The sequence below is a fragment of the Electrophorus electricus genome, chromosome 6, assembly GCF_013358815.1.
Source record: "Electrophorus electricus isolate fEleEle1 chromosome 6, fEleEle1.pri, whole genome shotgun sequence".
Classification (NCBI taxonomy): Eukaryota; Metazoa; Chordata; class Actinopteri; order Gymnotiformes; family Gymnotidae; genus Electrophorus; species Electrophorus electricus.
In genome coordinates this window covers 4,655,094-4,727,182 of record NC_049540.1, presented here as the reverse complement: position 1 = coordinate 4,727,182, position 72,089 = coordinate 4,655,094, and the positions used below count along the sequence as shown (strand labels likewise).

The window sequence follows — 72,089 nt, the reverse complement described above, 5'->3', positions numbered from 1 at the left end:
ATGTCAAATACTGACAGAAGCCAAAAAGAGCAAACATACTGATGAATATGCACACATAGAATGTAATTCAATGTTATACAGTGTTAACTGTCATGATTTATCTGACACGGGTTGTACCCTTAATTAGATTTTTTGATATTTAGAATAACAAAAGTAAAAAAATAAATAGATAGGAGTTTCATCTTCTTATTGTGTCTTTTTATGTAGATACTTTTCTACTAACATATGGGGATACTTGTCTCTACAGGAAACATTTTCTCTAAAAACTTAAATAAAACCATGAAAAACATGCGATGAACACAGACCAGTTTCTGGATGACATGGTCAATCACAATTTAAATCAAGTGCACTTAATGTTCAAGCCTTTGAGTCAACTTTTCCCACAATCTCAGTCTTGGATAGAGACCTCTGGCCTTGTGGGTGTGAGGTGATTCCTTCTCAAATGTCATCCCAATCAAAAACATTGTTCTGTGGCCATCTCAACTATCTCAACATCTCACTAGCATCTTAAGAAAAGCAGTGTACGTGCCGTAAACTCCTGCATCTTATTCGATTAAATTATTTCTTTCAGCCAAGTGCAGTGGCATATAAATAAAACCATTATTCCGGTCCTTCCGTGTTCAGATTTACTGTGGTTGTGTTCAAAAACTACAAAGTGGCCTACAGTGGTATCTTTATTTAAACAGCACAAACATAACATAACAAAACAAAAAAAGAAAATACAATGATGGTTTTAGTGATGCATTATAAAAGAAATCTTCATTCTTGTTGTCACTGGAATGGAAAATCACTTTTTGTCCTTCAATAATGTGCCCCGGGTCAAACACCATGTGACATTACTGATAGATACCACTTATAGTGAGTCAATGCTTTAGCCAGTTGGCAGCAGGCTCCCTCCAGACAACACCATTTACTTTGCATTTACTGATTTTTTTCTCCTTCTAGCTCTGGCAGGTTAAGGTGCCAGATGCCTTTTGCAATATACCGAAGATACAGATTGCCTCCTGCTCACTCTGAACTGGCAGGTGTGAGAAAGAGGTTATCTGTGTAACTCGGTGTAACATGGCAGGCTGTGTGCCATGACATTTCCATCTTTGTGATAGGTATTTTCTCACTGAAGACTTGCCTGGTTTCAGAAGGAGACTCGAAAGATGGAAAGTCCGGAGAGTGGGTGTGACTACAAAAAAAAAAAAAATCGGCAAGAGTCACCCCTCATGACGGGCGCTGACCTTCACAAAGACAAACAGGTTTGTGATGAGTATGATCCACATGTTGATAGCTGAGCAGCCATTGCCACCCATGACTGTAGAGATTGGGTCCTCAGGGCCACTGCCAGGATTGCAAATAACCGGTCTTCAAATGAGAGGGGCTGACACTGGTGCATAGAATGAAAGCGTTGATGTCTGGAGGAATCCGGATTCCCGCTATGTTCTTGCTCTGAAGCCTGTCTCGCTTATTTACAAAGAAGATGCCAACAACTACACAAGCACTGATTATATATATGGTACATAGAGAGAGTTAAGGAGGACCTAAGAGAAAACAAAAACGCAAACTAAGGAGGTGGCAGCAACCTCTAGTGCTCTTTGTATACAGTGCTCATCCAGTGTTTGGTGTGTGATTGCCGTATCCTGCTGTTTCAGAGGAACAAGATCCTGGGAATGTGTTGTTTGTTGTTTGGCATTATATGTCAGAATACCTTGTTTCAGAGCAGCTTTTACCATGAAGGCGAGCAACATTTACTCTTTTAACTAAGCCTCTCAAGGAAGGTTAGTGTCTCGACAACGTCTGACACCTGTTCCAGAAACTGAAGCTAGGCGAATTATTGTGAAGAGTGCAATTACACTGTCATCATAGAACATATGGAATGTAATGAGCAGAATTTTGAGACTGAGGTTTGAAATAAGGTCTTATCTCAAATCCTAATGAGAGTGAAAGTGCAACACTAATGAATTGATACTTAAGGATGTGGATCACTCCTGCTTGTTCCTCCAGCTGCACGGCACATATTTAGCTATAATTTAAAAAAACATTCTTGCTAAAGATGGTGTGGGTGGCTTTGCAAATGAACAGAGAGTGGCACAGCTGGTCAAACGATGTGTCCACCAACAAATTGCCACAAAGATGTCACGCTGTGATTTTGACCTGGTGGCTTTGGTTTAATATTTCATCCTCTCTCCACTCCACCAGGTGCCTCGCAGCACATTCTGATCTCGCAGCTTGTACAACTCATCCACTACTGGGGATGAAATATGATGGGGCCAAAGACCCTATAAGCTCCATAGCTAAGTCAGCGTGCACTCCCCTCTTGCTGGAAGCAAACTCAATTTTCACAAACAAATGAGACTCGAATATGCTGCATAGGCTTCTCACCCGCCAGACCACACCAGACAATCTCTCCACTGCACATCCCGGAGGTGTGAATGTGCTGCGTGGGCCTCGCACCCGCCAGACCACACCGGACGATCTCTGTTCTGCACACCCCTGAAGTGTGTGGGCAGGCAAGACTAGCAGATGGATATGGAGAGAGGTGGCAGGGCATCAGTCGAAAATGATGAACACCTACTTTCTTAGAACTCCAACTCCCACCCTGACCTGTTTAACTGCAAACATGTCCTGATTGTACTTTTAAGACAAGTATTATTTGTTTAAAAGACATGTATGCATTGTTTTGCACAAGTCTGTGGTTGAAAAAACAAATAAAATTAAGTGATAATGGATTTCAACCCATCAAAATGCATAATTGATACATTACATTAACCTTGACACGGAACATTGAGCTCTGCTTATGAGAGTGCAATAATTGGAAATGCAAGTGCAGTTTACAAACTACTAGGAACATTATGCAAATGTGGGTTTTTTTAAAAACCAAATGAGTGGGGAAAAGGAACTCAAATAGTACCTGTGCAAATAGTACCCCAAAGCAATGTTGGCTCCCAATGCAACACGAAAGTGGAAAACGTTTGCTTTGCTACTGGATTTGTTTAGATTTTAGTATCTGTGCTGTTATCATCTCCTGTACTCCCTTGCTTCCAACTGGGTTCATCTAGCCCTCAAAGCCGAATAGTAAAATCTTGATTTCCATTAACCGCCACAATGTGATTAATTTGTCTTGTCATGAAGGACCCTCGACCGTGAGCATGTGCTAATATAATGCAACAATCCGAATTTTGAAAACAGATCTACATTTAAAAGATGTCTTTATTTGTTCATTCTTTTAAGGCAGCTCAAGAGAAATATGTAAGGGATAAGATGTTTCACCAACAGCCACGTTCATGTTTTGTTTTTTTTGTAGGAGTAACATTAAGTTACTGACATCAGGGGCACAGAAACTGATGAGACAAAGAGTTTTTAATTTTTTCAGCTGTTCCAGTGGAGTGCCTTTTTGGCAAAGACTGAGGCATGTAATAGATTTATAGGCAAGGTATTTGTATGTTTGTATGTTATCCCCCTCCTATTAGGGATAGGGGCTCAATCCCCATCTAGGCAAGTGCTCTATACTATACCAGTAAGTTTTTAGGCAATACTCCTAACACTACTACTTCTGTAACATGATTGAATATTGTAAGTTACTCTAGTTAAGAGGGTTTGCCAAATGCATTACATATAAATCAATATAAATATAAATTTTGAGGTGTGGGTGTTTCATAATGGCCAGTAGTGAAATATTACAAAACACAAAAAGCACTCCCACTGTTTTTGAACCTTGGGGTTAATGCAATATATTCGATAATTCACATGCAAGCATAACATACATACTGAGTGTAGTACAGTCAGAACACTGACAGGGCAATTTCTGCACCTTTGCAGAACTTTAAAGCTAAATAGTACGGTCTCTGGTAAACACTTGCGACCTGCATTACCAAAGGAAATCTTTTCCTTTTCCCTGCTGTATTCATGAACCCCAAACTGCCCACATCCCAAAAAACACTGCTAGTTCAGGGTCACCCCGACTGGCTTATTTCCACACTTCCATTCTTTCTGTGTTTTGTTTGGCTCACACTTGACCTCACCACACAGAGCACACTGTCAGGTGTGTGAGTCAGGACTGTCAGAGAAGGGCAAGCAAACAATACCTTCATTACAGCAACTGTCCGGTGCCTGGAGCGAGCTGCTACGCTATAATGAGCATACACGGTCATAAACACGCTTTGTTCATGGTTTATGCATGTGGTAGGATTATCACAAGTAACAGATAATGACATTTGGAATGCACATTAAGCCTTTATCACTTACACTCATTTAATGCATCACAAACAGCAAGGAATTCTCTGGAGATGCTTGTAATTCTGCTATTCTCTATGACACTCTGGTTCCCTTCAATATCTCTGAATGTTTTAAAGTAGGTCTTATATTTCCATTAAAGCATAACGGTAAAAGTAAAACATTTAATATGTAATTAAGAAACCAAGCACTACAGTGATGAACATTTTACAAAAAGCTTATTTGCTTCGAGGGGCCACAAAGTCATATTTCTTTGTGGCGAGAAATATCTTATTCACGTCTGGGATATGTGAGATGGTGATATAGCTCATTTCCAATCTATTTTCCCAATTTCCCTGCATAGGTGATTATAATATATAAGTTAAATAACAAAATCAATTTTGGTAAGGTAATTTCATTATAAACGCTCTGCTGCATGTGAAATATTCGGAATTGCAGTTCTTGTTGCAGCCACTCCTGCCGTTTCCCCGCACAAGCGCCACTATTTCTCTGGAGTGATTGATCATGCTGGGTGTTTGGAGTTTGACTCCATTAACATTAGCATAGAAAACGGGCTGAAGAAACCCCCCTTGAGACTGCACTTTATCATTGGCGTCAGATTCATTGTACAGGCAGCCTGCCGCATTATCGCTTTTTGAAAAGCAGTTGCTCATGGAAGGTCACATTCACAGAAAACATCCAGCAGTGATTTCTGGCAAGCGGTCTGCACTTTTGACAGTCTGTGAATGGCAGGCCCTGCACGTGCCAGCATGTTCAACAGTACGGATGAACATTCAAAGGAGTGAACGGTCCAAGTTTAGCAATGCAAATCTTAATAGAATTGCTTACAAAGGTTGACTCAAAGGTAGCATGGTTCAGTAATGCAGTGGATCCTTGTTTCTATATCACTTTATCACTTCTGGTGAGATACTATCAGCCCCTGCCCCAGCTGAAATAATCAATCATAAATATTCATAAACTTTGCCTGTTTTCATTATGTAGGATTAAATTTAAAATAATCCTGAACCTATCATTTAAGGGGCCTGAACTTCAGCATGCAAATATCACTTAACAGACAAATATCAGGTTCGTTATGAATTAAACCTCAGCAGTATTCGGCCACAATTGGGCTGAAACCACATAGATCCTTGTGATTCAGGGCACATAGAAATACACCGTGCAGACTGTAGGTAACTGTATTTTTATTGGTCAGTACTTCCGAACTCTGGAGTTGTGATGAAACAGTGAGGATATAGTGCAGAATGTCAGACTTAATTTAAGGGCTTCTATATTGATGAACATTGTAGAAATCACAGCCCCTTTTATACATAATCTACCAGTTCAGGGGACCATAAATAATTGGACAAAATAACATATTTGGTAACACTTCACATTACATGAACATTGTTAGAATGTAACTATACCATTCCTTACAGTGTAGTACACAAACTATCAATGTGAAATAGCTCACCAGTACACTGTACTTGCATAACAGAAGACAGAGTATTAAATTATATAAAGTTACAAATTGTTAGGGGGAATACTACACTGTAATAATGGCTTAGTAACATTCTAACAATGGTAGTAAGTCTTATCAATTCTTGCTTTAATTTGTCATGTTTAGTGCCTGGTTACAAGTCTTTGTACGCATGTTGTACAAAATTTGTACACATTGTCTGCCAGATGTTGGCATATCAAACACCACTAGAGAGTTTCTTCTCTTTTAATATAATTGTTTGCATCTCAATTGTAAATAGGACTTTCAATCCATTACACCTCTCAGTATTTTTCATCTTGTCGATGATCCTTCATACTGGTTTTACTGGTATTTTCTGTTTGTTTATGGTAATCCTTGATGCAAATTTTCCTGAACGCCTTCTACTGTGGACCTCTTTGCTCTGATTGGTCATCCACCACTGTGGACTTCTATACTCTGATCGGTTGCTTGCTATTGCAAAGCTCACCAGTGCATTCTTGCTCCTTAACGATGTAATAGTTTATTTTGACACAACTAATCTTTATTTATGTCCCTGGTTGATTTATTCTGCCTTTCTCAGCCTCATGATGGCCTGTTTATTGTTACTTTGTGGTCTCCCAGGTCATTTACATTTTGGAAAGCTCATCACTGAGTTCTTACTTCATAGCAACTAATGAAACACCCATAACATTTTGGCTGTGTCTCTGGTTGATTTATTATGTTTAGGTCATCCTCGTGATGGGCCACTTTACTTTGCTGGAACTGACACGTCATTGGTGTACAGAAACAACAGTAACAAATGTGTCACATTTATAGTTAACTGTAAACCTTTTAAATAGATCTATTGTGCATGAGCTAATGTCAGAAAGGTGCACAGCCAGCAAAGAATCAATGGACCAATCATCTAATCACTTAAAGGTCCCTGAAATAGTGGGGCTATGTTTAAAGTAGGCTGTAATGTCTATATGGATTTCCCCAAGATATTATAGTCAGTCAAACTAAAACTGGCATTGTACACTGTAGCATCATCATTCTATTCAAATCTCAGTACTGGAGTGCAGAGACAACACAAGAAGAGTAGTGGCACTCTCCTACTGCTTATGGACTACACTATATAGAGTTATTGATTGTCTTAATTAAGTATGTTTATTCTTTGTGTATTGTTCTCAAGCCAACTAGCCAAATATTACTCTTTGGTTTTCATGCCCCAGATTGTAGACTCCATTAAAATGTATGAAATAATCTCTCTCTTTCTCTCTCTCTCTGTATGTGTGTGTGTGTGTGTGTGTGTGTGTGTGTGTGTGAGAGAGAGAGAGAGAGAGAAGTAAAAATTGCTTTGTAGTAGTACATAAACCTGCACATTTTTACTACCTTTTCATCTTTAACAACAGTATACTGCAGATGGACAGGCAGTGATGAGAAAAAAAGAAGAGAAAGTAAGTTGAAGCAAAGCATCTCTTCTGCTAGTAACTTTATTTTTACATGAGTGTAGGGTAACACAGTATGTATATGTGTGTATATATATATATATATATATATATATATATATATATACACTGTATAAAATTTCTGTGCACTTTCGCATATGGAAAATTTAGAAGCAGTTAAGGAGGGAAACATGAAGGTATTGAGTTGATCTGCTGATAGGTGCTCTACCATAGGGCCATGGCTGGGACCATAAAGGTGTCCTGCTATCACCAACTCCCCTTCCTCACCCCACCACTCAGCGTCGCCTACCCCTAGCTGCCCCTAACTGCCCCTAACTGCCCTTGTCCTCTTGTCCTGCACCTTTCCACTGTTAAGAACTCTTTAAGAACTTGTGTATCTACCCTTCACTCATCACCAGAGGACATGAACCCTTGCGGTGACTTAGCCAAGCCTGTGAGCATCGTTCTTACATTTTCTGTTTGTTGACCCTTATCTATTTATCCCCTTTACCAAGACCAAGTGTCAGGGCTTTATGAACATCGGAAGTGTATTAGCCTGTTAGTCCATGCATGCTGCATTAGACTGGATTCTGTCCTGGCACCCTCTTCATAAAAGAAACTCCTGTGCATGTATCCGCTTTCACTGAGTCTCTTGATCCAGGAAGATTGGTGTGAAATGAGCGGTTTTCAAAACAAAATGTCAATGTTGTCAGCAGCACATATACAAAATCATTGCTAGAGACATGTAAGCCTTGCCTGTATTGATCCGCACTTGTCTTGTCTCCCTAGCGTGAAATGCTTGGAGATTTTTTACCTTGTTTATCTTTCTGTGGAGTATTTTAAACCCACTTCACCCACTCTTACATTCACTCTCCACCCACTTCATAAGAAGCACCTAATTGTACCTAAAGTAATGAGTGCTTTTTAAAGGCATGTTTTAAAGGTGTGTAATTACACACTGTGGCTCAGCTGTTGTCATTCACAATTCAGCAGCATTCTACCCTGTGTATCACCGGTCAGTGTTTTTGCACAGAAGCTCTGCTGAGGAGATATCCATGGGGTTCCAGATCAATCTCAGCACAGTGGTTACTGTGATATGGCATTGGCATGCTGGTATAAGCTTATCAAGCACAGTGGTGGTGTTGACAGTTTTCAGAAATACCAATGTAGTTGTTGAGTCTGCCACCTAAAAATATCCAGCCAGCAACAGCGTGTGGCAGGAAACTGACCACTGATCAAGAGTTAACTATTGTTAACTGTGAATGGCAATATTTGGGCTATATTCTCTAACTGTTTAAATGTTTTCAGTAAAGAGGGTGGTAAGGGGCAAGCAAAATTAGCAAAAAAGTAATGAATACTTAAATGATTATAGAAAACTAAATTGCCCTTACCAGGGTTGTGTCCTGCTTAGTGGTCTTCGTGCTCGTGCATTTTCAGATTAAGCAGTTTGGAAGATGGCTAAATGGTGCCAAACTATTGCTAAACAACAAGAAGAAAGGAGAAATAAAACTAAGGAAATAAAATGGCTATTATAATGGCGCAAGCTAAGGAATGGCATCAAACAGAGAGTCATAACAGCAGTTTGTGGGAGCTGGTTAGGAATCAATGACCATGAAGTTATCACCCCAGCAGAGAGGAGGAGTATCAATAGGCTGGTCTGTCCCTGGTGGGAGAGTCACTTAATCGGAATTCACTTCAGCGAGGCAAAGCTAGCCCATTCAACCTTATCCTCCACAGTGCGCTTAAAGATCTGTCACACTGTCTGACACATCCCTTCTGTTTGTGTGTCCTCTTGTTTGAGTTGGTAGTAGGAGAAGTAAACTATCAGATTATTAACCTAGACACAGATATCACAACTCCAACAAGGGGAGAGAGAACTCAAGGAACAAACAATAACAGTATTAACTTTAGTCATTCAGTAGTATTAACCTCAGCCATTCAGTTGTACAGATATTGGACTTTTGGCATTAATTGCTTTACTTCGTGGTTCTCTTGAGATTTTGTGAGCATGAGAATATAATAGAGTGGCAATTGTTCACCAGCTGCACAAAGTACAAAATGATTTTTTTTTTTTACTGTGTAGTACATTTATATTTCTTAAGATTCCAGTATCTGATAAACTGTTATTCCGTATATTATACAATAACTACACTGAAATAAATATGAAAAGTATGCAGTTACAAAAGTGAACAACGAAAGTATAGTACACTGGAGGTTCTGGGGACATTAAGAGTTTAAAAAGTGTTTTGTCTTCTGGTAGTTTCTGAAAGATATGCGTGTGAAGCTTGGATTGACCCACTTCTTACTGGCTTGCAAATATCTACATCTTATATCCAGGGGAGAGTAACATGCTATGAAAAAGACTCGATGTGGCAAGTATTTGATAACATACAATCTTGGAATATGTGTTGTATGTGGTGGTGTTTGGTCTAGACATATTGGCAGAGCTGTTGCCCACTGCTTAAAAATTCAGTCTCAGCATATTACATCATGAATGTAGAAAGCCCTAGCCAGTCATTATATCTCTGATTCGAGGTTGGATTTCAGAAATGTTCAACATTAGCCTGTACAGTGCTCTGTATGATGTCCTGGGCATCAGGGGCGTTGGGATAGTCACATGAGAAACAAAGAAACTGGGATAGGACATACAGTACATTTTTGATCCAGTTTCAGTAAGATACTGTGAACATCACTGTTGATCTCATATCCACATAAGCTGTTATAGAGTACTTACACACTTAAAAAAGATGGTTCTTCAAGGGTTCTTTAGTAAAGGAAATGAGTTATGTGTTGTATATGAGAATATGTTGTAAATGGTTCTATATGGAACCAAAAAGGGTTTGTCTATTGTTACGATGTTAAGCTTGTATGTAACAGAAGAACCCCTTTTGGTGCTATATAGAACAAGACATACTCCATCAATCTAAAGAACAATTTCACATTTACATTTATATTTATGGCATTTAGCAGACACTCTTATCCAGAGCGACTTACAAAAGTTCTTTGTCATTTACTCATATATCCTAGTACAGTACAGTAGGTTAGAGTCCAACATACCAATGAACTAGAATACTGTAGAATACAGGGATCAATGCTGATACCTAGAAGTACAAAATACATAAGGTCTATCTTAAACAATGATAAGAGCAATAAACAATAAGTGCTAGAGATTGTTATACAACATAAACGATACCATACAATAAGTACTAATTTAGTCGAAGACCAGTCGTGCTGCTGTATTCTGGACAACTATTGAATCTTTCACCCCAACACACACAAACATACACACATTATAACCCTTTTATTATTCCCAATCTGGAATTAGTTTTCCCCTCCATTTCAACCTAACCATAATGTGAGGGGCAATTCTTTGTAGTGTTCCAGTCTAGTGTCACGGAATGTTCCGCTCTCACTGGTCACGTGGTATGGCCCGCTGCGTGCAGTGGGAGTTCATTGTCAGTCTTGTTTGTAACCACGCCCCTGCTGTCAGCGCACATCTGAACATGGTTTAGTGTTGTAATGTCAGTGTGTATTTAAACCCTTGTTGGTGTGTGCATCTTTGTCAGTCCTACTTTTGTCAGTGCTTATGTTAGTGTTAGTGTTTATGTTCACAATGTTTCATGTTAGTCATATTCATGTTCACGGTTTATGTCAGTGCCGTTGTCTTTCACGTATGTCAATAAACGTCTATCACCATCGAGGGAATCTGTATGTCCTGCTGCTTGCCCTGTGGCACTCGGGCCATTACACCCAGTTTATGATGGGCTACAGAAATATTATTTATTACATTATTACCTATAACTATATTCTCACACATGCTGAATACTTATAGAGTGAGCGACTAAAGTTCTGAATGAAAACTGAAATGAGGAGGCATTTCAATGTATTATTGAAATGCATTAATAATTTTTTTCATTTTATACTGTATTTCGTTTTTGTAAATAAATGCATATATATGCAAACTATAATGTTTCACTATTCATAATTGTCTTAGAAATAAATGTAAGCCTAAAGCCTTAGATTAAAATACCTTTAAGACTGTAAAAGACATTCATTCAAGTGTGTTCAAACTTTTGAATTTTGACACCACTGACTTTGGTACAGAAGGTCAGGGTTTCATATCCCAATAGTCGAGTGGTCAAAGGCATAATGCATAAAAATCACGTAACCTCTGTTGCTCACTACAGAGTTCCAAACTCACTACAAAGTTCCAAGCTGCTCTGGAAGCAGCATCACCAACCTGTGTGTCGGGAGCTTCATGAAACGTTTTTCCTTGGCCAAGCAACTGCACACGTGCCTAAGATCACTAAAACTGCAATGCCAGGTATCTGCTGAAGTGGTGTAAAGCACGCTGCCAATGGACTCTGGAGCAGCAGCGATGCAGTTTGTGTACTAATGAATCACGCTTCACTATCTGGCAGTCTGATAGATAAATCTGGGTTTGGAAGATGCCAGGAGGAAGCTGCCTACTGAAATGCAAAATACCAACAGTAAATTTGGTGGAGGAGGGATAATGGTCTGGGACTGTTTTCAGGGTTTTGACTAGGCCCTTTAGTTCCTGTGAGAGGTAATGTTACTGCTGCAGCATACAAATATATTTTAGACAATTATATGCTTCCAACTTTGGGGAAGGCCCTTTTCTATTTCAGCATGACTTTAGCCCTGTGTACAAAGCAAGGTCCATAAGGTGTGACGTTGGCCCAAGTGCCACAGGGTGCAGAGCAGGACGCACAGACTCCCTCGATTTGGTGATACATTCAATAACCTAAAACATATATGACACTCAAGGCACTCACACATGACAACAGACAGTGTAGACAATGACACTTAAACGCTAGATCATGCTAAAAGTGGATATATAAACAATAATACTAACAATAATGATGACACTAACACTAACAATGACAGTAATATAACAATAACCAACGACGAGGCACACACAGGGGTTTAAATAGACAGACAAACACTTAACATCAACCCCTGTACAGGTGTGTGCGATCACGGAGGGTGTGGCTACAAACAAATGCAAACCCCCCTACACGTGGCAGGCTGTACCACATGACTCGTGAGGTGGGGGGAGTGTTCCGTGACAGAACCCCCTTTCAAGGGGCGTGGCTCCCAAAGCGTCTGAATCCAGGACAGTGAACCCATGCTGCCGTACACACACATTACGGCCATGCCTGTTGCCCACCCAGCACAGGGCGGGCCAGGTGCCATGAACGAGAGAGACCTTTCGGCAGGAGGGAGAAAGGCAGCTTCTCTTCCTCTCTTGGGGCAGTCCGGTATGCTCCACGTGACGTGCAGGGGGGAGGCATTCTCCGAAGACAACCCCTCCCTAGGGGCGCGGTTCCTGACGCTTCCCCTTCCAGGATAGGGAACTCCAGCCTGCCGTACACACACACACACACACACACACACACACACACACACACACACACACACAGACACAGTACGGCCATGCCCGGTGCCCACCCAGCTCAAGGTGGGCCAGGAACCTCCTACCTGGGAGATCTTCACCAGCCAGGGAGAAAGGCAGAATATCTGCCTCTTTTGGTTCAGTCCGACGCACTCCCCGCGATGTGATGGACCTAAAAACATACACAAGGCGCAGATACATACAAACAATAGCGCCATTCCACACGCACATAAGGCGTTGTGCTGCAGCAGCTGCTATCAATGCAGGCACTGTAAATGTGTTCCTGGCCCCAGCAGACATGTGGGGCTGCATGCCCGTCCCCCGGCTGTGCTCCTCCCCCGAACAGTCTTCCTTCTTCCAGCTACTCTAGGAGCGCCCCAGAGGCAGTTTGCTTCCAAGGCTTTGGGCGGACCCCTCTAGTCTTGCTGGCGAGTCCACAGAACGGAAGGAACTCCCTTAGTGTCAATAACAATGACACTTAAACGCTGGATCACGCTAACAGTGGACATATAAACAATAATACTAACACTAACGCTAACAATGACAGTTATAGTAACAATGACCAATGACAAGGCACACACGGGCGGGGGTTTAAATAAACAGACAAACACTTAACATCAGCCCCTGCACAGGTGTGTGCCATCACGGAGGGTGTGACTACAACCCCCCCACCCCTGCAAGCGGCCACCACGTGACTCGTGGGTGGGTGGTTGGGGGGGGAGCGTTCCGTGACAAAGGACATAGTTTGACAAGTTTGATGTGGAGGATCTCTAGACCTGCACACAGCCCTGACCTCAAACACACTAAACACCTTTGAGATTAGCTGGTACGTCAATTGCAAGCCAAGTCTTCTCAACATCTCTGTCTGAATCACAAATGATCTTTTACCTGAATGGGCACAATTCCCATAGGTACACTCCAAGATCTTTTGGAAAGCATTCCCGGAAAAGTGGAGGCTATTATGAGGGGGATAGAATGGTTGTTTGACATCCCGTTTTGGAATGGGATGTCAAACAACCTCATATATGTGTGATGGTGAAATATACGCATATTTACATAGTGTATATGATCTATATATAGCCTCCTACCTACCTGGACTGTAGTCAATGTGGCAGTGTGGGATCTGTTTGAGCTACTCTGTCATCTTAGGGGTAACAGCCCCAAGAACCTCTCATGTTGTCATCCTTCATAACATATATGACATATACATAGGAACATATTCTGTTGATTCTAGTGGTGAAACACAGTGTTGAGCTCAAAATCAGAAAAGAAGTCTAAAGGCAGCTATGAAGCCCATTATATCACACACCGAAACCAATTATTAAAAATTCCATAAGAAACTAAATCCTTCATAAATCACTTTTGCCCTCAAGAAAATAACTACCTTTGTGCCCAAACACTAAACTTCCCAGTTTTGACCTGGTCTGTTATTTTAAGCCTTCCAGCTGTAATAGGATAAAGGTTTAAAATACACAGATAATGTACATTCTGAGTTTACTCCCCCCATATATTTCTTTGTTTCCTTCCCCATGTCCTCTCAACCAAGTTATAATTTATATTTTTATAAAAGCTTTTTAGAAAATTCACAAACATAGTTCCAAGTAGTAATAACCTATGAAATCCACTTCAGAAGATGAACCATTTATATTATGGTACCTTGTATATCTGCTCAAATTTTACAGCCTAGTGAGGTCTTCGCATCATCCTTAATACACATAACCTAATGTTAATTAGTTAATTTGGCAATGGTAGCTGTACAACACAGCAGTAATGCACTGTAAGGGCAAGCCTACAATGACTCTAAAGCCTAAGCAGGTTTATGTGGTGTCAAATGTATTTTGCTAATGATTTTTTCCTTCCTTTATTAGATGTGTTGTCACAGTATATTTTTAAAATAATAACCAATCATAATACCTGCATTGTTTTAAATAAATGCAAAATTAGATGAACTGATAGCTCAAAAACCGGATGCTGCTTTGTGAAGGCAGGTCATCTGAGGCAGCAGAATGAAAATGATTTTTCTTCCTCTTTTTTCAGTTTTAGCAAGGCCACAGAAGGCCTCCTGAATGCATTAACTCTATGTTGTGTGCTGATAACATCTGCAATGGCAGCCTCAGGTTTCAGTCATGGCCTTGTAGAAAGAACATCATCATCAGCTGTGGGCCACTGACAAAATAAAGTATCTATAGCATCTGTGCAGTGCAGCACAATATTCCTGCCATTACATGTGGGTGTGTGTGGCTGTGGGCGTGTGTGTTAGAGTGGGTGATCGCGTGTATGTGTGTGTATGTTAAATAAAGCAGTATGCTCAAACTATAGTGTAGGTCGAAAAACAGGTGTATGTTTGTCCTTCTGATAGATACCACCTAGTTATTGTGGCTGATAAAATCATATAAGATGGTAGTCATTATATGCTTAATCCTGACTAGCCATTATCTGTCTAAAGCAGGCCAGTGAAACTTTGTTCCTAAAGTGAAAGACAATGTCATTTTTTAAAATGTCTCCCTTACTGTGTGAGTGATTATTTTAAACTGACAATTTTCAGTAATTGCATCTCAATTTTAAAGGTTCTTTGTATGAATGATGGTGCTGCAAATTGATGGTAGTATTTTTAACCTTGTTTCTCTTTCATCTGCAGCATTTAGCTATCTGGTGTTTTTATTATTTTTAGAATTGTAAGTTACATTGAACGTTGTTGCACTTTGTTTAACATTTTAATAAAGCTTAACTGTTCAAAAACCACAATCATTTAATAGGTAAAAAGTACTTAGAACATTTAATACGTCATCTTAATCCATTTCTTATAATATACAAAAATGTGGAACAGCTATTAGAGAAATGAGAAATTAGAGCAGCATTAGAGCTTTGTTTTCAGTTCACACAAAAAAGTCCAGAGTATATAAAAGTTTTGATCAGTTCATTATTGTATAATTGCTTGAGTATCACAAAGTTTTATCATCCCAAATTGCCTCCCAGTCTTAAGAGACAATCGATTGAGACTGAAAGACTCATTTGGGTTTATTTGGGTTTGTGACGTTTATTGTTATTACCATTTTCCAGCTGTGCTCTTAGTCCTTACTGGCTTCCCATGACCCCAATTTAAAGCTGCCGCAGGCAATATTAAATAATAAGTATAAGTAAATAGTAAGTAATTGAAAAATGAAATTACAAGAAGAAGCCTACTAAACATTGCATCTCTTCTACAGAATGGGGGCCGCAATTGTTTTGTAACTGAAAATCAATGAAAGTTGTACTTTTTTTTGGATCTTCATCTATGAGTCTGACACTGAGGGCTGTTGTCGTTTATGCCGCATAAAACCAAATGGAACCTGGAAGAGCACGGAATTCCCAAACAAGCCCCAGAACTTGGTCCCAATTCTCAGCAGTTCCCATTCCATTCTCTGTAATGACGCCAGCATAATGTGATGGGACAGCTACGCTGATCTTTTGAAAAATAACACAGTTACCACTTTTGATATAATATGCTTCAAAAAGCTGCCTTGGCATGGCTTTTCTCTTTATATTCTTTATCATGTTGATATCCACTTAATTTCTACATGGATTAATTAAAGTAAGGTCTCCATGCTTCTCTTCATGGTGCTCAACCTTGGTTATGGCTCATCCTGTCAAAGATAAAGACTGATTTGTTATAAAGGAGCTTCTCCTGTATAGTATACTATGGGAATAGAGTCTACCATCTGCTTTCGGGACAAAATTTAGCTGGGGTGCTGGACGCCTGTCTATGGATTCGCAGTGCGTTAAATGCAGTACCTTTGAAGTAAATGTAGTACCTTTGGTTCATTTAATAGGTTCATATGCTGTACCACAATCAGTAAGCTTTACTGTTTATGATACTCAAAGCTGGCCTGACAGGTGCTGGGATTCCTGATAGGGCCTTTAGAACCGCTCTAGGTGTGACCCACTAGTAATGAATTTTGATGCGGCAATGCACGCAGGGAGAGTTTTCTTAAGTGGTTTCACAGACATTGCTAAGTCACGGTTGCACATCTGAATGAATTCCACTTTTCTCAAAATCACTACTGTTGCACTATGCATGGCCAGGAAAATAGTTGGCATATAATTATCTGGCTGTGGCTAATAAGAACAGTGCTCCAGTTTGTTGCCACAGCTGCAATGTGAGACACTCAGCACTGCACTACAACTACACTACGAAGTGTACACTTATTTTTTTCTGTGTAGACTATGTAAACTATTATTTTCAGATGCCATACTTTTCAGAGATAAGTGTAGAATTTTAGTATTATAATCAGCAAAAACAAGGTGAGAGTTGAGAACTAAATGTTCCCTTTGTGTTTTATTCAAAATGCAAACTTTGAGAATTCAGTACCTGTAATAGACATAGAGGTTCTGCAATAGACATCTGGAAATGAGGACAACACTGTAACCTTATGCATCGTTTGCCTCTGTTATTGATGTCTGGACAAATAGCAATCCATACCCCCAACCTTTCTTTCCTTTTATTTTATTTAAAAACATTTTTTTGAGCCATGCGACCTAGATGCTGTCCCAGTTGCTAAGACAACGATGGAGATGGGCCACGAGCGGTCCTCTGCACTGCATGCTGTGATCTGGTGATAATGCCTTTCATTACGCAGGGCCCTAGCGATGGTTGATAATGCGTTTTAGGCCAGGCGATCCAGCCGCTGTCCGCACGGTAGAATCAGAACAAGCGCCTTCGCACGGTACTGCAAATCAATTCGGCTGATGCGTGCAAAGTGCCTTTGAATGCAGAGTATTTGTGCTATCTCATGCGTTAGCTCTCGTTGGAACAACTTAGATACCAGACAGATACCCCCTCCCAAGATATCTTTTCTTTTACAATTCAAATATATACTTTGTAACTTCACTATCTGTCTCATCCCCCCAAAGTTTCTTCTTTTTGCCCAAGGGAGATTTTCCCTGCCACTGTCTGTTGCTAAAAGCACTATCTATATAAATAAAACAGAATAGAATTGAATTAATTAACTATTTCACTACAAGCTTACTTTTGATCTTAACCCTTGGGACTTTGACCCTTGAAGATATGTACAGTGAGGATTTCATCCCCCCTGAGAGGAAAATGCTGGCTTGTGGTTTGTCAGTGTCAGGTTTTCAAAGGTTGGCCAATGGCCAGGTAATATGCAGCAGCTCCAGAGGCCTCACCTGTCTATACTTAACGCTGTCATCCTGTGCAGCAGTTATGTAGTGCTGCCGTTTAATCACCAGGAGGCGTGAAGACAGTTGTGCAGCCAGCCCACTATCAGAGATTACACAGAGACAGCATAGTGAACACGCATGGTTTTGGGACCTTCTGGTGGATTTGCAGGTATTACTCCAAAGTCTTTGCTGTTAAAGCAATCTGTTGCTCCAGTATTTCCTCATGGAATAAATGATTTATGGTAATATATGCATGCACAGTTTGGCTTTCATATCAAAATGAAAGAGAACCCAAAGGCATCGTGAGTAAATCCCATTTATCCTTCAATCACGGAACTCCTTAAACCCACTTGGTTTAAACAGGCAAAGAACTTAATTATGCTCCCTCAAATCTGAAGTCTCAAGTCTCTTAATTAATCTTTAATCACACTCATTCATGCTTTAAAGAGCCACTGGTTTGACAGGTAATCCACTCATGCTCGTCATGCTCTCAGTCCCTCGATGTCTTCAGTGTTCCTTCAAACAGGCCTTCATACCGAGTTACAGTGAAGCCCAGTTTCATCACTAGTTCCATGGTCTTCAGGTCTGCCCCGCTGGCTTCCTGAGACTGAACCACAGCCCAACAGATGCACCCTTTGTGGCCCATTCCATGTCTGAGCAATGGTTCCATCTACCTCTTTGGAGGTTGCCCCTGTATCTCAGCTGTCACCAATGACTGAACTGTACTGAGAATGAAAATGGCTTTGTACTTTCTAAAAAACGAGTGCAACCACGCAGAACAGTTGTGACGGGGGAAAGCTATAAATGTACAATGTGGGCTCCTGTAGCAAAGACAAGCCATTTGTTAATCTGTCATGTTCTTAAAATATTTTGGCCACACCATGTGGAGAGATGTGGGGAATTTGCTTAATCACTGCCAAAAGGAGAATGCTGGCAAGATAACACCTTAGCTTTTATCGCACAGTTTGTCATAAGCTGTGGCTGAAAACTTGTTTAGGAGCCATCACGAAAGTTTCCTGTAAGCTCAGGACATCTTGGGAACAAGATAAACCCATTGTGTCTAGCTATTACTCTTTGAAGATGTGTTTATGAAGTTGTGCTGAATTCATTACTCAAAGAGAATGGTTCTAAAAGGAAAGTTTGTACCATAGTGACTGTTTGCACTGTAGCTTCCTGGTAGAGAAAATAGAGCAAGCTGCTAGCAACAACAAGGTCATGGGTTTGATGTGTATGGGGAGCAAGCATCTGTCGAATGCTGGAAAGGAAACATAACTGTAAGCTTGAATGCTTGAAGCCAGCGAGAAAGGTCAGAGGCAGAGGTAAAGTGCATTAGAAGGAAATTCGGGTTAGGACAGATGTGTCTCTCAGAGTGTGGTAGGAAAAGGTTTGAAGGCAAAACCTGACCCTTGCCTTGATTCATTCAGAACCTTTCATACAAGATGGGTCCCACAAAGTCAAGTGTGAATTCCTGAGCTCATGTTAGTGCCTCTTTACAGAAAAGAGTGCTAGCAAATGCTGAAAGAGCAGAGGTGCTAGTTTACATGACAGTTGAGAGCTGGACTTTCTGCTGCCGGCACTGCTGTGATGGCAGGGAGAAATGGCATTTGCTGCAGATGTCATGATCAGGGCAAGAAACAGTTATGCTTGTGTCTCAGCTCAAGGGCTGAGGATACTCCTGATGCAGTAATATCCCTGTGGTGCTGTTTTCTGCCTCTCTCCAAAATCTAATACTTGGAAGGTTAACAGTCTTGGTGATGTGCTGTCATAATTGTTTCAGACAGATTAGATTTTATGTGATGTTTCTATAGCCTCATGGCTGACTGTGCTTAGGCAAAAAATGGCAAAAGTTGGAACAAGTTAAGCCAGGCTTTTCCAGACTTTTTTCCACACTATAAGACAGAAGACTACTTGCACTTCATTTTAAAAGAAATCAATTAATATTATTTAAAAATAAATGCTCTTTCTGTTGTCCTCGGGCTTGGTAGTACCACCTAATGCTTCAATCATTATTCCTAACTTCAGCAATCCCCCCAGAGAAGGGGTGACATTACTTAGAAAGGCCACATTTTACAGCAACACACTTTATACACTGAGACTTCACTAAAACAGATGAACCAGGGTGATAAATCGCAGGACAAATTCTGAAATGCAATAGAAATCTCATACCTCTCCTCTGAGGTGAAAACCATTTTTATCAGCATTATGAATGTGTTGGGTCATGCTCCCCACAGAAAACCTCTTTTTAAACAGTGGTCTGAAAGTACACAGTATGATCATCATTCTGGTTCCTTAGGAAAATCTGGTAAATAATGCAGAAATGTACCACTGTGCCACTGGAAAACTGTCACTTAACTACAGCTATACTTAACTAAAGATGAAATGTTTCAGGTATTGAGCTCGAGGATACATTTTTCCACTATAGACTCTTGATTCGAACAGTATAGAGTTTACATGTGAATCTGAGTTTATATTTAAGTTATAAAAAAGGCTTCTAATTCAGTTATGCCAAAGAAGTTATTAAAATACACAGGTTCTGCTTGAAGAATTGGGCTATGAATTGGCTATGACTATCACTAGTAAAAGCTGCAGTAAAGCTGTGGTAAAATTAGTCTACATTTTAACAAAAGGACATGTACACAGTTTTTCCAACACTCTTAAAACTATAAAATGGTTTAATATCTAGCAATAAGGCCCCTTCTAATGATACTGTGGTATAGTCATATGGAAAGATAATGGCCCACCTATTGCTGTGCATTTTTGGTGTTAACCATCTTCCACCTCATCAAAGGTACATTTCTGATGACAGGACTGTGACTGAGTGGATATTTTGGGGGTGGTAGCACATTCAACCCAGCAGTCACACTGATGTGTGTAAACACTTCAGCAAAACTGCTTGTTCATTGTCATTGTGGTGTTGTACAGGTCCACCACTTGTATAGCAACCAGTCAGCAGTGGTACTGTGGTTAGAAACGGACCAGTGATGAATCTGATGCACAAATGATATATATTAACAGGCTACAGTCTGTAATGTGATTGCACATTTTAATAAAATTTAACTGTATAGTAAAATAATATGTAAACAGTAACCTATGCAAATTAGGCCCTCATCACTTCATAAATAACTGCCTACACCCCTCAATGTAGCACTATGTGAAATCACTGCACAAGATATCCCTAAATAATCCCTAATCTTCTATCCCTAAATAATGTCTATACCTCAGATTATGTCGGTACAACATCGCCGTATTTACTGAAAGAATGACATACTGAAGTCATGAGCCAGAGCTCATTGACTGCTTTGGGCTGTCAGTCAGTCTGTTTCCCAGCTTGTGGCGAGAGGCCAGCCACAGTCCTTTGGACTGGCGCAGGGGGACAGCTAATGAAGAACAGTTCAAGATGTGAAGCCATCATTTACCATGTAGCCCCCTGCTGCTAGTGTAGCTCTCATACTCAGCATTTACCAATCAGATAGTTCAGAAAGAAACTTTCAAGTCAGCCATACCTTACCTTCAAATAATTTGTTTGAAGGTATTTTTGATTCATTTTAGCAATGTGGATGCCAAGCTAGCTTATGTGTTGTTAGATATCCTAGATGGTGTAATAACTTCCCACTGCTAATAACTCAGGAGTGGCAAGATTATTGTTTGTATTTGCTTCCAGTAAACCTTTGGTGAAGGAAGCTTTTGTTTAATACATTAATCCAAGTTATTTCCAAACAGGAAATCAATTATTTAATTTGGCATTGCCCTTGACAGTGTTTCCTCTGCTACCCTCACCAAATATGACCTCTGTGGACATAAAAAAGTTACATAAGAATGCCATAGTGTTACAGTGACATGATTCAGAGTACACCGGTTTGCAAAAAGTACAGACCCATTCACGGTTCAATAACGGAACAATATTGCTCTGGCGGATTTACCTTTGCAGTTCCACATTATGCGTCTCCATGGCTGGCAGCTGCATGGTTATCTCCGTGGCACATTTTTTTTTTGGATTTTAATAGAAGTTCCATTTCAGTGGCTGAGCCAGAGATTAACCACGAATTATTCCCTGGCTGCTTTGAAGCAAGACAACAAAACGAGATGAAATGTGGATAAAGAGGGTGCCGTACATCTTTCGGACAGAAGTATTATCAAAGGAAGTGCTTTAGTATGCTAGCTCAAGGGTAGAATCTAGGGTAGAGGAGTACAGTATCTTTTGGGCCCTAGAATGAATGCATAACCATATGACACTGGGAGATATGGTTTATGTTAAATGTGGGAAGCTTTTAGTTAGACCTGAGCCATGCAGGTAGGTCTAAGCTATCCTCACTAAATAATGGTATAGCTCTGCATGAAAAAATATCATTGAATTTGTCACCCTCCTTTCTACCCAGCCCACATGCTGCCCGTGGGTGCATGTAAAAAATAAATGAAATACCTGAAATAAATGAAAAAAATTCACATTTTCTATGTGCATTTTTAATACTCGTGTAAAATAGTTAGAACAAATTTAGGAGTCTCAGCGGTTCTTAGAATTAAGTGAGAACATCTCACATGACCATCCTTTTCCCTTTTCCATGTAATTTAACCAAGAAATAAATGTAACCAGTTACCTTTAAATGAAAGAAGACAGGCTCCTCAGGTATTTTAGCTTAATTACTTTTCCCCCCTCACAGCAACTCTGATAACCACTGAATATTTCAAACAGAAGAACTAATAAATAGTGAAAGATAGTAACCATCCATTAACATGATGCCAAGGATAGTGATGAACTGGTGTTACACCACACTACATCACACTTCCCTTTGTGGCAGCCTAAAACCTCCCTGCAACGCTGCTCTTCCAGCCCCCAGCACATGTTTTCAGTCCACTTGTCAAGTACTGAAGACTCTGGCACTCTCTTGCATTATGAAGTCTTTTCGAGTACTACTAGCAGTCTGAGTGTTTTGTTTCGATTCCTATAGGCACCTGCGCACTGCTGTTTTACATATTTAACGGCATATGGCCTTGTCAATTTGATTTGTTTATTTAAGCTTTTTTTGGACTGTTTGTGAAAACTATTTGTGAACACTGTCTGCTGGTTTTTTAATAGTCTAAAGACTTCCATGAACCCATTTCATGATTTCAACAAACAACAAACAAAAAATTGATTTAAGTTGAAGGAGGTCTAAACCTATTTCAGCTGACCATACTTATTGGATTCTAGTTTGTCTCTGGTTTTGGGAAACCTGAACCCCCATTGTATGCATAGCTGAGCCTTATTTAAATCTGGAGACAATACATTGTTCTAACAGGTATTTGTGGATTACAGACTATATCTGTTGAATTATGCCCAAAAACCACTGATCTGAGTGCCAATCATGTCATACCTACACGCCCAAAGGTACACAATGAAAGATGTCCTCCTGCAAGGTGTGTCTCCACACGGGACAAATTACCTACCATAAAATTAGCATAACACATATCACACATAGCACAACACAAGGTCTGCCTAAAGTACACTTCAGCCATGCCACCTTGAGCATTTTAGCTGTATATAAGGGTCTTGTTTTTCTTTGATTTAAATAGGACACAAGGAAAGCCTTTAGGACTGCTTTTCTCCTCACGTAGCCATACGCTGGGGAACTAGAAAACGGACAAGAGCTGACCATCCGAAGTGCTTAACCTGGAGTGGGAGGAAAACTGCTGCCACTTGAGGTGCCTAAAGAAGGAAGTGAAGGCTTGTCTTTCGAGACCTGAAGTTGTGAGGTATGGACATTTTCTGTCATATTATAAGAGCTTCCTTGGCTGTACATTGTCAGATGCCATACGGAATAACAGCAAGCAATTTTTAGTTACCCAATGTTTTGTCTAATTTCCTTTACAATGAACGGATCTTTTATTACATAAAATCTTATCTTTATACGCATGTACCTGATGGCTTTACATACTACACAGGAATGTAAAGTATGTTATCTAGTAATGACGTGAACTAACTGACCAACAGACTAACAGACTAGTAATTTTATTCTTCTATCGATTGTAATAATTACCTATAATTAGGTTTTCTTACATTTATGAAATAGGTTTAGTACAATAATTCATACTCTCTCTCTCTCTCTCTCTCTCTCTCTCTCTCTCTCTCTCTGTCTCTCTCTCTCTCTCTCTCTCTCTCTCTCTCTTAGTTTTTTTTTTTTTTTTTAGTGTAGGTTGGATCCTAAAACGCTTTCCTTACGGTAAGCAGCCAGCCCCGCCTTGTTCCACCTGCTCGAGTGCGGACGAAGGGACCAGAGTGCTCGGTTAAAACAGATCTGAAACACAGCGGCGTCTGTTCTCTCCGCTTACGCTCATTTCGCACCATTAGTTAGAAGTTAGAAGCACTTGAGATTGAGTTCGCTGGTTATTCTATTTAAGAAACTAGAAAGGTTTGTCAGCAAACATTTTGCTATCCACTTCACATGGTGTTTCACAAGTTAACTTGGTGTCGTGTGTTAATGCTCTTGAGGCGTCTTTGGATAACCCACTAAACCTAATACCGTTTGTTTAGAGTGAGAATGGTCAGTTCGCCACTGTGGAAACTAAGACTGCTGAACATTAGAAAACTCTGGATTTAATCGGCGGGAGAGAACCTAGGACAGATAGGAAATCATTCTTCAAATCCTATGGCTTGAAGGTAAGTTATGAACATGAAGATGTATTTGTGTGTGTGTGTGTGTGTGTGTGTGTGTGTGTGTGTGTGTGTGTGTGTGTGTAAAACACACAAATGTGCGCCCTTTGGACAGTTAATTGGTCTGAGAAAAAAAGTGGTTATGCGGATGAGCCCATGTTGGGTGTTTCGCTCTGCCAGATTTTGTGAGTAACGGTAGGAAGTTTAAGAGTATAGCAAGCAGTTTTATGTTTTCTCTCTGAAAACACGAACGTTATAACATCGAGGCTATTGCTAAAGATGAAAGCAACTGTGAAGTCTATAGTGTCAGCGTTGAAGCGTAACATCGACATTTGCCATGCGTAATTAAACATCGAATAAAAATAAGACTGCACTCTTTATAAAGGTGGGTTTTTAAGTGGTTCTGAGGTCTGGCTGCGGGGATACTTGATGGTTTGTTTAAGGTGTGAAACTACGATTTTTTGCTGTTTTCATCATAACATAATAGATAACAACATATGCATCCTGGAAGATGGTTTATGAGCCGTAGCGGTAGTGCTGTGGAATAAGGAAATACAAAGCCACAATGTAATTTTAAAGATTTAAGCTTCTCAAATCACTCATAGAGTGATTTTTATGGACTGCCCATTAGCTATATTTTTGTCATTGTTGTCTTTCAATATGTCATCTTCTTTATCTAAGTTGTCATGAGAGAAAGATACATTGTAAAGGTTCACAATTTATTATTTTTTTGTGGTCAAAAACTTACTCAAGAGCTACTCTAGAGCTACTCACTGCAAATTTTGAAAATGTTGTTTCCCCATGACACTGGAAATATTTATATTCTCTTTTCCTCTCTTTTTCTATCTGTCTGGCTGTCTATCTGTATATTTCTCTCCCTCTGTCGCTCCCTTTCTTCCACTCTTTTTCTCTCTGGCTTTAAGGAAAACTGTATTTAACAAGAGCATATCAAGCCAAATTCTTAGGAGATCCTTACAAATGCATAATTAATAGGTGGGTGGGGGGAAGGGTGTGGTAATGTCAGCAGGTTTTCATCTATTGTGACTTTCACTGTGTAATTGCTGGAAATTCAAGAGCCCTTGTGTTGAATTGAAATTACTTGAAATTGCCACAAAGGTTGTTTCGAAGACAGACGTCCTTTCTGTGGGTTGCACATCTAAATGTCGACAAAGATACCAGTGATTAACTGCTCAGGGAAACCAGCGATTAATACTGCTTGACACAGGGCCAAAACTTAGATAGTATCTGCCTTCAAAAACAATAGCTATTACTTGACCTTTTCGATTTCCGACTTTCGCTCCAATCCAATTCTATTCCGTGACCAGTGATTTTCCTCAGATGACAGCAGGTCCATCAGGTCTTGATAGGTGCAGCTGGAACGGCAAAAACGCTCACATGCCAGTTACACCTTCTAGCCATACTTTTTGTATCTCTTAATGTTTGTAGCAACTTAATGTTTGTAACACAGAAAAGGCTTGTTGATTATATTTCGAATGCCACTATTTTACATATAGCACACACTGGAACACACATTAAAATACTCAGGTGAGTTGCTCAGTGTGCAAATGTAAATACATAACACAGATGCATATATAAAGGAAGGCATACATCTGGGGACATCTGGGCATGTCTAATATGCATATAATTACTTGAATTAATGTCCCACCTAAAATCTCATGTACAAGACCTTACATTTGAACAGTGGAACATGAATTAATGACCCGCCTCCATTTTCCTTGTTTCAAATGAGCTACAAAAGTGTTGGAAGCTCAAACTGTCTGACGCTGAAGTGAAGCTTTGTGCAACACATCTTTTAGCATTTTAATATCAGGCTGGATTACATTTATAACAACTGCTCATTTCTATCACACCTGGGAGCTCTTTGTGGCGTGAAAATAGCGTGCCTTCCAGCTTCTCCGATATTTTTGCTCCCCTCTTGCTTCGGTTACCCACTGTGTGCTGCAGAAACTGCAGGGCTTTGGACCATGACTACACTCAGCTCATAGTCATATGCGTAAATAAATGCTGCCCCCAACTTAGGCATGCTTCATGAATGGGACTCTGAATGGCTTTGAAGTCTTCCAGTCGGAGGCATAAGCCTATAGTGACCGTATGCAAGGCTTCCATTGAGGATTTAGTGTGACCGTGATTTTGTACAGAATACTATGGATTGGCATTTCTTGTTATTATGGTAAAATTCTCGCATTTCCCTGGATTACAATGTAATTACAGGGCAGACAGTGCATGTTCATAGATAACTGGGATTTGTTTTGCTCCGCTGGTACTTTGCTGTGCTGTAATAATTCTTGGTAGTGACCTTTCAGAAGCACACCTGACGTACCAAACGGCATTGCCTGCACATGCTTCCTTCTGGAAGCTGCCGATTTCACGTGGCCAGCGAACAGACCAAGCTAACAGCACTGCATGCGCATGCCATGCTGTGTTTATCACGATGTTTCAGGGCGTGTCATGTTCAGATGGCCTCGCACCACTGGCTGCTCCTGAATAATCTGGACTCAGATGAACGTGTGCAGATGAATGTGTCCCCTATACATCTTCATGTTCTTGAATCATGTGGGGGAAGGCAGACCACCGCCATCATCAAATAGCACGATTGAGGGACACTAGCTTGTGATGGTGCGGGTGGGGGTGGTGGGATGTGCAGTACAGCACTGAGCAGGGCGTGGCCAAGCCATATGTCGATGCCCGTTTCCTCTAACGGGGAGACGTCGTTAACCGCTGTGATGGTGCACAGCCCTAATGAGCTCATTGGAGGCTCGTTAGCGCGTGCCTCTGTTGCAGCCCCTTTCACTTGCTCTCAGGAAGCACGTCGCTCTGCACTCTCCCTAGTGGCCTCAGGAAGCAAGAGGTCGGTGGAGTAGTCAAAAGTGGAACGGCATTAGCAGTGTTAGAGTTGGTAACACTGTTGGGGCGGAGTGGGGCACATTATGTGCCCTCGTTTCACAGGAGCACCAAACACATGTGATAGGACCCAGAGAACAGGATCCATAAGTTTCAGTTTATTTAGTTTATTTTGTCAGAGACCATGTCAAAATGCAATAATCTCAAAAGAGAAGAGATGCTTTGCATCAGAGTTAGTTGATAACCTAACTTCCATCTGATAGTTTCCATAAATACATATAACAAGAACTTAGGCCTGTAACAGAATGGATCATTTTATTTATTTATTTAAATATTTGGTCAGCTTTATGTCAGTGGCTGAGTTCAGACCTGCTACAATAATATCGTTTGCGCTCCATTTATTTTTTGTTTTATTGGCCAAATTAAAACAGTAGCATTATATTTTAAGTGGTAGTCTCATGCATCTCTGTCCATGTTAGATTTTATATTTAAATCCTCACATTCTCCAACACAGAATGTTTTCAATTCCAGTTTCAGAAGTGCTTTAACTGAAAACTTTATGATTCTTTTTCGATTATTTCTAGTTTCTGTCAGACTGTAACTCGCCCCAGCTGACAGGCAAACTAAAATCTGCATTCTACCTGACCTTTCTTTCAGTGCTGACAAAAGCAGCAAGTAAGTCATCAATTTGATGTTGCCATCCAAAACTAGATCATAGAGCATCCAAAATGCTGCATTTACATGAAAGTAACAGAGCTCTTTGGAAATACAGATTGTAATGCAAATTTGAGGACAACAGAAAAAAATCATTCTTGTGTTGAAAGGTTAAGAATTTATTTACTGAGTCTAACAGTTCACTTTCAGTTCTGGATAGCCTTCCTCTTGAAACATGAGATCTGATGGATGAATGGTCAGATTGTAGTGTGCAGGAATATTGGAGGTCCTGATGAATTGCATCACAAGGCTTATATCATGATAATTAAATAAAATATTATTTAATTATTGATCTTAAGGGATATCATTCTGTAACTCCTGAACATAAAATACATAAACATTAAATATATAATACATAAAAATGAAAATAGTACTGCTCCATAGTTATAAGAGTGTGGAATGAGAATCTGGAACAACCAGCTGATCATTGGAGTGTAAGGGCTTAAATGGAGTGTGGTTGTGAGTGCAGCCTTATGTTGCAGATGCCTGCTTATGCTTTAAAAGGACGGCCACTACGCTCATGATTACCGCACTTCTGGCCCTTACAGTAATATGATTGCTCAAGTATGCAATTATGCATTCACCATCATGCCATTCTTTCTGGTACTGCTAACTGCTAACCTGATGAGCTCTCTTAATGAACCACAGAGAGCATATCAGGCACACTGTAAGGAGTCGTACTGGAGTTCGCCCAGGCTGATGATTCCCAGGACTGCCAGGATACCATGCTGGGATCATGCATTGAAATGCATGACTGTTCTGCAGTTAAGCTTGAAATAATTGCAGTCATCATTTACAGCATAATGGGTCTATTCTAATTATGGAACTTTTTTTATATAACCAGGAAACTCAGCTGATAGTATAATGTTTATTTTTTTGATAATTGTAATTAATTGACCTTATCTAGTAGTTTACTTTAACCTTTTTAGACAGAGAGAACAGTGAAACTCAAGAGTGGAATATTTATCCTACATAATTGTATCAGCATAAATAGGACAACAAGACAATGATCAGTGAAGACAACTGTATCCAGGTAACAGAAGGGCATTTGTATCCGTGTCACTCTTTGGTACCCACTTCTTTTACCAGCAGTTTAACATGCGTAAGGAGCTCTAGGGTGTTTAGGTGAATGTTCGGAATTTGAATCTAGCAATGAGGTGCTTAGTAACAAAAAGCCCCAAGGTCATCTGGGCCAAATCCAGTGCAAAGTGGCTCAGAGAATGTGACCAAGCCTTGGACTAGGTAGTGAAACATAGTGCTCGCTGGATGTGCACATGTCAATGCTGTTGTGGGTGCAGCTGCATAAGCACCTAGAGTGGTTCAAGTTAAATCACCTCCAGATTTGGTCTGCTAGACAAGTTGGTGGGCATAATGAAGCCATTGCAAATCAACACCTTTTTTCAAAGTACAGAAGAAATTTGTATTGTGTGTGAAAAAACCCCCACCTAATTTGGTTCTCACCGTTCGACCTGAGCCTATTTGAATAGACAACAGTTCCCCAAGTTTCACTCTAAAGTCTCCTATGCTGTATCCGAAAGCCATTCACTTTTGGAACATGCATAAAGGGGCACACTTCTTCAAGGTGCCTGAAGTTGTGCTTCCTTTGTATTTTCATCCAGAGGGATTTAGCACCTTAAAGAATCTCTTTTCTGTCTAGTCCATTTATGCAGAACACTACAGTTTGTTACACCTGTTTCTTCAGAAAGTCTTAAATATAGAATGTACTGGTAATTTAATCTGGAAGGATTAAATTACCTGGATTAAGTGTCCAGTGATATTATGTAAAAACGTTGTGAGGATTATAGATAGATCAGATACATGATGAATTAATTAAAACAAACAATTATGCACAGATTAGGATAATGATACTGACTCATTTCAGGTCTCTAGTAATTGGCCATACCATGATTTATACTCATTTTGTATATTGTCTGTTTAAACCTAGTGGAGCTTTTCAGTGTAGTAGGCTTGTACTGTAGTAGGCTTGTAGCTTTTCCAAAGGCTTCTCCCTAATCATTGTGCCAGCTGTGTGAAGTATACAACAGACAAAAGTCTTGTAAACTATTATTTTGTCACTGTGCCACATAAAAATCATTGTCCTTGCAAACTGTGTAATATTTAACACTTAGACATCACTAACCTACCCTATCAGGCACTGATATTGGATGAGAAGGCCTGGCTCACAATGCATGTTACAGTTCACCCAAATGGTGTTCAGATGGGTTGAGGTCAGGGCTTTGTACAGGCCATTGAAGATCCTCTACACCATACTGTACATCAAATCATGTCATTATGCACCATTCTTCGTGCACAAAGTCAATAGCCACAGTCAGGATGAAACAGAAAAGTGCCTTAACCAAGTGTATTATTTTGTAAAACATCTTTGTTTGCCAAAGTATTACCTTTCCCTGGAACTAAGGGGCCTAGCCCAAACTCTGGAACTGGCCCAGGACCATTTTCCCTCCTACGCCAAACTTTACTGTTGATACTTTGCATTACAATAGGTAGCATCCTGCAAACCCAGACTGCCAGATAGTGAAGCATGATTCATTAGTACATAGACTGCATTTCCACTGCTCCAGAGTCCAATGGCAGCGTGCTTTACACCACTCCAGCTGACACTTCACAATTCTTCTGCTCATGTTGCTTCCAGAGGCAGTTTGGAACTCTGTAGTGAGTGATGCTACAGATAGGTGGTGTTTATGCCTTGTGCCTGTATACCCAAGTCTGGAGATCTACCTCTCTGTAGATTTTAGTTCTAACCCTAATACACTTGAGCCAGTTAATCAAGTCCTTCAGTAGCTTCTTAATATTAGATGCAGGTGTGCAACAGATAGATATAGATATGTTCCATGTATATGTATATATATATATATATATATATATATATATATATATATATATATATATATATACACACATATGTGTGTGTGTGTGTGTGTGTGTGTGTGTGCGCACGCGCGCGCGCTTATGCATTGTTCTCCAGATGAGCTGCCACTCGGTTTGAGCTTATGTTTGTAGTTGTTCTTCGGGGATTGGTATTGATTGACAATGTCAGACTGTCTTGTGCTACACAACTTGATCGAACTGCCGGCAACAAGCCACTTCCGGCCATGAGCCTGGAAACACCCCAGCACCTCTGTCCCTCTGGAACTCTTCACTTTCTTATAAATCAAATGCTCGGTGTTGTAAACAAACAGACTTGAGTTGCTGGATGTGGCACATGTACCCTGTCCCCTTGATTCCTGATGAACACTCAAACTCTTGCCAGTTTGCCATCACATTCAACACCGGGAGACTCTGTGCTGGTTCTGTTCAGAGTTATTACAGTGCAGCACACTGATCTAGAGGTGCATATGTTTTTTTTTTCACAAAGCACTTGTCAATCTTCCAGCGTAAAAAACAAGCTCAAGGTTTACGTCATGTACTGACCAGAAGCCTTACACTTATCTCTCCCTTTGTTTTTTCCACATTGGTAGAAGCACTTTTGATCAGATATAAAAAGCTCATTACAAGAAGAGGTCAAATTTGGTATGTATTCTAGTGATCAAGTGAACAGAGTTGATTTGATTGTTCTAATTTTTATCATTGATGGGTCCCAATGTCATCCAAATCAATAATTCCTCATGTTATCCACTTTCACTTCACTTGACAGTTAGAGCACATTACATGAGTGCTCTGCAACCACATAATTTACAGGCATGATATGTCCCCTATTGCAAGGCAGTTCACCCTGGGAGAGCCTGAACATTAAAATCTAGGAAAATATTTTACGTCTACTTGGGAGAGGTCAGACATATTACTTAAAATTGCATAACAGCAGCACACTTCTCTTCTCTTCTCTTCTCTTCTCTTCTCTTCTCTTCTCTTCTCTTCTCTTCTCTTCTCTTCTCTTCTCTTCCTCTTCTCTTCTCTTCTCTTCTCTTCTCTTCTCTTCTCTTCTCTTCTCTTCTCTTCTCTTCTCTTCTCTTCTCTTCTCTTCTCTTCTCTTCAGCATGGCTCACAAATGAGATAAGACAGACTACTGGCACCAACCAGGCAGAACCAGAGCTCTGCTAGCCCCCAGGCACAACTGACAGAGAGAAGGGGTGGGAAACCAAGAGGGAGAGAGACAGAGAAGGAGAGAGAGCAGGAGAGAATAAGAAGTTGTCTCAGTTAACTGCTACTTCACAGCGCCGAACACAAAATGAACCCTCAGGCCACAGAGGAAGAGTGCTGTATGGTTTAGATGCAGGCTACGTGCCCTCAAGACCAAGCCAAGTTGCTCTCGAGTGCTGTATGGTTTAGATGCAGGCTACGTGCCCTCAAGACCAAGCCAAGTTGCTCTCGAGTACTGTATGGTTTAGATGCAGGCTACGTGCCCTCAAGACCAAGCCAAGTTGCTCTCGAGTGCTGTATGGTTTAGATGCAGGCTACGTGCCCTCAAGACCAAGCCAAGTTGCTCTCGAGTACTGTATGGTTTAGATGCAGGCTACATGCCCTCAAGACCAAGCCAAGTTGCTCTCGAGTGCTGTATGGTTTAGATGCAGGCTACGTGCCCTCAAGACCAAGCCAAGTTGCTCTCGAGTACTGTATGGTTTAGATGCAGGCTATGTGCCCTCAAGACCAAGCCAAGTTGCTCTCGAGTACTGTATGGTTTAGATGCAGTCTATGTGCCCTCAAGACCAAGCCAAGTTGCTCTCGAGTACTGTATGGTTTAGATGCAGTCTATGTGCCTTCAAGAACAAGCCAAGCTGCTCTCCTTACTAACTGAGACAGAAGCAGTACGTACCGTAAGCAAGCAGTATTGCCCATACACCACAGGCTGCCTGCACGCAGTCCTAATTACTTTTTTAGTACCAGGCTGAATAAGATTTATTGCATTGGTCACAGTGAACAACAGAAGCGATCTGCCCACCCCAGCAAGTCAGAGGAGTGTGCACAATATGTTGAACATGCCTGGAACCTTTACATACATGTGAAAAAGGCTGTTTTGTCACATCACACTCTTCTCTTTTCTCACACTCACACTTGCTGCTCCCCCAGTGATGTTCAGAGATAAGCATTTATTGTTTGAAAGCTTTTATATGTGAATGCTGTTTTATGCAGTGGAAAATGTTGACTTGCGCATCTGATTCGTTCATGGTGTCTGAGCACGTAACCCTACCTGCCTTATGCCTATTTGCACTTGCTTTTGCACCATTATTTCAGAGCATTTCATATCTGACAATTAACAAGAAATAAAGTTTTTGTTAAGTTTTAAAAAGGACTTGTAGCACTGTTTGTGCAGGAAGAAGGTCTGTATTGGGAAAGCGGGAAGTATTTATTACTGGACAAAAAAAACTACCAAGAAAAACAAACAACAAACAAAAAAAGTTCAACGCTAACATACAGAACTTATCAGAGCGTGTAATACACTGGAACATGCAGGTTCTTTAGTGAAAAGCTTGCTCGTTACCCTGCAATCTCTTTCATAGGAATCAGCTACTCTAATGAAAGAGAAAACAACATTTAAACAGACTAGCCCTGATCCTGACGCTGAGGATGACTCTTCCCTACGCTCCACCACAGATCAGTTTCTCCAACTTTTGACCATTATAAAAGATCTCAGATGAGCAAAGAGTGAAGTAACAAATGCATTGAGCATTCTTTAGCATATGTCCTGAAAAAAAGTAATTGTTTGTAATTATACAAATTTATCAAATCTTTTCCAACCATGGCAAAGATTTGGTAAAGACCCAAGAATAATAGTATGGCATGTGCAGATGTGGGAGGAGTGCTATACGGTTTAGATACAGACTCCTTCAGACTGCCTTCAAGACCAAGCTGAGCTGCTCTCCTTACTCTGTTTTAGGAGTCATGGCATCCTAAAGCAGTTCAATGTAGTTTAATGGTATCTTATACTACCTAGGATTTTATGAGTAAATGACAAGGCACTTTTCTAAGTCGCTCTGGATAAGAGCCGTAAATGTAAATGAAAAGCGCAACTCTTGTGTTAAGCTATGAGCTCCATTCATAAAGTGCTTTGCCCTGATTACACTGGATAATATGAGCTCTCCTCTCTTGTATTGGTAGAGCACATACAGTATGGCACAAGAACCGGCATGACAAGCTGTCTCCTAAAGCAAAAAATCCAATTTTCCAGTCATGCAAAAAATAAAATCTATAGCTTAGAAAACTCATTTGAGAATAGCTTTAGGGAATTGTAAGCAGAAGCCTTACAATGTCTGTGTTGTAAAAAATTCACACTACATAAACAATACACATTTAAGTCATAATCATTGATTGTTGTGGTTTGCTTGTTTCTATGACAATTCAATCAACTCATGATTGTCATGCTATCCCTTTGTTTGACTCTTTGTTGAAATGAGATCCTTCCATTTATTAATGTCAGAACCAGATTTTTCTGTCTGCTCCATGTTGCTTTTGGAGAGAGAGACCCTCCCCTGATACATTATACTGTACTACTGCGCATCTTATTGTCTCCTGTATTGCAGAAACGGCAGTAGTCTTATTTCTACTATGCCATGCAGGAGTGCATAATGACAAAAGGAATGGAAGGGAAATTCTAATGTGCAGGCTCATGTGATGGTGCTAAAATAACATTTTCTTTCTTCATAGTCACAATGCATGCTGGTATGACATTTGCTAGAGTGTCTGATATCGGTCTGTTTTACATTTATCTCACTGCAGGAAGCAATGGAATCAGACAAATGAGTCAGAAAGGAAAATAAAAGCAGATTAAGATAGACGTGTGTGTGGGAGGGTAGTAATAGAGAGGTCAGAGAGCACCATGGTTACCAGTAAGCAGAGGAAACACACCTTCAATAGGCCTAATCAGAGTCAGCTATTAATTAACACAAAACTTTAGTGGGTAATTGGTAGCTGGCTCATGCTGAAATCACCCCTCATATGTTAGAATCTCACTCTCCCAACATCCCATATTTTTAAAGGAAAAGGTGATGAGTACTAGCATTTCTAGCATAACAAACAGGAACGACCATAACAACCAGTCCTTCTGTGTGAGTCAGTCAGTATGAAGAAATAGCAACAGACAGGCACAGAGAACCTCAAAGACCTCCATGTGTAGAACACTGAACAATCAGTACTTAGTGACGGCATCAAGTAACCAAAGGTTGAGTATCTCTCTATCCATGGGCATTTTTACTTATGCCCCATTACCTTTCTATGATGTATTTGTTGCATTGAAAAACTAGAAAATATCTTGATTTTGTTATAACCCTTAAATACATCTGTGGGGATGATTTATCCATAGTGCTTTTTCTGTAGGCCATTAGATATTTGTAAGTAAAAATACTGCTTGGGCCAATTTAGATGAAAGGTTTCCTATTTAGATTAAAGGTATTTGAGGAATTCTTCATCAATGTCTGTAATTAATAATTATATTTTTGGTGCCACAGCACAGGTACCACAGATTAATTATTGTAAGCCACAAACCTTTGAAGTACAAGCCCTCCTATTACTGCACTTCCATGTGTTTCTCAATCCAAAATCATTTGAGTTAAAAATGCCTGTTCCATTATCCGATAATGTCCAATTTTCTGAGGAGTAAATAGGTCAAACCCTAACTATAATGACTAGATCCTGAATGATGTGGTGCGTTCTCTCAAAACGGCATATTGAGCCACTCAAACAATCTGCAGGCAGAGGCAAACGGAGTGTTTTTAAATTACCCATTGATCTTCTGTAGGGAGGAGAAAGTTTACTGTGACACAGACATCATTTTGCAAGGATGTTTGCATCAATCATTGGCTCTCTGAAGCTCCAATGTGTCCACAGAACAAGCTGCTCCACTCCGCACACAGGTTCTCGGGTCAGCGTGGCACTGTAGATGCACTGCTGTCAACAGCCTTTCTCATAAATTGGATTCAGTCCTTGAATGGATTTTATTACCCGAAGATAACATGGTCCACATCAAGGGACTGGGAACCAGTTCACTGTTTTTGCTTCACAGAGCACAGAAGCTTTCGCTTTAGTCTCTTAGTTGAGCACCATCCTTAGTTCCTCTGGGAAATATCTATTTCTCATCTTGCTGATGCCGCCTTCAGTCTGGAATTGAAGCAACAGCAGATAGCCAGCTGGAAAGAGTCCCATGTCCCCACGCATTGGGAAGCTCACAAACATCTGCCTTTGTTTGCCTGTTTTTCCAGGATAGCACCACCCTACACCAGAATGAATGCTGGAAGATTATTGCAAGTCTTTTCCCCAGATTTTCATATAATCTCCACTGATTGGTACTAAATGACCATTTAAGATAATATATCCTCCAGCTGCCTGGGCTGCCTTTTGCCCTAAATCCAGAAAATTACCATCCCCATTTCTTGACCCTGTCTAACAACTAGTGTCACTTGACTAGCTATTGCTAATTCTGCAGTGTTAGATTCTGTGAATACTGAACAGAGGGTTCTTTTTACAGTTGTTCGGTGTGTGCATGTCAGTCTGCACACGTTCACTAATGTCTTGTCACTGACGAGAGAGATGGGGTGTGTAGTGTCTGCGAGGTTGGACAACAGTCAACCGTGATGGTCCCTTTAACACCCACAGTGCAAACGCCCTCAGTGCTTCTGACTAATGGGAAAAAATGGCAATGATTCCTTCTCCGAGACATCTGCGTATCATTCATTGCCTTTGACAGCATGTTAGGTGGAGACCGCGGCAGGAGAGCATTCATTTGGTTCTGTGTGGGAGTGCCAGAGAGCACATCCACACTTACTTATCTGTAATCAATACTTTCTGTAGAGCAACTTTTGCATGGAGGAAATGGTTGTGGGATTTTTTCCTTGTTCTTTACAAAAGATGGGAGCCCTTCCAACTGCTGGCCCCCCTAATGACCCACTTGAAGGTTTGATTTCAGCAAATCAAAAGAAATAAATATTTTGCAAAGGAAATAAGCACTTGCCATCTCTATCATTGTCCCAAGGGACCAAGGGCTGTTAAATGGTAATTAACTTCTGGACCATAACTGTGAGTAGGCATTAGTTCCATTAGCTGTGATTCAGCATTCATTCACTGTGAATAATTGAAAATTACCAGTAAATCTTCCAATGGAGTACTTTAATTATGAAATTTATGAGTCTGTAGCACTGCTTAATTGCTTCCAGCAGTAACACAGATGTTCCGAACAATACTTTAGCTCAGGTGCTGGCTTAAGAAATAAAGCATGAAACATCAGAAAATGTGTAATACATGAAAAGAAATGCATTATTTTAGCAGTTTAAGAAGTGTTTGGAGGAGTGTTATTGATTATTCTCAGTGAATTACATTTCACACTTTTATAAGTAATTGCATTGGGTGGCTAATTAGTTAATTGAGGGCAATTGCCCTCTGGGGAGATTGTTCAATGGGCATTTTTCTTAATTCAATTTTAGGGAATTATATAGGCATAAGGGTAAGGATACGTGTGAGTGACTGGAAAGTGAAACTGAATTACATCCCTTGTCCTTCATGAGCACAAGCTTCAGGTTTGCGGCTGAACACAGATTAATCTGAAATTCCATACCTAAGGGCATGTCTTATTCCCCCTGTGCTGGGAGAGAGAGTGAGTGAGTGTCTGTCTCTGTGTGTGTGCGTGCGTGCGTGTATGTGTTGCACCACAGATTCAACAAGGTAGGCCTAGTGTTTCTCACACGGGACTGGACATAGCCAAATTGATTACAATTGGGACTATACCATTTAATGCAACTTAACTAATGTTGATTATATTGCTTATCATCAGTAGTTTTCGTAAGATTTGAAATGTTCAGCGGCAATTGCTATTTTACATTTTTGGGAAGATATGCGTTGTATTGCATATTTTTAATTCAATGAAAAAGGATGTAGGGTGTGTCTCTGCATGCATGTGTCCTTACCAGTTGCTTCAAGGTGTTGATTTTAAAGAAAATAAAAACCTTTCTGTGTATATTTCCAAATCAATAGAAATCAGCCCCAGTGCCCCTAACAGATGAATCAATGATTTTGCTGTTGTCGCTCAATGCCTGTTATGGGCTGAAAGGCTAGGAAGAGCAGGAGAGGCGTACTTGCGTAATGTGGCTGTCACAGCTATTATCCCCCGCAAATGAAGATTGGTTTGAGGCTTGCTGCCATTGTCTGATTCAGTGCTTGTCCTCATTGTCCATTTTTAATAGCCTGGGCCACTCACATTATTAAATGCATTTGTAATGGAGTTTTCCCATTAATTTTCCAATCCTTTGTATCTATTCTGTGATTAGGAATATATCAAACATAATCCAGCCTAAGAAATTGCATATTAACATGACCACCACTCATTCCTTTACTCTTTGGATGCCCTTACTTAATGTTGTCAGAAGAGGTGCAGTACATTGTGTGCTCCTCTTTGGTCCAGTGTGAGAGGCTTGGCCAACAGATCACTGTGTAGCTCTCTCACGCTTTCCTCTCCAGGTGTCCTCCAGGCAGCACCTCATGGATTTCCTCATGGAGTACGCCAACAATGAGACTCACCACGACAATGGCACTGAGGCATTTAACAGCACAGGTTGCAATACCAAGCCCCAGTACAACTACTATGCCATGCTCCTGACACTACTCATCTTCATCATCGTCTTCGGCAACGTGCTTGTGTGCATGGCTGTTTCCCGGGAGAAAGCCCTGCAGACCACCACGAACTACCTAATTGTGAGCCTGGCTGTGGCGGATCTCCTGGTGGCTACACTGGTCATGCCCTGGGTGGTGTATCTGGAGGTAAGAACTGTTCTCTTTACAGTGCTTTATGCTGAAACAAATTGTAATAGAAAATGTACATTGTAATAGAAAATGTTTGAAATATGGGATCCATTCCATTAACTGACTCATGCCAGAGCGTTTGATATCCTATGGCCTGCAGGGCTAACTCAATCTTGTTCTTAGCTTCCGTTCCCTATTGTTCTTATTTGGTTCAGTAAAACCTCATAAGGAACACGAGCCAGTGGTTTCAGTAAGATAAGGCCCTTCAGCCCTTGTAATAAAGTGTACTGCCTAAAGCAATTGTTGTATTGGCCCTGTTTTTTACTAAAGTCCTTTGTCCTTGAAACCTGGTGCACTTTAGATTATAAACTGTGACTCCATAAAGTTCCACAGCAACCTGAACTGCAAATTCAAACATACAGAAAGGGCATTTTAGAATGGCAACCTCTGATCTCTGTGAAAAGGCTGTTAAAGTCTTAACAGGTTACTGTTCTCAGACCCCATCCAGTGACAGAACTTGCGTGCTGGTCTTGGAATACCAGAGCTGGTTACAATTCAACATACTCAGGCTTAAAATAGATGTTGAATTAAGACGTTGAAATCGGGCTATCCAGAAACCTGGTTTGAGACTACTTGTTGACCCTGCTCCCATATTGACTGACTAAATTAGTACTTATTGTAGGGTATTATTTATTAACAAACTCTAGCACTTATTGTTTATTACCCTCATGACGTTGAGTGGTAAGGAGGCGGACGCATGTGCTGAGAGGAGCGAGATTTAATAGGGGCAAATCCAAAATCAGAGTCGTTTAGGCAGTCCAGGGTCATAGAGCCGACACGGAGAGTACTGGGATACATTACAAAACAAAAACACACAAAGGCAAACTAGGGAAGCAGGCTATAACTAAGGTAAGGGAACACTCAGGACTAGGAAACACGAAGACACGGAGTACAAAGAAACAACCATCAAACATTCAAACATTAATTCAAAATGAAACAAACAGTCAAGCCTCCAAACAAACAAACAATGAACAGCCACGACCAAGGCACACAACAGGGTTTAAATACATGAAATTCACAAAACTAGAAATGAGGGACAGATGTAAGCAATCAATGTGAGGACAAAACAAAACTATGGAACGGAACAAAACACAAGACAGGGAAAACACGGAACACAGAAGGGCCTGAATGTGACAACCCTTATCATTGTTTAAGATAGACCTTATGTATTTGAACTTCTAGGCATCAGCAGTGATCCCTATATTTCTACAGTATTCTAGATCATTGGTATATTGAACTCTAGCCGACTCTACTGGCTAGGATGAGAAATTGACAAAGCACTTTTGTAAGTCACTCTGGATAAGAGCGTCTGCTAAATGCTGTAAATATAAATGTAAATGTACCAGTCAAAGCAGCGTATTTTAACCTGAGTCTACTTTTCATGCAAAGTCTTTTTGGTGTTCAGGAAAGTGTTGTATTATTGCTGTGATTATAAATAATTATTTTTATTCAGTCATGTGTGGTCTTATGTTTAGGGGGCAAAGACTGAGCAAGAGATTTTTAAAAAATGCATTTTTCAGTTCGTGATACTTAAAGCTAACAGCACCATTCATGAAGAAGTGTCTCAGTTTAATGTGTTTTTAAAAATTTGAAAGAACACAGCAGTATTTCCTGCTATGTTTCCAGTACACCAGACAGAGCAGAGTGGCACATGGCAAATGTCTGCAAGATTGCAAACATAGCAGACAAATAGGAAGACCATAGGGCAGTAATATTAAACAACACAAAGCCAGCCTTCTGGACAGGTGGTGATCTCTTTGAGAAATTTATTTCAGTGGTAGACCATCCTTGTAGACATGTAGACCATTTTTGACTGCTGGACAGGCTAGTTTGAGTATTTCAGAAACTTCTGATTTACTGGGATTTTCACACACATCTCTAGGGTTTACAGAGAATGATCTGAAATTGAGAAAATATACAGTGAGCGGCGGTTCTCTGGGCAAAAATGCCTTGTTGATGCCAGAGGTCAGAGGAGAATGGCCAGACAGTAACAGACACGTGAGACAGTAACTCAAATAATGAATCACTGCAACCAAGGTAAGCAGAAAAACATTTCTGAAGACACAACACATCGAACTTTGAAACAGGTGCTACAGTAGCAGAAGACCACACCGGGTGCCACTCCTGTCAGCTAAGAACAGGCAACTGAGGCTACAATTCACATGGGCTCACCAAAATTGGACAACAGAAGATTGGAAAAATGTTACCTGGTCTGATGAGTCTTGATTTCTGCTGTGAGATTTGGAGGGCAGGGTCAGAATTTGATATAAACAACATAAAAGCAGGAATCCATCCTGGCTTGTATCAATGATTTAGGCTGCTGGTGGTGGTGTAATGGTGTGAGGCATGTTTTCTTGGTATACCTTTGTCCCTTAATGTCAACTGAGCATTGTTTAAACACCACAGCCTACCTGAGAATTGTTGCTCACCATGGACATCTCTTTATGACCACTGTGTACCCATCTTCTGATAGCTACTTCTAGCAGGATAACATGCCATCTACGCCAGGAAGATGTTCCCAAGTGATCAAGTGCTTAGTAAGTGCCTCAGACAGCAGACTGACAAAATGGTAATAGATAACCAATCAGATATAGGAGTGAAGAACAAACAGGAGAAGAGGGCCATAGTGATAGATGTAGCAATCCCAAGTGATAGCAACATCAAAAACAAGGAACACGAAAAGCTCGAGAAATAGTGAGGGCTGAGAGAAGAGCTGGAAAAGATGTGGAACATGAAGGCAATAGTGGATCCCATGGTAATCAGTGCTCTAGGGGCTGAGACCCCCAACCTGGGAGAATAGCTCCAGCAGATCCCAGGAACAATCTCTGAGATATATATATATATATATATATATATATATATATATATATATATATATATATATATATTATATATATATATAATATATATAGATAGATAGATAGATAGATAGATAGATAGATAGATAGATAGATAGATAGATCTTTAGAAAACTATGCACAGTCACAGTATGTTTTATATACATGAAATGTATGAGATTTTAATTGTAGTTTTGTCTTTTGCTTTAATCTTTCCTTTTTTATATGATTTTAGTTTCTTGGAAAACTACCTGGCAATTAACCTGTACTTGTTTGTTGTTAGCTAGCAAGGAGATGTGCAGGCAAACTACCATTAACTGCTATGAATGCTAGCTAGCTAAACAATGGCAACTTGATAGCAATCTTATTAGTACTAATTCCAAATGAATGTGCAACATTTCAGACATGTATTGCCATTACAGCTGAAGGCTCCATAACTTGTGAACTTCATGACGAAAACATGAGTTATTGTGCTGAGGTAAATTAAAGCGGCAGTAAGCTGTTAAATTTCATGTGGTGAACTGTTTTTAAAAAACAAACAAATAAAAATGTCTTGCAGTGTTTTGACAACGCCGACAACCTTGAACAGTTCAGTAGTTAGCCAACACCTATGCAAACAACGTTGCTCCTGGTAATCAAATAACCAAAATCAACATTTAATGCATTTTTCTCTTCTGGAATGCCATGCTAAAAATAAACATTTTACAGAGGAAAGAATATTCGGTACATTAATCACTGTAAGCATTACACATTATACTCACACTTGAAAATCCCATCATGTGCATTCACTCTTTAGTTTGTTTGGTTAGGCCTCAGAAATATGGGATTGAATAGTGTCCAGTGTTTGAACACTTTGAATGTTCACCTGGCATAATATATAATCTGGGAAATTTTCAATTACTGACTGTGACTACTAAGGTTTCAGACACAGTAACCACTACTAACACTATTACTTTGGTAGGCTATTTTATACAGAAGTATGCAATTTCAAATATAGCTATATTGTTGTGCAGTGTCAGAGAGGACATTTTAACTAATCTTTTTTTTAACCAATTCTTTTTACTTTGTTGTTGTTAGGTGAGAATGTTTTTCTGTGCCTCAGAGCAGAATTGAAACTGAACTGTAAAAGTTGCCATGTATATAACGTTCTCTCTGAGGAAGCTGCAGAATGATAGCTATATAAATGATCTGCTGCCCCTGGTTGTGTATGAGACTTGCACTATGTTCATATATACTTGCTCTTTCTGTAGGTCACAGCAGAGGAACCATGTGGCATGAAAATCTCTGCCAAGCGCTTGTTAACCCATCACATTAATTTCTGTTCATTGACTGCTAACTAATTACGTTTGTTCTGCCTCCAAGACAGCACTGCCTTTTGCAGATGAGCAAACTAAGTAAGTGGGATTAGGAACAGGTGTGTACAATCAGTAATCAGGGGCTGTAGAATGGAGTTGTTATTGGTGAATCAAGGTGGAGTGATGGACAGGCTGCCGGCAGGTGAATGCTGGGAAACATAGTCCGAGACAGTGGAACTGCCAGAACTGAGGCTTGCAGGGAGCATGACACATTTGTACACTGCAATATTTATGAGTTTTGATTGAAACACAACCAAAAGTGTATTTGATTAACATAATCCCATACATAACTACTACATTAACCTGCACTCTAAAGTGCCTTTAACATTTATTTCTATCTGTGCATCAGCCTCTCTGTCTGTCTACAATTTTTTTTTAAAGAATGTTTTATAATATTTCAAACAATGGTATACCATTGTCAAGATTTGCAAAATGTCATTTCTTTAAAATTAAAAAATTGGTGAAATTTAAATTCTAAAAGGTTAAATGCTTCATGGACTGTATTAATTGTTATATAATTGTTATATTATTATTATTATTATTACTGCATTATTATATAGTTAATCATAACTGCATTTTGTCTAGCATTGTATTTGTGAGTGTGTGTTTGTGTGTGTGTGTGTGTGTGTGTGTGTGTGTGTGTGTGTGTGTGTGTGTGTGTGTGTGTGTGTGTGTTGTAGGTTGTGGGAGAATGGCGGTTCAGTAAAATCCACTGTGACATCTTTGTCACCCTGGATGTCATGATGTGCACAGCCAGCATCCTTAATCTGTGTGCTATTAGTATTGACAGGTAGGTCTCCCATGGTATTGCTAGCATTCTAGAGAGGACTGAGAAATGGCACCAGAAAATGATGTGCATATATTGGATCGATAGTACTTTGTTTGCCAGAGAGAGAGAGAGAGACTGTATCAGATTGCCTCCACTGTGTATAAAAGTCACATCTTGGAAGGTTGTTTGGAAAGTCTCTTAAAACACACATAGATTTTAGGTGCATTTGAGAAGGATTTACTGCATGTATTTGCTGAGAATACATTATCTATCTACGATGTGGAGAAAACATGACAAAAAGACCTGTCTGCAATTGTGGTAGTGGTGGTGATGATGATGAAGATGATGAAGAAGATGATGATGATGATAAAAATGGTGACAATTACAGACAGGTAGCTATTCTGTTGGAACTCTCACAGCATGTCTCCTTTTTGTTGTCTGAGTCCTACTCTCTCTCTTTCTCTGTCTCTCACTCTCACTCTTTCTCATTTTCACTATCGCTGTTTCTCTCACTCTCACTCTTTCCCTGTCCATCCCTTCCACCCTCTTGGATGTCTCGTACAGGTACACAGCCGTTGCCATGCCGATGCTGTACAACACACGGTATAGCTCAAAGCGACGTGTTACTGTAATGATCTCTGTGGTTTGGGTTCTCTCCTTTGCAATCTCCTGTCCCCTGCTGTTTGGCCTAAACAACACAGGTAATTAAAACTAAATAAAACATACAAAAAACATCTTTCTTTCTCTACCTGACGGTAGGTAGTTTCCACCTTCCCCTCCAAACACACTTTGGTAGCTACAGAAGATAAACTTAATCAATTCTCGGACCCAATACCTGATTAATATGCAGTGTCATATGAACTCTTTTCCAATATTTCCCAGTTGTTATGACGGCAGGAAAATCCACCACGAAAGCCCCCATAAAAGTATTTTTTTCCACAGTAACACGGGATGACGCCATGTGCGAGATCGCCAACCCAGCATTCGTGGTCTACTCCTCCATCATGTCCTTCTATGTGCCCTTCATCATCACACTCCTCGTCTACGTGCAGATCTACGTGGTGCTACGTAGGCGCCGCAAGCGGGTCAACACCAAGCGCAGTGGTCACCGTGGCGATGCTGAGCCACAGCCCACCCTCAAGGTCAGGTGAACCTGCTTCATTTCAGTCCTGGTTTGCCTCTTAGCAGAAGTTCTTAAACTGCTCTCCCACAGATATGGCTGGAGCTACCGGGAGGAGACACCTGATTGGAGAGCTCTCCAGATGGCAAAGCTTTGAGACCACACAGCTCTTAGATGGCAAAGCTCTGAGCCCCACAGACACAGAGTTTGCAGGTCATATGTGCAGGTCAAGGTCTTCAGCATTGAGAAGCTCTGCATGTGACTGTTCCTAATAGATAGCTGGCCCACTCTCTAGGTAATGGCCAGAGCATGTTGTTGATATGATGATGACACTGCTTGAGTGCTCCCACCCCGTCATCCAGACACTTCCCCTGTGTGCTCGTTATTTGGTTTTTGGGGTCTTTGGCTTAGCGCTCGCTTTATACACATCACCCAGTGGATACACATCACCCATACAAGTTACATATACACATCACCCAGCGGATACACAACACCCATACAAGTCACATATACACATTACCCAGCAGATGGCTGTGAAAGCAAGGTTGATCAGTATCATTTCTATTGGAAACAGGGTTGGAAGTTTATTTAGAAACTGTAGAGTTTAGTGAAACAAGTCCATTGTGTAACACAACCAGCTCTGGGTGTAATGGTTCTTGACTTGTAATCAAAAGGTTGATGGTTCAAGTCCCATTGTTGAGCCTCTGAGCTAAACCCTTGACCATCATATGCTTAAGTTGCTGTAGACAAAAGTGTCCTGTAGTAACATATATTAGAAAAGAAGCAGTACAACTAAGGTGAAGGTTAGGTGTAAAATAAAAGCCTCATTTATTAAACCAACAGATTGCCCTGCTATTGTGTGCTTCAGTAATTATTTTTTTCTTTTACCATTTGTTATATAATTGTCTTTCCAGATTATTGAGCTTGCCTGTTTTGATTGCTTTTTTCTCTTGTCTAATAAACGTTGTTACCTCTAAGCATATATATATGCTCTAGAATGGTTAAAAAAAAAAAAAAAAAGCAAACCTTTTGGTGAACCTTTGATGGGCCAGAGGAAGCAGTATGACCAGTCAGCACCAAAGGGCACCGGATGCATGAAAAAGTCATATCTGGAGATTCCTTCATGTGTTGCTATAATATTAAACATGCTAAAACCTTTTACTTTTTACTTTAGGAAAAGTGCACTCACCCCGAAGATGTGAAACTCTGCACAGTCATTGTCAAGACCAATGGGAATTTGCCTGCCAAAAACAAGAAAACAGTAAGTCATCTTATAACATATTTTTTGCATGCATATATTGCATACAGTATATCTTTGTGAGTAGTATCTTGTCCAGTGCTGTGTCGTGTCTTGTTCATCTACACAGACTTTTTCAATGTTTTTTTTTTTTTCTGTTTTGGAGTATGATTAGTCAGTATAGTTCCATTGGGAAGAACATGCTTGTTGTGAATAAGCACTGTTTTAGGGACTATTTCGGCATGCATGAATACCAGATCAGGCACTAGTGCTGCATGCTCTCCCACTAGCAGCTACTGAGAAAGGAGCAGGGAGAGGTTGTTGAGCTGGGGCTGATGGCAGGCACCAGCTCCCCAGAGAAGATGAAGCTGGAAGTCATGTCAGCAGGAGGCATGCTGACGAGCCACGCCACACCATCGTGCAAGGATCAGCAGCCCAACAGCGATGAAAAGAACGGGCACGCCGGAGATGGCCCCGCCCCCAAAGATACCAAGCCCTTCGAGACGCAGGCCTTGTCCAACGGCAAGACCCGAACCACCGTCTCCAAGTCAGCGAGCAAGAAAAAGATCTCCCAGCACAAAGAGAAGAAGGCCACACAAATGTTAGCAATCGTTCTAGGTGAGGCTCCATTCCTTGACACTTTCAAGGTCACAATAAAGCCCCCAAAACAAACCACAGCCCTTGGAAGGCATTCCTAAGTGCTGCCATCTCTGTTTCAGGTGTCTTTATCATCTGCTGGCTGCCATTCTTCATCACTCACATCCTGAAGACCCACTGCACACGCTGCTATGTGCCCCTGGAGATGTACAATGCCTTCACGTGGCTAGGATATGTAAACAGCGCCGTCAACCCCATCATATACACCACCTTCAATGTGGAGTTCCGGAAGGCTTTCATGAAGATTCTGCATTGCTGACTGCCATGCCCCCAATGCTCCTGAGCATGTCCTCCCATCTATCTGGATCTCTGCAGAGGTCATCTCTTGCTCTGACAGAGGGTGAGGACATTTTTTCTAAAAAGACTCATGGACGCTTGGTTTTTTTTTGGGTTCAATTCAGATGAATGTAAATCCCCTTTTTTTTGTAAGTTTTGTGATTTCAGTGTTTCCTCAGAGAGAAGCTGCTTGTAGATAGGGAGAAAGTGAGTGAGAGAGTCAGAAAGAGAGAGAGAAAGAATGAGAGAGATAGTGTGTGTCTGTGTATTTGTGTGTGTGTAAGCATGTGTGTGGACCTTCAGCAAATCAAGGCCCAGCTTTGAAGCCAGGTACTTTCTTATTACTGTTGTCTCTGCATGTGGGTTTCAATGTATATTTCACTGCTGGATGCTGTTTTGATAAATAAGTTCATAATGTTGTAATGTAAAACAAGATATAAATTTAAAAGAGATGTTTGAGTCCCATCAAAAGGAGTCAGACCATAAGTAGACAACCACGTTACTTTTGCTTTATGAGGCTGTCTAGGCAGGCTTTTACACATCAAGCTGACAGAAGAATCAATATTAATAGATCTGTTCATTTGTCTGTTTATCTTGATTTATGCATTCATTTATTTATTTGTTTGTTTACTGGTCTATTTATTCATTTGTCGATAAATGAACACAAAGAAGAGCTATAATACATTCACCACTTCAACTCTAGGACAATTATTCAGTTACTAATCTTGAGAAATAGTATTCAGTAACTACAATGGGTTATTCATGTTGGCACTACTATGAAAGCTATGTAGTCCAAACAGTCAGGAATGTAAGTCTCAAGCCACCGATTGTTACTTGGACAAGCGCCCATAGCAAAGGCTTCCCCCAATACAAAGGTGTATGCCTTTGACTACCTGATGGTGTAGGATGCTTAAATGTAAATAATGCAATTTGACTGAAGCCCATGACAAAAATTATTATGCATGTCACATAGTTACTTCGCTACATGGTGATGGTCTACTGTACTTTAGCTATCCAACACAACATGGTCTCATCTTTGTAAAGGTGTATCTAGATTTTCTGGCTGAGGAAATGTATCTTTAAAGGTCTTGAATATCTGAATACTTGTACAATATCATCTATTATTTTGTGTTTAGGAAAAAAAAGCCCAGTCGTATGTGAATATGTATTTGCATGATCTCGGGATTGATGACAAAGTACAAGGCACCACCTTGAAATTTTTCTCTTCATTTCTCTGAGAAAAATAAAAAAAATTTTGTTTACCAAACACTCAGAAAACTAGAATACTGCATGCATTGTCATTTGATAATAGCTAATGGAAGATCTTTAGACAATGGCCATAAATAGGTAATGATACATCTGTTTCTAATGTTTGTTTTACATTGAGAGCAGAAAAAAGAGGCAAGTTAACCCGATTCCTTGTAAAATGTCTTTACTTTATCATGGGACAGGATATGATTTCATATTTGGCCAGATTCATATTTATTTCATTTACACATTTATTCACAGTTGTATGAATTTGTGAACACTTTGTGAACAGTATCAGTGAAAGATGGGGAACTGCTGTTAGCAATATCCAAAACCAGCTGAAAAAAATAAGTGATGTACTGACGTTTGAGACAACTAAGGGCATATACAACACCAGTACATAATGAATGTATTACTTAGCTAAGAACAATAGTCAGACAGCAGTGATGCAGACAAAATCACATCCAATACAAAAGTAAAAAATAACATACCCAGTGATTTTAATTAGGTGTATCCAGCAAGGAGTGTCTGTAGTGTTCGGTTTCAGTTCTACAATATGTGCTCTCTGTATTCCCCTCTGAGGAATGGTGTCAGTGCATTGGTGTAACTAGTGGGGGGTGGGATCAGATGTGTGGACAAGAGACCATATGGACAAGAGCAACATCACAATGGAAGGTAAATAAGGAACCTAGGATGGCAGAAGCATCTGCTGCATTTGCAGATGTGCTCAATGATTTGCAACTTTATTAAATGTGCTCTGAGCAGCTTGGTGGGGAGGCACACCCACTCTCCTGTTAGCATAGCATCCGTATCCACAATGCTCTTGCTGAACAGCTGTGAGACCCTTGGCTGGATTGGGGATTGTAGATTTTCTGTTTAAATGGTAAAGGGTTTCTAGCTACCTGGAATGCCTTAGCTGCCTCTTCCAACTCCCTTCACCTAGACTTCCATTTTGGGGTTTCTTTGGAAGAAGTGTAATTATTTCACCTCCAGATGTTTGGGGAAATAGGAAAGTGACATGCAGCTACATTCTGGGCTTGAATAGTGTCCCAAGGTGAGATGTAGCTGTAATGTCATTTGCAAGATAAGACCATTTGCTGCCAAACATGCATGGTTGTGTAATAGGGTTGATCATTTCTCTTTCAGAGCTAAAATAGAAATGTTAATGAGATATGAAAGGGTGTTTACAGTAGCCATTTTATATTTAGAAGTCTAAACAAGTGCAATTCAAGATTTCAATCTTGTATGTGTTAACACACACACATATATAAATCCTATTTATTTATTCAGGTTCTATGGATTTAAGTCACTTGATGTTAGCATCATACAAGAACTTTTGAATTAATTATTGATCAGTTGCATCTTTTTGGAATGTTATTTTGTCTTATGTTTACATATACATTATAATTATTACTGATGATTCCTGCTTACTTAGCATTTCTTTGACATATTTTGCAATGTTTTTATACAAGTATAAAGGAATATGAAGAGAAGTGATGCCTGAAAAATACAGTTTTTGATCACAGAAGAATGTGTGTATTGTGTGTGTGTGTGCATGTGTGTGTGTGTGTGTGTGTGTGTGTATATATATATATATATATTATATATATATATATATATATATATATATATATATATATATATATATATATATGTGTTTTGTTATGTGGTCTTGTCTGGATAAATTATCATTCAAAACATATACGTGCATTTTGCATAAATGTGTAACACATGAGGATGGACATTTTCTAAAGGGACTACTTTTACATTGTAAGTAAATGTAAGGTTATGGTATGTCATATATTTTGTAATACTAATGCAAATGTCAATAAAATGCATTATGCATTCCATCCAGTCTTTTCCTTGCGTTTGTGGAATACATACTCTACATTAGTATCACTGTTCTGATATTTAAATCATAGGGTACATTTGTAGGATTCAAATTGCTGCTGTTTATAGGAGAATAAACCACCCTGATGTACACTGATCATATGCTGTCCTTCATATAGTGTTCCATTAGCTAAAAATACATCCGATGCTTGAAAAGGTCATTGGTTCGCATAGACTAGAGCTAAATGTCAACTGGCATAGAGTTCAAGTTGTCAAGTAAGCGATCGATAATTTCAAGGACACATGAATTTATATCCAGTTATAAGTCACAATGCAATACATTTGGGCTTCACACTCAAGTCTAAATTTGTCTTCGTCAGTTTTTCTTATAGCAAATGTTTAAATTCTCCATAGAGCTTCTTTTTTCCTTCTGTGTCAATATTTTCTGTTATATGACTGTATTTTAAATGTCATCACAGCAATAATTACACTGCTTCTTACATACACAAACAGCTCCTAATTCTATTGACACCATACAAGACATCAGCATGACACATAAATCTAAAAAACATTACTTTGTTTTAGAGATTTTTTTTGTTAGTAAATGGGTGAGAGCAGGCTTAGACAAATTAAGAATACTTGAGGGAGTATTGGGAATCCCCATTATTATAACGGAGGCATAGGAAAATTACTGAGACGGCTAATAATTACAGCATACTGGACCAAAGTATATATAGGCTATTTTTTTACTGGTCGATCAATACGTTCAAATTATAGAGTGGGCCATTAATGACTTCTTGAAGACTGCGGTATTGCCACGTGTTTTATGCACCTTCAATTCGGTTTAATAAGAAGTGGTAAGAATAACCTTGGACAGTGGACTGCAGGGAGTGTTTTTTCCCTGGGTTTTGTTTATGTATTAAACTTATGATGTATTGTGTTCATTGCTGGTGATTAAATAGTGTGTGTGCTTTGGGCCTGCCTTCTTGGGGCATTCTCCTCAGCTGCACAACAACTCACAAGTCCACTTCAAGTCACAGTCAGAAATAGCCACAAACCTCCATATACAGGGGGGTTACATAAACCTACAAATCCAGGGCTTGGGGTCACTGCTCAGAAATGAGCTTCACCTTTATCATCCCTTTACACCACACTCAACTTGGACACCTTTGCACGATCAAACTACTACCAGAGTGATGAAAAAGTTGACGTCTGTTTCCGCTGCAATCGGTGGGTTTGTCATGGTCATATGAGGAGATTAACCCTAGGAAAGAGAGAAAGAGACAGTGGGCATGAGAGTGTGAGTCCCCACAGTCTTTGTAGACATCCTCCCTTTCTAAAGCTCAAGCTCAAGAAACACCACTGATCTGTATTCTGGAACGATCTGCCACAGAGGCTGTGATCTAATCCTGAGGTCATCCTGTAAATTCTTTCCAAACATCCTGTGAGTCAGTAATGCATAGTTTGCAGATTGTTTTTTGAAATGGTATGTCAGAAGCCAATCATAATCTGTTAACACTTCATTCTGCAGCTCCAGGGGGAATATGCTGTATTAAGTAATACATTCTTCTTGGTGAAATCTGTAGCTTGTGATAACCAAGTGAGGTTCTGGCTATGCTTTCTGAGTGCAACCTCAAACCCCAAGAGCCATGTTCTGCCGATATGGTGCAGACTACAGGTAAAAGAAATGGATACTAGTAATGAAAGAACAATATCTTAGAAAAAGAAAGATCATTATTGTTAGTTTTAGGAAACTCCTCAAAATCAGACAGCAAAGTGTGGGTGGTATCAAAGAACTTTAAGGTTCCCATGTCCAAATGTGCGTTGTCTGTGTACATTTTAAAGGACTGATATTTGGTAGAATAAATCAATACCATATTTTTAAAACTGTACACATTGAATGCGTTCTCTCCAAATTTATAAGGACATAAAGGGCGTAAAGGATGGGGAAACATGCTCAACTGGCCAGCCACTGATTCTAGAATTCAGACTTTTTCTTAGAATAAGATAAGGATGATTATAGTCAGCCAAAAACACATGATGCAAGAACAGAAAACAAAAAATGACACAGCACTTCTGAAATTAGGCAACTCATAGCAGCTAGGCCTTTTAACTGTACCTTTTACAGTGTGTGAGATAAAGGGGAGGACTAAGAGAGAAAGTGTAAAGTGAAAAAGCATCCACGTCTTCTATTGTACTCATGAGGATTAGTAAAAGTGGCCTAGTCTGCAGCTCAGCATGGCACCAGTGTCTAGCTTGTCTTCTGCCTGCCTTCAAGCTGGTCCCTGTACTGAGCCTCCCCACTGCTCTTTCTTCATCTATAATTAAATGCTAATCTCCTGGCTATTTAACGTCTCGCTGTGATTCTTTTGCTTTTTGCAATAATGGAGGCCACGTCCAAGGCTTTCCATCATATCAGCCCCGCAGTAACAAGTAGCCTACCAAACACTGAACTGTCCTTTGTTACGAAGATAATACATAATGGACAATCTATACTGAAGAGCCACCAAATTAAGCTGGCGAGCCTGATGTTATTGTGGAATGATATACAGGCATATATGAACAAATTTTCTTGTGTTATCTGTGACCATGGAAGCAGAGACAGAGGCCATTCACCAGAGATGACTGCAAGAAATAAGAAGATGAACCCATGTTCCTATTTTGTGCTACCCACGACATTTGCATCACTGTTACAAATAAATTTATTTTATGCTTTTATTTGAACAAAATCCTGTAACCTTTACACACGATCTCGCAGGATCTTATGATCCAAACTGCCCAATAAAATGTCACCCATTCCGAGTTCCATTTTCCCTCCTCTTCCACGCACCCCACTTGTCCCTGCTTTTTCGTAACGTTAGCTCTCGCTTTAGCTACTCTAATTTGTGATTCGGAAGCACCCAAATGCAATAAAGCACCACCGTTTAGCTTCAATTAGCTGCCATGCTCTTTGAAAGGCGCGATAGAAAATGGCATTCTAATTGAATATGTAGTGATTAAAGTATGTACCCATGTGAGGGGCGACTGGTATTGAACGATATGCCAAAGTTTTGCCCCCCAGACACGCGCAAAAAATCAGTTTCGTTCAGGCGCACCGTAGCATATCCGACGGAGCACTGCAGCACTGATTAACACAGTGATGACCTTTAAAGTCTGCCGTGTAATTCGCCACTTGTCGTTTCCTTTTTTTTTCTGATTAAATCAGGCCTCGATGCAAAGTGGGAGAGTCGCGTTTCGAAATCTGACACAGGACAGATGGCTGGAACACGATCTCGCATAAGATGTAACATCTGTGGATGGTGGCGATTACTGGGTGAACTACACACAATGAGTCACGCAGTTTCTGTTATGGTTTTTTATGCTTTTTCTGCGGTCTGAAGATATCCGCATATAACTTTCACTACTGCATGCTAGCCAGAACAATAGCAAACAGTGTGTAAGAAAGGAGAAAATTATTTATTAATATAATTTAATGAATTAAATGCTGAATTTGTGTCAAAATGGAATGCAAACCACCTTGAAATACAACGCACAACTATATTGCTATATGCTGCCATAAACATGCCAACCCCCAACCCCCTCCCTTACACACACACACACACACACACACACCAATGTATATCATTGCATTTCATTCAAAACGAAATGCAGCCAATATCTAATACAGCCCGCTGACGAATTTTGGCCGTGGACCATACAGACCATAGCAGACATCTGCTTGATCACGTGTTCATCTTAACGCTTCTTCAACTATTTTGTCTTGCAGAAATGCCATGTGTAATAAATAAGTTCTACATAATTTCTAAGCATTTTAATTTCTATTTTGGCTCAGTTGTGAATGTGCTGCTTCCAAAGATCCAACTGCTCTTCTCAGGTTAAATGGGCCGTTTCCATGGAGTCACGCAGCATTTTTAAGAGGCAATCAGAAAACATCTGGTAACACTGATATACAGCTACTGCTTGTTATCACATTAAACGCATTTTTGTTTGAACAACAAAATTAACATATATACCTATATATACCTTTGCTGTTGTTGTGCCAATTTACTGTGACTGCCCAAATATTTTTTCCTATGGCTACTTTTACAGCTCTACATATTTGGTTAGTGTAATCTTTGTGCAGTTTTTGTAGCCAGTAATTATCTAGGCTTTCTCATTTGCACCTGTATAGCCTACTGAAAATGCAAGCTCTGGCCCTTACGTAATATCGCTAACGCAGGTAGCAGCGAAGGCAAGAGGACGGCATCTACAAATGAGTAAAGCATGGCATGATGTCAAGGCCTTAGCCATGAACGGAACATTGGGAGGGACCATATCTCCCGGGGGGGATTTCAAATTGTGATATGAAATTATTATTACTATTGTTATTATTATTCTTAATAATAATAATAATTATTATTATTATTATTTCTGGTTATATGGTTATATGATTTCTGGTTATATGTTTATCGTTATACTACATAATAATAATAATAATTATTATTATTATTACTATATAGTATAACGATAAACATATAACCAGAAATCTATGTATTGCTATATGGTTACAAGTCCAGATATTGTGACCAAAGTTTATGAAATGTATTATTTTATTTACTTACAAGTAGACTTGGGAGGGCATCAGGGACATCTGCTCCGCTCTCCTCTTATTTCAACCTCTCGACTTATCTTCTCCTCTCCAGCCCTCTCTCCTCCTCCCCTCTGGTCCTCCCCTCTGGTCCTATATTCTAATCTCCTTTCCAGTCATCTCTTCTCTGTTACTCCTCTCCTCTCCTCTCCTCTCCTCTCCTCTCCTCTCCTCTCCTCTCCTCTCCAGCCCTCTCTCCTCCTCCCCTCTGGTCCTATATTCTAATCTCCTTTCCAGTCATCTCTTCTCTCAGTTACTCCTCTCCTCTCCTCTCCTCTCCTCTCCTCTCCTCTCCTCTCCAGGTCTCTCCTCTTCTCTGCTCTCCATATCTTCCATCCTCTCCCGAGGTACTTATTTTCTTCTCCTCTCTAGAATTTCTATTCTCCTCTCATTTATTTTAGTTATGTATTTAATAGTTTTATTAATTCCCCCCCCCCCCCCACACACACACTGGGGGACTACTTTATTAGTTTTAATGTTTTTTTGTTATTTAAAATTAGTGCTGAATGGCATAGCGCAGGACGCGCAGACTCCTTCAACTTTGTGGGACATTTAATAACATTGAACAGGGCACTCACAAGGAACAAAACATTGAACATAAACACGTCTGAACAGTATTACACAAAGTGAACGTTTAACACAGACTATCTACACAACGATGATGACTGACTTACATACGCACGTTACATTAACATTGATGTTGACAATGACCATCGACAAGGTGCACACTGACAAGGGTTTAAATAGACATACAAACACTTAACGTCAAAACCCTGTACAGGTGTGCGCCCTCACGGAGGGTGTGGCTACAAACAAACGAAACCCCCTGCACGCAACAGGCCGTACCACATGACTCATGGGGGGAGGAGCGTTCCATGACATTATTATTATTATTATCATCATCATCATCATCATCTAATATTAGAGGAATATCTTAAATTTAAATAATTAAATTAACATTAGGATGAGACTCTGTTGTCATTACTTGAAACATTACTTACGTGTTTCATAAGCTGACCCTCGACAGTTATGAATGCAGGCGAGTATCTTAGCATCGCAGAATTTAAAAATGAATCTCAGCTGAACTGGGCTGTTCAACCACCCGCTGATCTGAAAAAAAAAATAGTAACAAGTTAAACTCAATACATATGGCAGTGCACTAACAGGGACAGGTGTAAGTGCATGTTGACTATGTAAAGATGAAAATTAAGTGGCTTCTATGAATGTGTGATATTTACATTATTAATGTCATTACTCATGTCATTTTTTCAGAAAAAAAGCAGTGCTCAGTGATAAGGTAGGTTTGCTTCAAATATCATGTACAGTGTCAGGGTATGGAATTAATTATGCCTGACTATCATTCCACTCGTTTACTGTTCTCCAAAAGGTAAGTTATTTTAAACAAAGCTGACAGGGCATAAATTCCCAGTGACCCTTAAAAAATTGACCCTTACAATGCTACTGGTGGGTGTGTATGTGTGAGTGTGTCTGGTATGACCCTCCTCAACTGGTAAAGCACCTGTGCTTCAAATTTTGATGGTTAACTGTGTCTAAAAGCAAAGCTTTTTATTGATTTCGCTTCTCTCGCCTCCAATAAAGAACCATGTGCTAAAAACCTGCTTGCAGAAAATAAGGAACTTGTCCTTCAGGTGAGCTGGGTAGGAATTAAGGTGGAAGGCTTAACAGCTCCCTCCCCACCACCAACCGGTTCGCTCAACCCCGGGGTTTGATTTATTACTAGTGCTTTCTCTGTCCCTCCACCCCATTTCTCTGCCACCTCTCTTCCTCCTCTCCACCCAGATCCCTTCCCTATCTTACACAGCAGCTTCACCGCATTTGTTTGGAACCTGTCTGGAAGGAGGCGTGAGTCTCTTGCACTGCACAAATCTAGAGGGCCCCAGCGTCGATCACGGAAGATGGTGGGGAGAACATAATTAGTCATTCCTTACTGTTCCACCCATGCCCCTCTCAGGCAGGAGAGCCTGGGAAGCGAAGGTGTTCCCCAGGGCCTGTTGGGAATTAAAAAGGTTGTCTGGTTTCGGTGGTGAACAGGGGAAAGCCCAGTGGGGCTGGTAATGGGGCACTCTCATGCGCTTGCTGGAGTCATTACTGTCACATGCATGCATGCTTTGCATACCCTGTGCCTTCTTCATTCTTCCACCACAGTTTAGAGAGTTGCTCAGTGATGTGTTTCATATTATGGCAGAGCACAAAGTTGCTAACTAGAATTTAAAGGATCCCAATATTCTGATCTTTCAACATTCAGCTTGGTTCCCTTGCAGAAACAACAGCAACAACAACAACAACAACAACAACAATGTCCCAACCTTCCCAAAATGACCAGATCATTGTTAGATATGTAAATAGTTATGGTGTCAATGGTCCAGGAAAAAGAGAAACACAAAGCTGGGGTAAAAGTGTAAAAGTGTGGTATTGAAGCACAGCTCAAATAAGCTTGAGCTGGAGAAATGCAATAAGGTCAACGTAAAAATAGCAGCGCCGTCTCTGGAACTCCCATTCCCAATAATCACGGTACGCCCTGCCGAGCAGAAGCAGCATCAAACAGTGCTGAGGAACTTTAAAGCCCCTTAACCTAGAATGAAGAGGGCAGGAGAGATTTTCGAGCCTTGTGCAATCCATAGAGGCAAAAGATGTGTTCACAAGACTCTTCCATATTGCCTCTGCTTGTCCCGGTGGAAACATTCAGTTTAACCTGCTCAATGTTTTTATGAAGTGTCTCGGAAAGCCATGTGCATGAACTGTGGTGACACTCTTAGCCTGCCTACAAAACCCTGAGGCAAGTCTGTGACAAAGTAGAGCAGCAAGTTACTCAAACCACATTTTATTACAGTTTTACCAAGTCTATAGTCTCTGCAGGACCAAAGATCTTTACAGCATTTCTCCTAAATAAATAGCACATTAATTGTTGTAGTAACATCAATTAATTAGAGAGGAAAATGAGACAGGAAAATATTGGAAAGCTGTATAATGCACTGATAGGCAACACAATCTACACGTTTCCCCCTATCAGCAGACTACCAATGATTTATTGCCCTGATATGGTAGAACACAGACTGACAAAACTGCATCATCCTGCCATGGCTGATGAATGATAAAAGCCTACAGTGCCTTGCACATTGCTTGGATATAAATCTTTTTGTGTTCAGCTTTGATTAGTGCCAAATGTTACCAAACATTAATTTTGTCAATTGCTTCTCTGTACTCATTTATTTATTGTGTTGTAGCAATTATTAATGGTACATTTATTACAAAAGCACTAATAATTTACTGCTGTGGGACATTTATGATTTAAGCAGAGATTTGAATTCATACAAGAGAAACCAGAACATGACAGCTAATTAGGTCTGTCTCATTCAGTTTTGTTTTTTTTTCTTTGTTTTTTTTTGTTTTTTTCATTTTTAGCTGGGCCACCAGAATTAATTATTTTCACTTGGCACTAAGATGGCACAAAAAGACATAACAGGGGTGACAGCGGCCAACAATGTTTTCTGTCTTTTACGCATCCCAACATGTCCTGCAAAGCTCCAGCCTGTCCTCAGAATCTCCTTGGATGCTCCCTCAGGCATACGTAGAAGATCAGCCTGTGGCCCAGTGCCCGTGTTCATAGAGTAGCTGGAGTCGTAATGTGCTCAGACATGGCATCCAGCACCATTACATGCCAATTTTTGTAATTATGGAGGTTTTATATCACAGCTCAGAAGCATGTGAATGGCCCATTACTGAGCTATACAATGCATTTCGCTTTGAATCTGTATTTGGACTGAAATCTCGTGAACTCTTTTGTTTGTCCTATTTATTTTATACAGTTTACCTAATCCTTTATCACTTTGTTCACTTCATGCAAGTACAATAGTTTATAGTGCAAGTATTAGGTGGTACATTAGAATACTGAAAACAACCTAAAACAAAATAGATTTTGGATAATTCATGTTATTTTACAAGACAAATACAAAGAAAACACATGATTAATTTGCCTGTGATTTACATAAACCAAATAAGTTAACACAGTCTAAACAATACAGAGGTGGATATCAGAAATGTAAAAAAATAATAATAATAAAATTAAAGAAGAATAAACCTAGGAGAAAAATTAGGAAAAAAAATGTCTGATTTATTTTAAACCTCAGTCAGGAATGAATTTTCCTTTAAATTTAACTTTAACTTTACTGTGTTTTAAATTCTACTGCTGAGTGAAGCATATCAGGTATGCATCGGCAGGATGTCATCTGATCATGCACCCTGACTAATTTTTACATTCCAGCTACAAAGATGATATTATTTCTGCAAATGTCACACTTAACTATAGTTAATTATACTCCTTAAGACTATTGTAGGCCAACTCCATGTTGTAGACCGTCAGCTGAAACAAACATCCGTTCACAGCATGATAGACCAGGGAATTTGTATATTGATTTATACAGTTCACCCTTAAGGTTTGGGACAAAAGTTTGATCTTCTCCAGGGAAAGCTAATGGAAGGCCAAGGCGTTGGGAGATTGTTCCGTCACCACAAATCACTCTGTCTACTTTCTGAAGCAGAACCTGTGCATTTGTCAGGTCACCTGACAATGCTGTCATTTGTCAGTGTTTTCTGTTTGTGCAAGATCTGTGGGTTGTGTTTAAATGCTAGAATTTCAGTGGGCATACAGTGGAGTAGGATCAATGACTATAATGGTTTGTGAGAACGGTGAAAGGTTCGGCTTATAGCTGATACAAATGGCTTTGAAATGCTTCATTACTTCAGGCCATATGAGGAACTGATTTTTTTTCCTTCTGCTTTGATTGATCCTGAGCTAGCCCCTTGATGACCTGCAACCACAAGACAAGGGCCATGCTGCTTACTACAGACTGCCTACCTACTCCTTCACACCACATTCAAAGCAATCTTTTTTTTTATTATTCAAAGCAATAAACTCTAAAAGTTAAAAGGTACAAAACTCTAAAGTTTAGGGTTTTTTTTTCTTGCTATGACTTTTAGCTGTACCTTTTTATGCTGATGGCATAATGATGTAAAATATGTTGATGTTTGAAGGTTTGTTTAGTAATGTTCCACAGAAAGGAGTCCCTGGGGCTCTCAGTGGAGCTTGACAGTAGACAAGTACATGTAAAAATATTTTTAAAAAAACATGCCCAGTGCACTGTTGCTTGCATCTATTCCTAGTGAAATGCACAGACCATGCTACAGGTCTCAGACTGCACACCCGATCACACAGACCATGCTACAGATCTTAAATGAGGAATGTCAAATGAGAAATAATAAAGTAAACTGGTTATTCCCTGTAAAAATGTACTTGGACAAGATCACTAATGGCTCAGTGAGTTTACTACCTCCCTCTGGTCAAAGCAGATTCAATCGCAGTAATAGTTTAATTAACTTTTAGTTTAATTTGCAGCTTATAATAATAACCTCTCTAATTAAATCAGGTGTGGCAACTCAAATGAATCAAGCAAGCAATTTTTCAGTTAACTGCTTGGTATATATAGTCTGGATGTGTGTGTGTGTGTATATGTATGTATGTATGTATGTATGTATGTATATGTATGCGCGTGTGTGTGTGTGTGCGTTCGTTCGTCATTCCTCTTTGCAGGCACATGTATGGCCCAAGAACATTAATCCTGAGAGATGAGCCATCGAGTGAGTACTGAGTGGGCGAAGCACACACACATAGAGAGAGGGAACTTCAATTTACCGTCGCCACCTCAGGAGCTCTGGACTGCGGTGTCATCTCCAGCGCCATCATTAGCCCCGCAGATACAGCTGCCGAGTGATCACTGTCAGCACTGTCACCTCCTAACAAGACACCTGTCATGGCCAGAAATACTGACTTCCACAAAGTACAGGAGACTACTATTTTTAAAAGAGCTATATATTTTTTAATTTAATGCCTTGGTGAAAGATTTTTTTTTCATGGTTTGTAGAGTTGTGTAATATCGACAAGGGTGCCTTATAAGGCTCCAGGATGCATTTGCGGTGTATAGTGAATAGCATGGTTCCTGCCAACAGCAGATATAGAGATGGCCCTGCTAGCCTACTGCTGAATAGAGGATGGCAACGATAGGTTTCCTCACTCCACTCACCATAATTTCCCACTGTTATAAGATATTTCACCCCACTCACCCTCATTTCCCACTACAAGACTATCTCACTCCACTCACCCTAATTTCCCACTGTAGTAGACTATCAGACTATCTCACTCCACTCACCCTCATTTCCCTCTGTGATAAGCTATCTCACTCCACTGTGCTTTATGTCCAATGGCACAGCCGCTGTGCGTTCACCGCTTACCTTCTGTGATTGTGGCGCCTATGGTAGAGGACGCAGGTGGCTAAAACTGCCAGCGCCCATTTACATTCACAATACAACTGTTCCTTGGTCTTCCAATAGCTGGCAGAGCGGGCCCAGCTGCAGCAGCTGGGCTCGTTGCCCTTCTGGTGAGAAAGTAAAATTATTTTCCAGAATTTTCCAGAAGGCAGCATTATAGGGCTGATGGGCCTTTGATTTATTTGTTTTGCCCATTCTAGAATTCAGGTGTTAATTTTGATGTTACATTGCAAAGTCACAATGCCAGCATATGGGCATATAGAGATTAGCGGCCACTAGGGTATGAGGCCCATACCAAGAGCATGTGAATGCAACAAAAATTAAATGCAATTAATAGAAGCATAAAGCTACCTGAAAAGGAACTTTTTTTTACTACAATTTCAGTACTTGAACAGTGTCTCTAGTGTTTGCTGATAGACAGGTTCTCTTTCCTCCACACCTGTCTCCCTGACAATGAGAAGATGGACACAAGTTATTGTGGACATCAGTAAAGGCAGTAAAGTGACGTCGTTTTTGCTGTTTTGGCTCAGTGCTCCCACACATTAAATTTAAAATAAAATAACCATGATGTTGATCATGAAGTTCATTTCCTTTGCAGAGTATGAATAAAGTATACTGGAATATCTAAAGCCTCTCCCTGGCATTTTTAAAAGAAATACTGTATTTCAGGTCCCACATGGCAACAGAACACAGTAAACAACATTCTCCTTGAAAAGTTAAAAAAAACCCTCTTTGTACTGAACCTCGCATTGTATTGCTTAAAGATGCAGTCAATTGTCAACAGCTCAAGATCCTTGAAATCCTTGTGCCAACGTACTTCCAAATAGGATTAATTTCATTCTTGGTCTGGAAGTAAAAAGTAATACATTTACATTATGGTAATAACTATATAAAGTGAGTATATATAAACACCAATTTATATCACACTGTACTGGTTTCTCTGTGATGCTTAAAAATCTGTTTTATATAGCTGCATATAGTCTTAAATATATTTTTCCTTCACTAATAAAGAAAAATATGACACTGTTTGGAGAAAAATTAACAGAGCAATGCACCAAAAATCAATAAAATCTCAAAATGAAAACAGAGCTCCCATGACCACCGACTTTGTTCCTTTCTCATCTGTATACTGTGCTCTGCTAAAAAGAAGCCCTTCAGGGGCATGGAACTGGGAGAGCCAAAGATGCTAAATAAGCGATCCTTGAGGTGCGAGTGGTCACAAGGGACAGGCCAATGGCGGCAAAAAGGCACAGTAAGAAATGAGAAGCCTCAGACTACATTAAACATGCTTTGCTCAAAGTGAAACAGTCGTACTGAGTGGGGGAAGCAACCCTTTCCTTTGACAAAGTGCCAAAATTAGGCAGAAATGTGGGGTCCCTGATGTATGGTTGAAAGAGTTTGTTTCTCTTTCTCTCTCTCTCTCTCTCTCTCTCTCTCTCTCTCTCTCTCTCTCACTCACTTGTTTTCACCCTCACATCTCATATGTTGCCCCCCCCCCCACTTCACTTCTCAGTATTATTACAGGAAGATACAGGAAATTACTTAGTCCCAATACAGTACATAAAATGCTTTTAGTGTCTCTGTTTGCTAGAATAATTGCAGGCTCTACATTTAATTTTTCTAATCACCAGTAGCACCATTAAAAAAGGAGTGAAGAGCAACTAATGTATGCTAGTCCAACAAGCTTGACAAGGTGTCTTTTTTAAAACAATGCAGTCTATATTTGAGAAAAGCAAACCAATAAAATTCTAGATTGACTGCATGCCACCTATGACCAACTGTAACCCTCTCATCTTTTTCAATACAATGTTCCTAATCTGATTGTTACATTAATTAAGCTTATCAAGGAAATGAGATGTGTTCACTACGCTTCTGAAAAGTGCTTGCATATCACATCAGAACCATATACTATTGAAACAGAACCACAAGGCAATGCATTTGCATTGCTGACGTGAACATGAAATGAACAAAACTGCCATTTTACCTTGTGAGTCATGTAACTGTAATAAAACAAAGTAAAACAACTAGGAAATTATCACATTTTATGCAACAACTTGCAATATAGGTACACTAAGTCTGTCCACTTGACCTAATTTGAGGGCTATTGTTTAGTTCATTATGATGTAGAATATTGAGTCATATCCCTAACAATTTTAGTGTAATTAAATAAAATGAGAGATACTGCATCTTATTAGCTTCTAGCATTTATATAATAGCAGTCTCAAAGAAGACTACTAAAACATCTCAATCCTCGCACATGGTTCCTTTTGATAGCTTTGACACTGTTGGACACAGAAACAGAAATCTCAGTGAGAATTAAATGAAGATGGACACAATCTAGTCATATCAGCTGAGGTGATCCTTGCTTCTGAATTCACACCATGAGTGCACTGAGCAGAAACCTACTCCTGAGCGATGACACAGCCGGCTGGTTCTGACAGGTGGCTGAGTAACAGCCGGACACCACACGGCTCCTCCCGTCGTCCACCAGCAAGCTAAATTTGGCCGCGGGAGAGGACTGATGGCTTCCTCTGTTTGAAAAACCACTTGCATACAACTTTGTCCTCTCCTTTAAGCACCATCGTGCCCTACGTGACACACATCTGGAGATGTCATAGTCATGATTAAAGGGGCAGTGTGTAAGATTTAGTGGCATCTACTGGTGAGGTTGCAGACTGCCACCAACTTAATATCCCTTCCTCACCCATCACTTTTCAAGTGTGTAGTGAACCGACGGTGGCTGTCAGGTGCCAAGGTATGATGTCACTGTCTACAACCATATCAAGTAGCCATAATGTGTCAAGTGAAGAGGTTATTTTAGATATTTAGCAATTGTATTTTGTTTCTTAATGTAAAACTAAATTAAAAATAAAAAACAATATAATTGTGTTTATATATCATTTTAAATTTTGGAAACAGATGGTGGTGTAGCCATGTTGGCAACGGATGTGGATATTTGTGCCATTGATCCACAGTGTTGATCCCATTTCTTTAGCAGCTAATTCAATTAATAAAAGATAATATATCACAATATTATATGAAACATTTTTCCACTTTTATCCTTACAAAATGATGATGCATATATGCAGGCATTAGCTAACTTAGCTAATTAGCTATTATCTTACAGTTGCCAGCTCGTACCATCTGTTCTCAGTAGGTTCTAGCTGTTGATCAGGCACATTAATGAACAATTTATTTGGAGACTCGGCTACTTTTACCTTGATATGTAGCTAGCGTAACAAGGTTTTTCTTATGATCTGGCCACACCCAGCCAAACACACACACACATAGCCTATCACCCACACAAAACCAACCTCTATCACCCAGCCCATCAGGCACCACAAACCTGTCAATATCCAGCCAATCTACCAATCACACCACTCATGCATGTCTACATTCCAAATCACCCATTTATTATCATACACATCTACCCCTTGTTATATTCTCCTTGTTTGAGCCCACAGGTGCCTCCAGTCATTACTTCACATTGACCGTCTCTCCTCTGAGAATATGACTTGCAAGCTCAAAGGACTCAATTCTGCTTTACTGTTTTTCTACTATTTATTTCTGTTACATTTTGCCTTCAGTTCGCTCCTCTGTTTGTCTGCTTGTTACTTTCTTTACTAAAGACCATTTTATATCTCATTCACTCCTTGCTCCTTTGCTGAAAATGTCTGTTTAAAAAAAAAGAAAAGATGACCTCACTTCACTAGATTTACCTCTACATAGTAACTAAGAATGTATCCTGTATATTATGCTATTGCATTGTTATTGGTGGAGTTGTGATTAACTTCAGGACTAGGACTCACCCTAGTCAGCTAATGCAACGCCTGCGATATTTTAAGCTATTTTGTTTTTAAGAACGAAATGCAATACCAGAAATATGATCTATTTCTGAATGTTTGCATTTTTGACTCATAATAAAAGTTTATTAGCCTTCATGCAGCATTATATTTGTATACTGTAAGTTGTATGTGAAACGCTAACAGAATAGAATCACATCGCTATTCGAATAGCAAACTGAATCGCTATATATATATATATATATATATATATATATAACATCTGTGCTCAGTATGGGCTGTGGAGATAGTGGAGAATGACCAAGCTAAGATCCTGTGGGACTTCCAGATACAAAGAGACAAAATGATAATGGCTAAATGGCTAATCAACAAAACATAGTAATGGTGAATAAACAGCAGGAGAGGACCATAACAATTCCAAGTGATAGCAACATCAGGAACAAGGAACACAAAAAGCTTGATGAATACCAAGGGCTGAGAGAAGAGCTGGAAAACATGTGGAAGGTGAAGGCAGCAGTGGTTCCTGTAGTAATCAGAGCTGTGACCCCAAACTGGGAGAGTGGCTCCAGCAGATCCCAGGAACAACATTGGAGATCTCTGGCAGAAGAATGCACTCCTGGGAACAGCTAAGATACTACGCAGGACCCATAGAGCTCCCAGGTCTCTAGTAGATGACCTGACTTTGAAGAAAAAAGAGACTGCCCAGAGGAGGGTGAGAGGGGAACTTATAATTTTTTTATATATAGTTATAGATTTTATCAAACCTGCAAAAAAAGATTGCTGCGGTAATCTCCAACTGACATTTGGTACATGACCACAGACAGAGAGTTGTCTACTCTTCTGTAAATAGTTGGGATAATCTCTAGGGTGGGTTTGCTCTCGTATATGATAATTAAGTTGATTCACATGAGAACTTACAGTAGATTTCGCTATTATTGCGAGACCTTTAAGGGCTATTAATATGCCTGCATATATACATCATCATTGTGTAAGCATAAAAGTGGAATAATCCTTTGACACACATACATATAATATTTTGATATATTATCTTTTACTAATTCGTTTATCTGTTAAAGAAATGGGATCTAGACTGCAGATCAATAGCACAAATCTTCACTTTCATTGCCAATGCGCATGCACAACTTTCTGGAGATGTTGTTCCTGAAGCCATCTATAAAATACCTACAGGAAGTAAAAGTTTCATACACTTTGATGAGCATGACATTTCTCCAATGGAATACACAACATCTTTATATCTTGTGACCGTGCTTTAATGAATGGAGTCACTTAGCAGATGAACAGATAGTCGCTAAAAAATATGGCTGGCTGCTAAGAGCAATGAGGAGCAACAGATGTCAGAATGATTCTTTGCTGATGTTTTTGATATCTACAGTATTTCTCCTCACACTTAAGGCTGTGCATTGAGTTGAGGAAGCTGTTGGCACATTACTGCTGAGGGGAAACACCCATCCACCAATCTCTAACCATCCTACCCAGGCGACACAGTACCAACAATCATTCAAGCAGGAAGCAGAGCGTGCTGGTTGGCTGCTGATTAACAGCCAATCCTCTAGAGATGTTAAGCCACTTTATTTGTGTTTGTGAGATTTGATTACAACGATTTGACAAGGATTTCCTTCCACCAGTTTGTTAAATTCCTCTTATTCATTTTGAACACCCGTATCCCTTCTTTTAATTACTTTTAATAGGTGGAAGTTGTGTTTATATTATTTATCAACAATTAAAAGGGTGCATACCTATGGACAATTTTGTTGTGTAATAATTCTTTATTAAACTTAAAGTGAAGTTAGTGCAATTTTATATTTGTGTGAATGTGGTCTTGTAATGTTATTTTTGTCTGTTGTATGTGCACCAAAAATAATAGTTTGCACAATCTTGTGATTAGGGCTTTAATTGTTTGCACATAGTCTTCTATCTTAGCTCCTGCAAGGACAGTTTCTACCTCTGGCTTGTGTGTTTGTGATCGTATAGTTATAGTAAAGGCATATTTTCATAGTGTCTTAGCTCAGGTGCCAGTGATTGCTCAAAAAATAAAGACATTTTTCTGTGGCCTCATTGTTAAGGTTTTATTTGTCATGTTGTTGTTGATGGCAAAGGTTTTAGAACCATTTCAGACTGCTGCAGGCCAGAAAAACACTATTGTTGCAATGATATTTCTAAATGATGCCACTGCTGTGTGTGTGTGTGTGTATATGTGTGTATGTGTGTGTGTGTGTGTGTGTGTTTGTCGGAGAGAGAGATTGAAAGACAGCAGACTAAAAGACTGAATATCAACGCATCTTGTATTTTTTTAATAATTCCTTTTATTTGGCATTTACTCTTAAAGGTGAAAAAATGTCAGGTATAATATTTTGAGCTTATAAAAGAACACTCCACCATGCTTGACATTCCACATACTGGAGATGTCTACTCATTTTCTCTGCACATCTTAGCCAACACAAACCCTATGTCACCTGTACCATAATACCTGCAAACAACCTGCCAGTGTAATTGTACTGTACATAGTATGTCAGAACGAGCATTTGGAAATAATACCAGGCGAAATCAGTGTGTGCGCGCTCTCATCTGTTCAGATGCAGAATCTCCTTCTGGCTCAGCATGCTCCACTGATGGGAATGCCTCAAGCAATCAAGACCGTGCTAACTCCGGCCGATGTGGAGCCTTGGTCATGTTCAGCACATGGTTGCCTTCTTCATGCCCCACTGCCACAGAATGGGGCGCTAGTTCGACAGTGACAGTGACTGGAGTGGCACCAAGGAATTACTATTCAGTCAGAGTGGCCGTGATTACTGATGTGTAGCACAGTAGCCTTTGAGAGAGAGGGGGGTTTTAGACAGGATTGGATCCTCAAATTGCCAGTTGGATATCCTCGTCCTCTGTCTGCGCACTGTAGTGATTCTGCTAATGGGGTACAATTCAATAGCATATTAAAAGGTGGGATTAACCTCTCCTCGAGGGTTACGTTTCTGCTCCAGCACTGCAGTCAAGACTAAATGGTACTGTGTGAGAGAAGACTGGAGGAGGACCTCCACTAAACTCACATTTTTGATCTACTCATTACAGTCAAGGGTCTACTGGATTGTCACATTCACAAGCTTTGATATATAATCATTGTTTTAACCACAAAACAAAGGAACAAAATGAATTCAGAGTCCTTCCACTTTCAAACCAAGGGAACATTCTTGACCTGACACTTTCCCAATATGTTGTTCTTGCCATTCACCCTCCGCACGTGACCCGCAGTGTCGGCGAACCCATTTCTTCCCCCTAACAGCAAATTACAGAAGGCTCGCCTAATGGCGTTTGTGATTGATGACCGCGGTATCTCCCTGGCTCCCGAGCCCACTGGACGTTGGTGCTCCAGTTCCAGTTGTATATCCGTGCTGTTCAAAGTGCTGTGAGGAGAGTGGTGAGGTCATAATTAAAGATCGATGGATGACAGAAGCAGTGAGCTCCCATGCCGAGCAAATGGTCGAGGGCCAGCACAACTTGTGCTGACAGCATCTCTCAGCACCACTGCGTATGAGGTTTTGTCCCTGCAGTCTGTTGTCTATGGAGCACATCTATGGAGCGTAGTGGCTGCTCTCGCTACTGAGGAGGGGCTGTGGAAGCAGTGTGGATCAGAGGTTAGTTGTGTGGTATGCAGTGTGTGGTGTGTGGTGTGTGTGTGTGTGTGTGTGTGTGTGTGTCCTCCCCTGTTCCTTGTATTGTTGTTTACCATTGATGCCAGCACAGTGATCTCACTGAGACATAGGTGCAATGAAAGGAGCAATTAGTGGAGCTGACTAGGAGCCCTTGCACACAACAATCCACCAGGGGTTAATCAAAGGTTCAGCCTTTTATAGAGCTGTCTGACCCCTGCATGATCTCACACCTGAAAAAGACATCATCAATTTCTCACCAAAACGACCAAAAAGAGGGTGTTTTTTTTTTTTTCCTCCTCTACACTGTTGTATCCTGAATGACCCTCAGGCAGTCTCAGAGGAAGAAAGTTGTTCAAATTGTTTGACAGAAAAAGCTCCGCATGTGGTCCGGAAGTTTAGAACTTTTCTCTGAGCCCCTCAGCACATACACTTCAGACAAGGAAGTAAGACTACACTGCAAAACAGATGTTTTGCTAGAGAGCCTTTTGCAGAGAGAGCTGACGCTGTCTATGACTGCATGACCACTTGTGCTGAAAGGTTATCATTGGTCCTCATCTACAAGAAATACTTGATTCGCAATGATTCGCCCTACAATCTCTAGTTAGTAGTGTGGCTTTCCTGGATAGAAGCATAATGGATAGAGAGCTAACCTCAATTTTTTTCCCAATTTTCTTCTGACAAAATATTTATTGATGGTACAAAATTATCCAATATAAAAGTTCACTGGCCCCTATATGTTTCAGTTTGAGTCTTTTTTACCCAATTCCTTTATACCCCAAATTTAAATCTTGTGGGAACTAAAAGCCAAACCACACAGTGGTAGTCCTGCCTGTCCAAATTTTCTTGTCAATTTATGATCATCATCAACTGGGTTTTTAGTATTCTGTCTGTATGGATTGGCTGATGTCATATAAAATGGAAGCTTTGATTTAAATACTATACTGTTATTTCTTAGGTATTATTCTATTCTAGAATATTCTATTCTACTAGAACTCACAATGAGGTCTTGTGACCTCTAGCATAAACTACATGTAACGGCAGTTCATGGGAAAATTTAATACCATTTTTTAGACTAGTGAAATGATTTCATTTAAAATATATTTCAACATGTTTCTCTGAAGTATAACTTTCAGTGATCCTTCAGTCTGTGTCCTGTGGAACAGAAGTGTCTAGAGTAACTAGAGGGACTGCCAACACCAACTCTGAAGAGGAAGATCATTTGTTTGTTTGTTTATTTTTGTAATGTCAGCCTTGGCTCGTTAGCCATCTCGTCTCTCGTGCTCACAGCAGCTTCCAAACTAATGTCATATAAGTGTCACAAGAAGGCTACAGGACAAACGATGGGGGAGGGTGAGTCAGCTAAGAAAAGCCACACTGATCACAGTCTTCCACAAGCAGCAGTCACTGTTTACAGACAGTTGTGTAATTAGCACAGCAGCTTTAAATGCAAGTTTGGCTACTTTCTCAGTAGGCTGCTAATTATACATGAAGCAAAAATATTTGTGTGGACGTAAGAACTGGATTTTTGCTGTGGAAATGCTTCAAGAAAAGACAAAAAACAAGTCCCTCAAGTCCAAGGGAGTTCGAACCAGGCAAGGTAGTGACATTACAAGGTACTGTAATTAAAAGGTACTGTTATTAAAAGGTACTGTCATTAAAAGCCTAATTTTGTGGTCCCCAGTTTCTTTTCCTCCACTTGAACTGCACCAGCCTTGGACCCAGCTCATGAATAGCTTCATAATTACATCCCGAGCTATATCACATTAGTCACAGCAGTGGTATGCCTATGACTGGCTAGGGAGCACTAACTTTAATTGTTCTTTGGTGAAGTTATGTGCATCTAATTTTAAAGGATATTTTAACATGTGTTTGTGCGATCTCACTACTGTCACATTAAAAATATATTTTGATTGGTGATGAGGGGATAGGTTTTGGAACTTATTTCTGGTTCTGGCTACATTAGATGACCCATAACCAAATGTACCCTTTCCAAAGTATGCACCATAAATGTAATATTGTATAATACTTTGCTGAACTTATCAAACTCCCTATGAAAAGTCCTTGGAACTTTATGTTAATGTGTTTTAGATTTAGAGTTTTTTTTAAAGTGCTGGAAAGCACTGTGTTTAAAATGACTAAGCTATTCCGGTTTCTGGCTCCACGGTCTATTGTCTTTTTTCTTCTGCAAAGTTGCAAATTAATCTATAAAGCCCAGCAAGAGAATAGTGTGGAGACAAAGGCAAGTTTCCAACATCTTTGCAACACACACACACACACAAACACACACACACACATCATTTTCCAACAACAGTTGGCTTCTTGTTTTCGTGAGGAACCATTATATTGTGTTTTGGTTCAGCATCTGTCTGTAAAGTGCTCTGCTTCTTCCATTTCTGCCTTTATTACCACAATGTGTGCTGGCTGTTGGGCTGATTTGAAAAATCTGGCGATGTTTAATTATTTATTTGTTTGTTTGTTCATTTACATGAGGACATTAATTGCAGCAATTACATGAATGTTTTGCTTTCTAGCCAACAAAACATTATTTGGAAATGTTTTGCAGGCTAGAGACAACATTTTACAACATTTATTCTCCCTTATTTTACCTCATTGTACCTCATTATTTTTATCTGCTACAGAAGCGATTCTAGGAATTTATGAATGCGGTGGTCATTGGGTGACCAAGTCAACTTTAGAGGGTCCAAGTCCATAAAGCTAAATAAATACATCAACACAAACAAAAAAAATGACCAAGAAAACTTTTTTTTTCTAGCTGTGAATTCCCTTTGTATTACTTAAAGAATACAGTAGTAAACAGACAAATGCATAACCTTGATTTTGATATATATTTCCATAGAGGGAGGTCAGTAATAATGAGACAAATCAGAATAACCTTACTGGAAGACATAATATTTTCAAATCGCTTCATGAGACTATGATTTGAGTCTGGCATGAGTGTGTCTACTTATATTTTTTCTAACTATATAGTTTTATATAGTACTTGTTATTAACATTAGGCAATGTATTATGTTTTAGAGGCTGGCTTACCAAAGAGAGAGGGTGGGAAGGCACTGTGAGGACTCCTAGAATGCTGTGCGCCTCCTGTTAACATGAATGTTTAAGGTTGTCTAAGAGTTGTGATTTGTGCTTATCTACGTGTAATGAGGTTGGTTTGCCTACCTAAATTTATTAGCATTTTTAGTGTTACCCTCATTGCGTGTGCCTGTCATATTAGTTATTGTCTCCTTATTCTCTACACTAGTTAACTTTGTTTGTCATGGATGTGCCTAATGTATTGTTGCGAATAATGTGTTTCTTGGAATGGAAATATTATTCCCTTCCTTTTTCCTGCTGACAAAACAATAAACCCATAAATATACTGTAGGAATCACATCTGGAGGAGACAGCTGTAATGCTACATCCAGATAAATGCTGATTGTAAAAGAAGCAGGCAAAACAGCAGTTTATAGTCTGCAGTTCATATAGCGACCAGGCTAGCTAGCTAACCAAGTATCATAATAGATAAACCAGCTATTACATTTTAAAATAATGTGATCAGCTAAATAGGCCCAATAGAATACATGCTAAGGGTTTTAGCTGTTTAGTCTCTTATGTTTACATCACCTTCATGGCCTGCTACCATGGTCCCTACACCACCTAGGGAAATTTCACCTGAAGGAAATTCACCCAGAACATTTACAG

General features: G+C 39.9%; 1 protein-coding gene across 1 annotated transcript; it reads left to right on the top strand.

Moving 5' to 3' along the window:
- Window positions 1–23,988: 23,988 nt before the first annotated feature.
- drd2b (dopamine receptor D2b) lies at window positions 23,989–49,691 on the top strand. Its single transcript, XM_027015883.2, has 8 exons — window positions 23,989–24,311; window positions 38,280–38,579; window positions 43,494–43,603; window positions 44,147–44,283; window positions 44,525–44,724; window positions 45,877–45,963; window positions 46,230–46,557; window positions 46,659–49,691. Exons 2-8 carry the CDS (start codon window positions 38,301–38,303, stop codon window positions 46,853–46,855), a joined length of 1,338 nt encoding a protein of 445 aa, XP_026871684.2. The 5' UTR covers window positions 23,989–24,311; window positions 38,280–38,300; the 3' UTR covers window positions 46,856–49,691.
- Window positions 49,692–72,089: the final 22,398 nt, after the last annotated feature.

Excerpts from the sequence above, each read along its gene's own strand:
- drd2b (XM_027015883.2), top strand. The coding sequence starts at position 38,301 with ATGGATTTCCTCATGGAGTACGCCAACAATGAGACTCACCACGACAAT. Across the intron at positions 44,725-45,876 it reads AGCCACAGCCCACCCTCAAG|GAAAAGTGCACTCACCCCGA; the intron begins GTCAGGTGAACC and ends TTTTTACTTTAG. Across the intron at positions 46,558-46,658 it reads AATGTTAGCAATCGTTCTAG|GTGTCTTTATCATCTGCTGG; the intron begins GTGAGGCTCCAT and ends TCTCTGTTTCAG.